The sequence below is a fragment of the Ranitomeya imitator genome, chromosome 4 (assembly GCF_032444005.1).
Source record: "Ranitomeya imitator isolate aRanImi1 chromosome 4, aRanImi1.pri, whole genome shotgun sequence".
Classification (NCBI taxonomy): domain Eukaryota; kingdom Metazoa; phylum Chordata; class Amphibia; order Anura; family Dendrobatidae; genus Ranitomeya; species Ranitomeya imitator.
In genome coordinates this window covers 177,619,009-177,691,097 of record NC_091285.1, presented here as the reverse complement: position 1 = coordinate 177,691,097, position 72,089 = coordinate 177,619,009, and the positions used below count along the sequence as shown (strand labels likewise).

Genomic DNA, 72,089 nt, shown 5'->3' with positions numbered 1-72,089 from the left:
TTCCAGAGTTCTTGTCTGATTACCGGGATGTATTTGATGAGCCCAAGTCCGATGCACTACCTCCGCATAGGGATTGTGATTGTGCTGTCGATTTGATTCCTGGTAGTAAATTCCCAAAAGGTCGACTGTTTAATTTATCCGTGCCTGAGCACGCCGCTATGCGGAGTTACGTGAAGGAGTCCTTGGAGAAGGGGCATATTCGCCCGTCATCGTCGCCATTAGGAGCGGGGTTCTTTTTTGTGGCCAAGAAGGATGGTTCGCTGAGACCTTGTATAGATTACTGCCTTCTAAATAAGATCACGGTTAAATTTCAGTACCCCTTGCCGCTGTTATCTGATTTGTTTGCTCGGTTTAAGGGGGCTAGTTGGTTCACCAAGATAGATCTTCGTGGTGCGTATAATCTTGTGCGTATTAAGCGAGGCGATGAATGGAAAACTGCATTTAATACGCCCGAGGGCCATTTTGAGTACCTAGTGATGCCATTTGGACTTGCCAATGCTCCATCAGTGTTTCAGTCCTTTATGCATGACATCTTCCGAGAGTACCTGGATAAATTCCTTATTGTATACTTGGATGATATTTTGATCTTCTCGGATGATTGGGAGTCACATGTGAAGCAGGTCAGAATGGTGCTTCAGGTCCTGCGTGCTAATTCTTTGTTTGTGAAGGGATCAAAGTGTCTCTTTGGTGTTCAGAAGGTTTCATTTTTGGGGTTCATTTTTTCCTCTTCTACTATCGAGATGGACCCTGTTAAGGTCCAAGCCATCCATGATTGGACTCAGCCGACATCTCTGAAAAGTCTGCAAAAGTTCCTGGGCTTTGCTAATTTTTATCGTCGCTTCATCTGCAATTTTTCTAGTATTGCTAAACCATTGACCGATTTGACCAAGAAAGGTGCTGATGTGGTCAATTGGTCTTCTGCTGCTGTGGAAGCTTTTCAAGAGTTGAAGCGTCGTTTTTCTTCTGCCCCTGTGTTGTGTCAACCAGATGTTTCGCTTCCATTCCAGGTCGAGGTTGATGCTTCTGAGATTGGAGCAGGGGCTGTTTTGTCGCAGAGAAGTTCTGATTGCTCGGTGATGAAACCATGCGCCTTCTTTTCCAGGAAGTTTTCGCCTGCTGAGCGAAATTATGATGTTGGCAATCGAGAGTTGCTGGCCATGAAGTGGGCATTCGAGGAGTGGCGTCATTGGCTTGAAGGAGCTAAGCATCGCGTGGTGGTCTTGACTGATCATAAGAACATGACTTATCTCGAGTCTGCCAAGCGGTTGAATTCTAGACAGGCTCGTTGGTCGCTGTTTTTTGTCCGTTTTGACTTTGTGGTTTCGTACCTTCCGGGCTCTAAAAATGTGAAGGCGGATGCCCTGTCTAGGAGTTTTGTGCCCGACTCTCCAGGTTTATCTGAGCCGGCGGGTATTCTCAAAGAGGGAGTAATTGTGTCTGCCATCTCCCCTGATTTGCGGCGGGTGCTGCAAAAATTTCAGGCTAATAAACCTGATTGTTGCCCAGCGGAGAAACTGTTTGTCCCTGATAGATAGACAAGTAAAGTTATCTCTGAGGTTCATTGTTCGGTGTTGGCTGGTCATCCTGGAATCTTTGGTACCAGAGAGTTAGTGGCTAGATCCTTTTGGTGGCCATCTCTGTCGCGGGATGTGCGTTCTTTTGTGCAGTCCTGTGGGATTTGTGCTCGGGCTAAGCACTGCTGTTCTCGTGCCAGTGGGTTGCTTTTGCCCTTGCTGGTCCTGAAGAGGCCTTGGACACATATCTCTATGGATTTTATTTCAGATCTTCCCGTCTCTCAAAAAATGTCGGTCATTTGGGTGGTTTGTGATCGCTTCTCTAAGATGGTCCATTTGGTGCCCTTGTCTAAATTACCTTCCTCCTCTGATTTGGTGCCATTGTTCTTCCAGCATGTGGTTCGTTTACATGGCATTCCAGAGAATATCGTTTCTGACAGAGGTTCCCAGTTTGTTTCGAGGTTTTGGCGAGCCTTTTGTGCTAGGATGGGCATTGACTTGTCTTTTTCCTCGGCTTTCCATCCTCAGACTAATGGCCAGACCGAACGAACCAATCAGACCTTGGAAACATATCTGAGATGCTTTGTTTCTGCTGATCAGGATGACTGGGTGTCCTTTTTGCCTTTGGCTGAGTTCGCCCTTAATAATCGGGCCAGCTCGGCTACCTTGGTTTCGCCGTTTTTCTGCAACTCTGGGTTCCATCCTCGTTTCTCTTCAGGGCAGGTTGAGTCTTCGGACTGTCCTGGTGTGGATACTGTGGTGGACAGGTTGCAGCAGATTTGGACTCATGTGGTGGACAATTTGACCTTGTCCCAGGAGAAGGCTCAACGTTTCGCTAATCGCAGACGCTGTATGGGTCCCCGACTTCGTGTTGGGGATTTGGTTTGGTTGTCTTCTCGTCATATTCCTATGAAGGTTTCCTCTCCTAAGTTTAAACCTTGTTTCATTGGTCCGTATAGGATTTCTGAGGTTCTTAATCCTGTGTCTTTTCGTTTGACCCTTCCAGATTCTTTTTCCATCCATAACGTATTCCATAGGTCATTGCTGCGGAGATACGTGGCACCTATGGTTCCATCTGTTGATCCTCCTGCCCCGGTTTTGGTGGAGGGGGAGTTGGAGTATATTGTGGAGAAGATTTTGGATTCTCGTGTTTCAAGACGGAAACTCCAGTATCTGGTTAAGTGGAAGGGTTATGCTCAGGAAGATAATTCCTGGGTCTTTGCCTCTGATGTCCATGCTCCCGATCTTGTTCGTGCCTTTCATATGGCTCATCCTGGTCGTCCTGGGGGCTCTGGTGAGGGTTCGGTGACCCCTCCTCAAGGGGGGGGTACTGTTGTGAATTCTGTGGCAGAGCTCCCTCCTGTGGTCACAGGTGGTACTTCGGCTGATTCTCTCTATGAGCTTCCGTTGGTGGAGGAGAGTGGTACTGCGGCTTCTGAGTTTCCTTCCTCAGGTGATGTGGGGAAGTCGTTAGGTGCTGCTCTATTTAACTCCACCTAGTGCTTTCATCCTGGCCTCCAGTCAATGTTATAGTATAGGACTTGGTTCCTCCTGGATCGTTCCTGTGGCCTGCTGCTCTGCATAGCTAAGTTCCGCTTTTGTTATTTTGTTTGCTGTTTTTTTCTCTCCAGCTTGCTTATTTGGTTTTTCTTGCTTGCTGGAAGCTCTGGGACGCAGAGGGTGTACCTCTGTGCCGTTAGTCGGTACGGAGGGTCTTTTTGCCCCCTTTGCGTGGTTGTTTGTAGGGTTTTGTGTTGACCGCAAAGTTACCTTTCCTATCCTCGCTCTGTTCAGAAAGTCGGGCCTCACTTTGCTAAATCTATTTCATCTCTACGTTTGTCTTTTCATCTTAACTCACAGTCATTATATGTGGGGGCTGCCTTTTCCTTTGGGGTATTTCTCTGAGGCAAGGTAGGCTTATTTTCTATCTTCAGGCTAGCTAGTTTCTCAGGCTGTGTCGAGTTGCATAGGGAGCGTTAGGCGCAGGGGCGGATTATCAGAGGGTCAATATGGGCGGCAGCCCAGGGCCCAGTGGTCTGGGGGGGCCCTGGGCTACCGCACAGATTGACCCTCTGATAATCATCTGTGATTCTGTGAATGCCGGCGGCCGCCGCCGGCATTTATGTGCCCCCCGCCGTACCCGGTAGGCAGAGAGAGGGGGCCCGCATCGGGCCCCTTCTCATCTGCTCACCGGGCCCCTTTCCGGCGCTGCGGCAGTTTCCTATTGACGTGCGGGCGCGCTCCCGCACGTCAATAGTTAACAACAGCCGACAGCCAATTGGAGGCTGGCGGCTGATGTCGGCCGCAGGCGCACACGTCGCCGGTGTCTGACGTCATTGTCAGTCGCCGGCGAGTGTGCTCTGCTGCAGGGAGCTCGCCGCCTGGAGCGCGGACAGGTGAGGAGACTGCTTGTTTTTTTTGTTTTTTTTAATAACGGTGGACACACTGGGGCAATGCTGGAGGACACTGGGGCAATGCTGGAGGACACTGGGGCAGATGGCTGGAGGACACTGGGGCAATGCTGGAGGACACTGGGGCAATGCTGGAGGACACTGGGGGCAGATTGCTGGAGGACACTGGGGCAGATGGCTGGAGGACACTGGGACAGATGGCTGGAGGACACTGGGACAGATGGCTGGAGGATGCTGGGGCAGATGGCTGGAGGACACTGGGGCAGATGGCTGGAGGACACTGGGGCAGATGGCTGGAGGACACTGGGGCAATGCTGGAGGACACTGGGGCAGATTGCTGGAGGACACTGGGGCAATGCTGGAGGACACTGGGGCAGATTGCTGGAGGACACTGGGGCAGATTGCTGGAGGACACTGGGGCAGATTGCTGGAGGACACTGGGGCAGATTGCTGGAGGACACTGGGGCAATGCTGGAGGACACTGGGGCTATGCTGGAGGACACTGGGGCAGATGGCTGGAGGACACTGGGGCAATGCTGGAGGACACTGGGGCAATGCTGGAGGACACTGGGGGCAGATTGCTGGAGGACACTGGGGCAGATGGCTGGAGGACACTGGGACAGATGGCTGGAGGACACTGGGACAGATGGCTGGAGGACACTGGGGCAGATTGCTGGAGGACACTGGGGCAGATTGCTGGAGGACACTGGGGCAGATTTCTGGAGGACACTGGGGCAATGCTGGAGGACACTGGGGCAGATTGCTGGAGGACACTGGAGCAATGCTGGAGGACACTGGAACAATGCTGGAGGACACTGGGGCAATGCTGGAGGACACTGGGGCAGATTGCTGGAGGACACTGGGGCAGATTGCTGGAGGACACTGGGGCAGATTGCTGGAGGACACTGGGGCAGATTGCTGGAGGACACTGGAGCAATGCTGGAGGACACTGGGGCAATGCTGGAGGACACTGGGGCAGATTGCTGGAGACACTGGGACAGATTGCTGGAGACACTGGGGCAGATTGCTGGAGACACTGGGACAATGCTGGAGACACTGGGGGAAATGCTGGACATACTGGGGCAGATTGCTGGACACACGGTTGGTAATATTCTGGACACACTGTCTGGGGGCAATGCTGGACGCACTGGGGCAGATTGCTGGACACACTGTCTGGAGGCAATATGCTGGACACACTGGGGCACTATGCTGGACATACTGGGGCAGATTGCTGGACACACTGGGGGAAATATGCTGGACACACTGGGGCAGATTGCTGGACACTGGGGCAATATGCTGGACATACTGGGGCAGATTGCTGGACACACTGGGGGCAGGACTGGAGGCATGGGCAGAATGGAGACACGGGGCAGAATGAAAGACATGGGGCAGGATTGGATCATGGGGCAGGATGGATACGATGGAGACAGATGGGGCAGGATGGGGAGATCATATGGTGTAGAATGGATAGTCATGAGTGCAGGATACGAGAACATATGGCTGGAGCCATGAATGAGACACACGGGGCCAGGATGGGGAATATTATTACCATAGGGGCTAATTAAGGGATATTATTACTGCAGTGATGTATTTATTTTATTTTTTGAGTATACTGTTTTAAATGGGGGGCGGTCCTGTTACTGTGCAGAGTGACACTATCGCCTTTTTTTCTTCATGTGGTGTAATGTAGAAGTTGTGAAAAATTAAGTAATGTGTTCTACAAGCGGAGCTCGAGATAACTGTGTTATTTCCTGCAGAAACGAGTCCTGGCTGGAAGAAATGATGGCTGTCTGTGCTGGATGAAAGATGAATGACTTCACCTAGAGACGTCACTGGTGAGTCAGTGTTACCTATACACTGACACTATACACTGTATACTATATACAGAGGTCCTGTGTACAATGTCACCAGTGAACACTGTATTACCTATACATTATATACAGAGTTCCTGTGTATAATACCACCAGTGATCTCTGTATTACTTCTACAGACACTGCATACTAAGTACAGATCTCCTGTGAATACTGGCACTTATGGTGATAGTATTGTGTTGTTGTTTTATACTGATCAGTATTGTAGTATTCAGTCACTATGTGGTGGTAATATGTGGTCTGGAAATGGTGTTGTGGTATTTGTCCCTTGTATGTGATATTTGGTCACCAAGTGGTGTTAATATGTGATCTTGACATGGTGCGGTGGTATTTGTTCCTTGTATGTGATATTATTGGTCAAAATATACCTAAATTGTATTGCAGATTCTACCAAATATTTAATAGGTTACAGTAGAGTAAGGCCCGGCCATTTTTCTGGAATAATCTGGTTCGGGTATATCATGACCCCTGTCACGTGACCCCCATCACGTGACCCCCGTCACATGACCCCCGTCACATGACCCCCGTCACATGACCGGGGGGCCCACAGTGTCTGAACAGCCCGAGGCCCTGGCTACCCTTAATCCACCCCTGGTTAGGCGCAATCCACGGCTGCCTCTAGTGTGGTTGGAGAGGATTAGGGATTGCGGTCAGCAGAGTTCCCACGTCTCAGAGCTCGTTCTATGTTTTTGGGTTATTGTCAGGTCACTGTATGTGCTCTGACTTCTATGTCCATTGTGGTACTGAATTACCTTATCATAACAGTACCCGTAAAAGATCTGACAGCAAAAACAGCAGCCAAAGCATTCCAAACTTACTTTTGTAGACCCCATGGATATCCGGAACAGGTTCTCACCGACCAAGGTACAGCCTTTGAATCAGAGATCTTCAGAGAATTCTGTAATATGTATGGTTGCAAAAAGATCCGGACGACGGCCTATCATCCACAAACAAACGGCTTATGCGATAAGATGAACCATATTGTAATAGACCTACTAAAGACTTTACCTGAGACAGAAAGGAATTAATGGCCAGAGAAATTGCCTGACTTGGTGGATCTGTATAATCATGTCCCGGTGAGCTCCACCAACTTCACCCCAGCTTACCTTATGCGTGCAAGACCCGGCCAATTACCAATCGATCTAGAAATGGGAATTCTGAAACCAGACGCAGAAGTTCAAGACTCCAATTGGGATATCATACGGCAAAAGCAGTATCGCCAAGTGCAAGAGAGTGTGGAAAGAAGCCTTCAGCAAACTAGAGAAAGACAAGAGCGAACTTTCAACCAGAATGCTCTAGCGACCCCATTAAGACCGGGTGACCAAGTGCTCAAGAGAAATCGTCGAACCAATAAACTAGACAATCAGTGGGAAGCCGTACCCTACACAGTTTTACCAACAAGAATGGATAATCCTAAAATGTGTCTCATTAGCAAAAACGGAGGCTTAACATCTGTACTAGTGTCAAGAGACAATCTTAAATTATGTCCAGAAGCATTGAAAGAGCCAGAAGTTGTCCAGCCAGAACCAGAAGTTATTCAACCCATACAGGTTCAACCAGTAAAGGAAACAGAAGAGGAAATGTATCACACCTGTATACGAGACTTTCCCAAAACCCTACTAACATACCATGGTGCAGTAGTGGTTCCCATGGTGGCCTTTTACCCAACACCGAACCCAATACCAGAAGTCCCAAGACAGGAAGAGGCTGACCTCGTACTACGGGAGGTTCCAGGCCAGGAAGAACAGATTCCTGATCAGAGTAATCCCATTCACGGTGGACTTGCCAACTCCATAGTCGTGGAATTATCTTTAGCAGAGCGGGCAGATACTACATCCGCAGTAGACAGTAGTACACCACATGAAGAGACACCGCTATTACGTAGATCACAGCGTAGTACCCAGGGTCAATTACCGGCCAGGTATGCGGATAACCAACTATAAAACTATAGTCATTGTTATCATTCTGCAACGTTTAAGCACAGTACCTACAGAGACTTGTCTGTATGAACTTATTGCATATTCTTGAACTTTTTATCAGCCCGGAGGCACTAAATCAAAGCTCCGGAAAGACTGCTTTTTGAACTTTGCTTTTTGCTTTTTTTGAACTTTCTTTAGACTTTATATTGGTAACTCCGTTGAAAAAATGGAACTAAATTCCTGGACACAAAGTGCAGTGCCTTTCCTAGTACCTTCAAGGATAGAACTGTATTAATGGACGCTATTTGAAGTGACTTTTTACAGAACTCTATTTTTGTTTCCTTGAGTGGTTTTTGTAACTTTTCATTTTTAAGACTCTGTACGTATTAATTGTTATTTCAAAATGTTATCGTCCCACAGTCCCGGAGTACTGTTCTTAACTAAGGGGGAATGTGGCACCCCTAGGGGTATTTGCCACAAAAATAGTTACTGACACTAAATACAAATACTAAAATAGCAAGACTGCACTACCACCTCCGGCCAGAAGGGGGAGCTCCAGAGACTCCCCTTGATCCATTCTGGTCTGAGAAAATAACTGGCAGTTGGGCTAAGGAGCTGAAAGTGAGAGGTCATACAGCTGAATTTCTAACAGCCCTATGACAGTTTCCAGGCCCAAATCACCGGCTTGAGGAGAAGAGGGACAGAGAAAAAGGACATTGTGAGAACCGGGTAGCATTAATCACTACCCAGAACAGGCGCAAAGACGGATACCGGATCCGTGGCTGTATTCATTATATATAATACAGCAACCGGAAAAACGTGAGGTGATATCAGCTTCACTAGGGCCGGACGCAGCAACAGACACAGAGTTCAGCGGTACTCCTGGAGGGGGTAAGCCGATAAAAGGACTCGGGTTGCCCGTCGAACCAGGACCCGGAGGGGACAGATTGGGCCGGCAGCCAGTTCACATACAGCAGCAGGGCCACACAGAAACTGCGTACAATAAGAGGCGAAGACCCCGGCAGGGTCAAAGTGTTATGAACTGGTGATTCAGAGACACAATGGACCTGGTGGTTAAGAGCACACAAAGTGACCTGATAGTTACTAATAACATAGGACGAGCTCTGAGACGTGGGAACTCTGCTGACCGCAATCCCTAATCCTATCACACCACACTAGAGGTAGCCGTGGAGCGCTCCTGACCAGACCTAGGCACCTCGGGCACAGCCTGAGAAACTAGCTAGCCCTGAAGATAGAAAAATAAGCCTACCTTGCCTCAGAGAAATTCCCCAAAGGAAAAGGCAGCCCCCCACATATAATGACTGTGAGTAAAGATGAAAATACAAACACAGAGATGAAATAGGTTTTAGCAAAGTGAGGCCCGACTTACTGAATAGACCGAGGATAGTTAAGATAGCTTTGCGGTCAGCACAAAAACCTACAAACAACCACGCAGAGGGCGCAAAAAGACCCTCCGTACCGACTAACGGCACGGAGGTGCTCCCTCTGCGTCCCAGAGCTTCCAGCAAGCAAGAAAAACCAATATAGCAAGCTGGACAGAAAAAATAGCAAACAAAAATAACACAAGCAGAACTTAGCTTATGCAGTGCAGACAGGCCACAAGACGATCCAGGAGAGAGCAAGACCAATACTGGAACATTGACTGGAGGCCAGGAACAAAGAACTAGGTGGAGTTAAATAGAGCAACACCTAACGACTTAACCTCGTCACCTGAGGAAGGGAACTCAGAAGCCGCAGCCCCACTCACATCCACCCGAGAAAGCTCATAGACAGAACCAGCCGAAGTACCACTCATGACCACAGGAGGGAGCTTGACCACAGAATTCACAACAGTACCCCACCCTTGAGGAGGGGTCACCGAACCCTCACCAGAGCCCCCAGGCCGACCAGGATGAGCCAAATGAAAGGCACGAACCAGATCGGCAGCATGAACATCAGAGGCAAAGACCCAGGAATTATCTTCCTGACCATAACCCTTCCACTTGACCAGGTACTGGAGTTTCCGTCTCGAAATGCGAGAATCCAAAATCTTCTCCACAATATACTCCAACTCCCCCTCAACCAAAACCGGGGCAGGAGGATCAACGGATGGAACCACAGGTGCCACGTATCTCCGCAACAATGACCTATGGAATACATTATGGATGGAAAAAGAATCTGGAAGGGTCAAACGAAAAGACACAGGATTAAGAACCTCAGAAATCCTATACGGACCAATGAAACGAGGCTTAAACTTAGGAGAGGAAACTTTCATAGGAATATAACGAGACGACAACCAAACCAAATCCCCAACACGAAGTCGGGGACCCACACAGCGCCTGCGGTTAGCGAAACGTTGAGCCTTCTCCTGGGACAATGTCAAATTGTCCACTACATTAGTCCAAATCTACTGCAACCTATCCACCACAGTATCCACACCAGGACAGTCTGAAGACTCAAACTGCCCTGAAGAGAAACGAGGATGGAAACCAGAATTGCAGAAAAACGGCGAAACCAAAGTAGCCGAGCTGGCCCGATTATTAAGGGCAAACTCAGCCAACGGCAAAAAGGACACCCAATCATCCAGATCAGCAGAAACAAAACATCTCAGATATGTTTCCAAGGTCTGATTGGTTCGTTCAGTTTGGCCATTTGTCTGAGGATGGAAAGCCGAGGAAAAAGACAAATCAATGCCCATCCTAGCACAAAAGGCTCGCCAAAACCTCGAAACAAACTGGGAACCTCCGTCAGAAACGATGTTCTCCGGAATGCCATGTAAACGAACCACAAGCTGGAAAAACAATGGCACCAAATCAGAGGAGGAGGGCAATTTAGACAAGGGTACCAAATGGACCATCTTAGAGAAGCGATCACAAACCACCCAAATGACCGACATCTTTTGAGAGATGGGGAGATCCGAAATAAAATCCATAGAGATATGTGTCCAGGGCCTCTTTGGGACCGGCAAGGGCAAAAGCAACCCACTGGCACGAGAACAGCAGGGCTTAGCCCAAGCACAAATCCCACAGGACTGCACAAACGAACGCACATCCCGTGACAGAGATGGCCACCAAAAGGATCTAGCCACCAAATCTCTGGTACCAAAGATTCCAAGATGACCAGCCAACACCGAACAATGAACCTCAGAGATAACTCTACTCGTCCATTTATCAGGGACAAACAGTTTCTCCGCTGGGCAACGGTCAGGTCTATTAGCCTGAAATTTTTGCAGCACCCGCCGCAAATCAGGGGAGATGACAGACAGAATTACCGCCTCTTTGAGAATACCCGCCGGCTCAGGCAAACCCGGAGAGTCGGGCACAAAACTCCTAGACAGGGCATCCGCCTTCACATTCTTAGAGCCCGGAAGGTACGAAACCACAAAGTCAAAACGGGAGAAAAACAGCGACCAACGAGCCTGTCTAGGATTCAACCGTTTGGCAGACTCAAGATAAGTCAAGTTCTTGTGATCAGTCAAGACCACCACGCGATGCTTAGCTCCCTCAAGCCAATGACGCCACTCCTCGAATGCCCACTTCATGGCCAGCAACTCTCGATTGCCAACATCATAATTACGCTCAGCAGGCAAAAACTTCCTGGAAAAGAAGGCACATGGCTTCATCACCGAGCCATCAGAACTTCTTTGCGACAAAACAGCCCCTGCTCCAATCTCAGAAGCATCAACCTCGACCTGGAACGGGAGCGAAACATCTGGTTGGCACAACACAGGGCAGAAGAAAAACGACGCTTCAACTCCTGAAAAGCTTCCACAGCAGCAGAAGACCAATTGACCACATCAGCACCCTTCTTGGTTAAATCAGTCAACGGTTTAGCAATACTAGAAAAATTGCAGATGAAGCGACGATAAAAATTAGCAAAGCCCAGGAACTTTTGCAGACTCTTCAGAGATGTCGGCTGAGTCCAATCATAAATAGCCTGAACTTTAACAGGGTCCAACTCGATAGTAGAAGGGGAAAAAATGAAACCCAAAAATGAAACCTTCTGAACACCAAAGAGACACTTTGACCCCTTCACAAACAAAGCATTCGCACGCAGGACCTGGAACACCATTCTAACCTGCTTCACGTGAGACTCCCAATCATCCGAGAAGACCAAAATATCATCCAAGTATACAATCAGGAATTTATCCAGGTACTCTCGGAAGATGTCATGCATAAAGGACTGAAATACTGATGGAGCATTAGAAAGCCCGAATGGCATAACCAGGTACTCAAAATGGCCCTCGGGCGTATTAAATGCTGTTTTCCATTCATCGCCCTGTTTAATACGCACAAGATTATACGCACCACGAAGATCTATCTTGGTGAACCAACTAGCCCCCTTAATCCGAGCAAACAAATCAGACAGCAGCGGCAAGGGGTACTGAAATTTGACTGTGATTTTATTTAGAAGGCGGTAATCAATACAAGGTCTCAGCGAACCATCCTTCTTGGCCACAAAAAAGAACCCTGCTCCCAATGGCGACGACGACGGGCGAATATGACCCTTCTCCAAGGATTCCTTTACGTAACTCCGCATAGCGGCGTGCTCAGGCACAGACAAATTAAACAGTCGACCCCTATGCGGAGGTAGGGCCCTGGACTTGGGCTCATCAAATACATCCCGGTAATCCGATAAGAACTCTGGGACCTCAGAAGGGGCGGATGACGAAATAGACAGAAATGGAACATCACCATGTACCCCCTGACAACCCCAGCTGGACACAGACATTGATTTCCAATCCAATACTGGGTTATGGACTTGTAGCCTTGGCAACCCCAACACGACCACATCATGCAGATTATGCAACACCAAAAAGTGAATATCCTCCTGATGCGCAGGAGCCATGCACATGGTCAGCTGGGTCCAGTATTGAGGCTTATTCTTGGCCAAAGGCTTGGCATCAATTCCTCTCAATGGAATAGGATACTGCAAGGGCTCCAAGAAAAACCCACAGCGCCTAGCAAACTCCAAGTCCATCAAATTCAGGGCAGCGCCTGAATCCACAAATGCCATGACAGAATAGGATGACAAAGAGCAGATCAAAGTAACGGACAAAAGAAATTTCGACTGTACCGTACCAATGGTGGCAGACCTAGCGAACCGCTTAGTGCGCTTAGGACAATCGGAGATAGCATGAGTGGAATCACCACAGTAAAAACACAGCCCATTCCGACGTCTGTGTTCTTGCCGTTCAGCTCTGGTCAAAGTCCCATCACATTGCATAGGCTCAGGTTTATGCTCAGGTAATACCGCCAAATGGTGCACAGTTTTACGCTCACGCAAGCGTCGATCGATCTGAATGGCCAAAGACATAGACTCATTCAGACCAGCAGGCATAGGAAATCCCACCATGACATCCTTAAGGGCTTCAGAGAGACCCTTTCTGAAAATTGCTGCCAGCGCACATTCATTCCATTGAGTGAGCACAGACCACTTCCTAAACCTCTGACAATATATCTCTACCTCATCCTGACCCTGACACAGAGCCAGCAAATTTTTCTCTGCCTGATCCACTGAATTAGGTTCATCATAAAGCAATCCGAGCGCCAGAAAAAACGCATCAATATTACATAATGCAGGATCTCCTGGCGCAAGGGAAAATGCCCAGTCTTGAGGGTTGCCACGTAATAAAGAAATAATGATCTTAACTTGTTGAACTGGGTCACCAGAGGAGCGGGGTTTCAAAGCCAGAAACAGTTTACAATTATTTTTAAAACTCAGAAACTTAGCTCTATCTCCAGAAAACAAATCAGGAATAGGAATTCTTGGTTCTAACATAGAATTCTGAACCACAAAGTCTTGAATATTTTGTGAGATGATCCACACAAGAAGACAGACCATTAATGTCCATCACTACACCTGTGTCCTGAACCACCCAAATGTCTAGGGGAAAAGAAAGACAAAACACACTGCAGAGAAAAAAAAATGGTCTCAGAACTTCTCTTTTCCCTCTATTGAGAAGCATTAGTACTTTGGGCCTCCAGTACTGTTATGAACTGGTGATTCAGAGACACAATGGACCTGGTGGTTAAGAGCACACAAAGTGACCTGATAGTTACTAATAACATAGGACGAGCTCTGAGACGTGGGAACTCTGCTGACAGCAATCCCTAATCCTATCACACCACACTAGAGGTAGCCGTGGAGCGCTCCTGACCAGACCTAGGCGCCTCGGGCACAGCCTGAGAAACTATCTAGCCCTGAAGATAGAAAAATAAGCCTACCTTGCCTCAGAGAAATTCCCCAAAGGAAAAGGCAGCCCCCCACATATAATGACTGTGAGTAAAGATGAAAATACAAACACAGAGATGAAATAGGTTTTAGCAAAGTGAGGCCCGACTTACTGAATAGACCGAGGATAGTTAAGATAGCTTTGCGGTCAGCACAAAAACCTACAAACAACCACGCAGAGGGCGCAAAAAGACCCTCCGTACCGACTAACGGCATGGAGGTGCTCCCTCTGCATCCCAGAGCTTCCAGCAAGCAAGAAAAACCAATATAGCAAGCTGGACAGAAAAAATATCAAACAAAAGTAACACAAGCAGAACTTAGCTTATGCAGGGCAGACAGGCCACAAGACGATCCAGGAGAGAGCAAGACCAATACTGGAACATTGACTGGAGGCCAGGAACAAAGAACTAGGTGGAGTTAAATAGAGCAGCACCTAACGACTTAACCTCGTCACCTGAGGAAGGGAACTCAGAAGCCGCAGCCCCACTCACATCCACCAGAGGAAGCTCATAGGCAGAACCAGCCGAAGTACCACTCATGACCACAGGAGGGAGCTTGACCACAGAATTCACAACACAAAGTAACTCAGAGTTCCCATACAGACTCCAGTGACAGGACTGGTTGTAAATCCCTTTATGTTGAAGTAAACTGGTTAAACATTTCAGTGCCTCAGTCTTTCATTTGGACAATAGCCATCTATCCAGGATCGGGATCATCACCGCTGGGAGAACCTGCTGCTGATCAAGTAAGTGCCTGTTCCCTCACGATACCCCTTACACTGTGCATTGCCTGAGGCCACAGCACCGGGTCAGGCCACCCGTCACATCTCCCTCAAGAGACAGACCCCATTGGTCCGGTGCTGGGTACCACGGTCTCCTGGGCGTCACATATGCATTATATTTTCTTTTGAAAAAGAGAAAGAAAAGGAAAATCCAGTCCTGTTGAGCTGCACTCCAATTTTTTCTATTTTCCTTGAACAGTTTAAATCACCTAATTTTTCCCATTCCAAAATAAAAGAATTAAAAAATAAACATATTTGGTATTGTTGTGTCAGAAAATCCTCAAGCTATCAAAATGAACGCAAACATAAGTAAATGAAAAGCCAGAATTGCTTGTTTTTTCATTCGGAGCACTTCCCTAAAAAAATACAATAAAAAGCAATCAAAATGTCATATGAACCCAAAAAGGGATGTCAATAAATGTGTCAGCTCAGCATGCAAAGAAGAAAGCTCTCACCCAGGTCTATAGAAAGAAAAAGAAAAATCCCTATCTAAACCCATTTTTTTTGTTACAATGGCCTGAAATTTTTTAACCACTAAAGTATCAAAAAAAACCTAATTGTAACGATCTGAAATATCATACCGCCAAGTAATTTTAAGAGCACAGTAAATTGTATAAAAAATAAAAACCCCAAAACAATGGCAGAGCTGCAGATTTCTCACCATTTCACCCCAATTTTTGCCTGTAATTCAATATATTATATAGCTAAATGAATGGTATCATTTAAAACTACAATATGTCCCACTAAAAAGCAAGATCTCACATGTTGACGGAAAAATAAAAAAGTTAGGGTTATTTGAACAAGAGGAGACAAAAATAAAAGAGGCTGAGTTCTTAACGGGTTAATCATACACAAAGTTATTAAAGGGAATATGTCATGCATATAGGGTTTACCTGTAGGTTAATAGCGTTAGAAATGGAAGGAAGGAAAGGCCCAGTTGCCATACTGAAAGTGTGGCACCCAGGGAAAAATTAACTTTATTTCTCCAGGGAGCCGCCAGCTTTCAGTCATGCAGGCGTCCCCACAGCAATTACAGTCACCACTCCCAGTACTGAGAACGGCGCCTGTAAGCACAGTACCGCACTGACTGACAGCCAGAAATTTACCAATACACTGCAGCACTCAGTGCTGTGAGTGGTGACTGTAATTGCTCTAGGAATACCAGTATATATTAACAAAAATCCCAATGTCATAATGCTGGTCTGGGCTGCAACACATGAACATAAAGTGCCCCCAGATCAGTCAAAAAAGCTCCATAGCAGACATGTTTATGAACAGGAGAAAAAGGGAGCATACAATATAAATAGTTTTATAAACAAGTGTCTTTATTAATACAAAAAAATACTAAAAATAGTAAGACAATTACATTTTAAGGTGTAATCCAGTCAAGCACGGGGGGAGGACCACCCCCTGCAACCTCCATATACATATAAAGGTAATAACCAAGGGGAAAAGGAAGCCCCACATATAAGTCACATGGAAGTCTGGGCCCACATGTACCTAAGTAAGTACCATGGCGAACAGTGACGCTAAGCTAATGGTAGTATATGGTACATAGTAAGGTAACAGATACCGTGGCTAGGCTTACCAGCGAGGGGTAAATAAACATAAACCATATAAGGTACCATAGGTGAAATGGTGCTGTTGAGACAAACCACAGTGCACATGTCTCACATCAGTGCACCAACAGGACTCTCCCTATCAGATATATATTGCATTAGGAAAAAATTGGAGATGGGTCCAAATGTAACAAAATACAAATTTGCCGGGGGCATCGATCCTGACCTGGCATATCATGGGTAAGCACATTTGGTGGTTTATGAACCGGGGTGTACTCAGATGGTAGTGCGCACTACATCATACATCTGATTTAAACTAGTCATTGGACCTAATACTGATACTATACCCTGGGTTCATTTATTTACTAACGGCACTTAGCCTGTTTCTCTTACCCATGCTGGCCATTGTTCCATCTTGTTTGTCAGGACTTTTGCCCCACTTTTTCCCGATTCTAGTCTTGTACTGTATATATCATAATTGTCGTTGTATATTTAATAAAATTTGTATTTTGTTACATTTGGACCCATCTCCAATTTTTTCCTAATGCAATATTTACCAGCGAGGGGTGCAGGAGGAGAGTCCCACCGTAAAAGAAAGCACCCCGACGCGCGTTTCGCGGCTCTAAAGCGCCGCTTTCTCAGTGCTGTGAGTGGTGACTGTAATTGCTCCAGGAATACCAGTATGACTGAAAGCTGTTGGCTCTTGGGAGAAATAAAGTTTCTCCAGGGAGAACTTTCAGTACCCTGGCCATTCACCTCCATAGTCCCATTAATCTGCAGATTAACAATATATCTACAGATTAATAATGTTATCGGACCTCACAGGATTCCTTTAAACTTTAGGCTCACGCTAGCAAAATCCTTTTTAGGAGAAGAGACAAAACTCAAGAATATCTAGATATAGCCAAGTAGGATGAGGGTGCAGAAGGATGTGAAATATGGAGAAATGTGGTTAAACTCAATTTACCACAGGAATTTACTTGATACTTTTGGAACGATTACTACAAAATATTTAACGTTGTGCTGTTTCGATGGAGGGACATAATATAGAAGAATGACAGACACAAACAAGTATTTGCCAGTCAACACAAACAATAGAGAAGCAACAACAATCTCTGACCCAACAGGCTTATAGTTCATCCATTATGTCAGCTAATTCCTGCTCAGATATCACGTACTCTGTTAGTCAGATTAACTCTAAGCTAAGGATACATATTGAACTCAGTAGAAATTCTGGTACATCTTGTGCTGTTTAAAATCTGGCACATTCACATTACATTGTAAACCATTCCAAGATCAATTTATTTATTTCTTAGGGGAAAACCCTGAGAATGTCATTCCTAATTATAATTCTTAATCTTATATTTCCCACAAAATCCTTCATTATATCATCCGGCGGCTCATGCACCCGATCAGCAAATTCACATATGAATCAAATTAGCAACCAAAAATATAGTTAACATTTTCCAATAATTACAGTATTTCAGCACTGTCACATCTATTTGATAATTCTAGCTTATTGCAACAGTCAAAAAAAATCTGAATGAAACAAAAATATTTCTATACAAATGTTCTGTAATCTTCACGCACTGAAATACATTTTGTCCTCATATAGTTTTAAAAAAGTCATGAAATTGCAATCGGAAAGCCAATAGTAAGGGTATGTTCACTTTACTGTAGGGGCATGCACTCGACATATGCCTGTTTGCTTATTCAGTAGCATGTGGCTGCTTTTCATTACAGTTATAATAAAAAACACATGCCAATGTATACCAACTAAATGTTTGCAAAAGGGCACTCTTTTACATACAGTTGACTTTAGAAGTCTATGGGAATGTCGACATATATGTTGGGAAGGGGTTGTCCACTACTCCGACAACCACTTCTCAATCACTAACAGTCTATACTCACCTCTTTTGCTTGCGCCATTCCAGTGACATCAGCAGCAGGCTTGCATGACATTATGTTGCGAGATCCCTTCAATCAGCAGCCACTAATGGGCTTCTTCACTCTCATTTCCTTTAGATGAAACTGACATCCAGAGTGAGTAAGCAGCAGAAGTTTTTTTTGGCTTTCAATCAACATGGAGATATCCCCTTGAGAAAGCGGCATGGCAGTGCCACGAAACGCGCTTCGGGGCTCTCTCTCTGGCTGTGCCTCTCCTCTTCACCCTTTTTTTGGTAAGCCCACCTCTAATAGCTGACGCTATGCCATAGACAATAGATGATTTTTGCTCTTATGCCAGCATATGTGATTGGACTACCCGATGTACTGTTTTCCATAGGGGCTTACCAATTTCATGTTGTGTGTGGGGACTGGGTTTTTTGCTCTTCTCCCTTGGGTAACTACCTAGTATTGTTGGGGTGAATTGGGGTGGCAGCTCTCCTTCTGTTATTTATTGGAATAGAAATATAACGACGTATTACTGAAAGCTATTTTAATGTTTGTACTAATAAAGACTCTTTTTATATATATTCCCAGTGTATGCTCCTTGTTCTCCCCTTTTGTAACATGGAGATTCAGTAGGGGTTGTCGAAGTAGAGGACAAACCCTATAATATATTCACTGCAGAACCTAAAGCCAAATATACTGTATACTATGGGCCCAATGTCATTCTGGGCAGGGTTTTCCAGATGTTTTCAGCTGGAGTGATTCTATGCATGTCTCCAATTTTTACTCAAATTTGAGAAAATCAGGTAACGAGCAACTTTTTGGGCTAAAATTTTGCAAAAAAAGGTTAAGGACAAAAATAAAGAACATTTTTTTTTAGCCAAATAAACCACGTGAGTCATTTTGAAGAATTTGGTGCAAAAAAATCTATGAACACCACAAGACATAAAAAGAGAAGTAGCTTAAAAATAACGTAAAAGAGGAACGTGATATAAGGTATAGAAGTAGGCATTTCATATACTACAAGGAGATTTGACATTTTTATGTGGTTATTCGATCCTTAATTAATATAATTGAAAATGGCAAAAAATTGACCTTACACACAGGTATGGATAGATCTACATAAATAAATACCAACTCTCTACAGTGGTACCTAAAGCGGATTAATTTAGTAACTGAGTGTAATTTATACATTTCGTAAAACATCTAAATGAAAAGATGTATCTTCAATACCTTCCTTATAATGTTCTTAGACATGTCTAGTTTGCTCTAACTTAGTGGAAAAATCATTAGCAGAATAACAAGTGTTTATAGTAGTTTTCCATAATTTAAAATCTATACCCATGGTTTTAAATAAGGAAAATACAAATTTTGCTCCAATTTCCAGTTGTCTTTTTGTGTGTTTCCTACAGCTGCTGTTGTCAATCTTTGTGTGCTGTTACCTAAATTCATAGTAAGTTGCTATAAGATGTTTATTGGCATACTATAAATTAAATAAAGGGAATTCAATATATCATTAAAACAAATATTTTTGTGGTGGACTAATTGTATCATAACCAGTGATGGACTTATTTTGTGCTTTGTAGTGATATAGTGGTCTTGAATGACTGAATGTATTGAATAAGAGTTGTGATGCACCCTCACCTCACCAGCCCGCCTCATGTCACTATAACGTCAGAAGTATCACGATGTGCGGTCTCCCCACTTTCACCAATGTGACGTTTCGCACCCTCTGCAGACATGTAAGGTCAGCTTGGCACAGTTTTACACAGATGCCCACTGTATACAGGGGCCCAGGGAGGCACCGGGAGTGAGAGAATGTGACCCATGCAGCGGCTGATAACCCTGACAGGCTGAGAGGCCCCTTTTACTAGCACCTGTGAAACAGAGTGATATCAGCCCGATAGGACTTCCACCAGTTCCTCGTTAGATATAAGCCCAGTTCGTTAACAGGATTATAATGGGCAACTAACCAGCCTGGTAGCATGGCAAGTTAAACCAAGAAACAGATGTGTGGATTCGTGGATAGAGATAAAAGAGCAGCCCAAGGTTAAATTATAAATTTAATTGCTTTAAGGGCACACTACATAATACACTATATGCACAAAGGTTATACCTATACAATGGTCAGTGTTGTGAATTCTGTTGTCAAGCTCCCTCCTGTGGTCACGAATGGTACTTCGGCTGGTTCTGTCCATGGGCTTCCTCTGGTGGTTGTGAGTGGGGCTGCGGCTTCTGACTTTCCTTCCACAGGTGACGAGGTTAATTTGTTAGCTGTCTGCTCTATTTACTCCACTTAGATCATTGCTCCATGCCACCTGTCAATGTTCCAGTATTGGTCTAGTTCGCTCCTGGATCGTTCTTGTGACCTGTCTTCCCAGCAGAAGCTAAGTTCCTGCTTGTTTTTCTCTTGTTTGCTATTTTTCTGTCCAGCTTGCTATTTTGATTTTTGTCTTGCTTGCTGGAAGCTCTGGGATGCAGAGGGGCGCCTCCGCACTGTGAGTCGGTGCGGAGGGTCTTTTTGCTCCCTCTGCGTGGTCTTTTTGTAGTTTTTGTGCTGACCGCAAAGTTACCTTTCCTATCCTCTGTCTGTTCAGTAAGTCGGGCCTCTCTTTGCTAAATCTATTTCATCTCTGTGTTTGTAATTTTCATCTTTACTCACAGTCATTATATGTCGGTGGCTGCCTTTTCCTTTGGGGAATTTCTCTGAGGCAAGGTAGGCTTAATTTTTCTATCTTTAGGGCTAGCTAGTTCCTTAGGCTGTGACGAGTTGCATAGGGAGCGTTAGGAGCAATCCACGGCTATTTCTAGTGTGTGTGATAGGATTAGGGATTGCAGTCAGCAGAGTTCCCACGTCCCAGAGCTTGTCCTGTATTATTAGTAACTATCAGGTCATTCCGTGTGCTCTTAACCACCAGGTCCATTATTGTCCTAACCACCAGGTCATAACAGTACAGGTGGCCCAAAGTATTAATGCATCTCAATAGAGGGATAAGAGAAGTTCTGAGACCATTTTTTTTTCCTTGCAGTGTGTTTTGTCTCTCTTTTCCCCTTTACCTCTGGGTGGTTTAGGATACAGGTGTAGATATGGACATTCAAGGTCTGTCTTCTTGTATGGATAATCTCACTACAAGGGTACAAAACATTCAAGATTTTGTGGTTCAGAATCCGATGTCAGAGCCTAGGATTCCAATTCCTGATTTGTTTTTTGGGGATAGATCTAAGTTTCTGAATTTCAAAAATAATTGTAAATTGTTTCTTGCTTTGAAACCTCGCTCCTCAGGTGACCCTGTTCAACAAGTGAAAATCATTATTTCTTTGTTACGTGGCGACCCTCAGGACTGGGCATTTTCCTTTACGCCAGGAGATCCGGCATTGCGTGATGTTGATGCGTTTTTTCTGGCGCTTGAATTGCTTTATGATGAACCAAATTCAGTGGATCAGGCAGAGAAAATCTTGCTGGCTCTGTGTCAGGGTCAGGATGAGGTAGAGATATAATGTCAGAAGTTTAGGAAGTGGTCTGTACTCACTCAGTGAAATGAATGTGCCCTGGCAGCAATTTTCAGAAAGGGTCTCTCTGAAGCCCTTAAGGATGTCATGGTGGGATTTCCCATGCCTGCTGGTCTGAATGAGTCTATGTCTTTGGCCATTCAGATCGATCGACGCTTGCGTGAGCGTAAAGCTGTGCACCATTTGGCGGCATTATCTGAGCATAGACCTGAGCCTATGCAATGTGATAGGACTTTGACCAGAACTGAACGGCAAGAACACAGACGTCGGAATGGGCTGTGTTTTTACTGTGGTGATTCCACTCATGCTATCTCCAACTGTCCTAAGCGCACTAAGCGTTTCGCTAGGTCTGCCACCATTGGTACGGTACAGTCGAAATTTCTTTTGTCCGTTACTCTGATTTGCTCTTTGTCATCCTATTCTGTTATGGCATTTGTGGATTCAGGCGCTGCCCTGAATTTGATGGACTTGGAGTTTGCTAGGCGCTGTGGTTTTTTCTTGGAGCCCTTGCAGTATCCTATTCCATTGAGAGGAATTGATGCTACGCCTTTGGCCAAGAATAAGCCTCAGTACTGGACCCAATTGACCATGTGCATGGCTCCTACACATCAGGAGGATATTCGCTTTTTGGTGTTGCATAATCTGCATGATGTGGTCGCTTTGGGGTTGCCATGGCTACAGGTCCATAATCCAGTATTGGATTGGAAATCTATGTCTGTGTCCAGCTGGGGTTGTCAGGGGGTACATGGTGATGTTCCATTTTTGTCTATTTCGTCATCCACCCCTTCTGAAGTCCTGGAGTTTTTGTCGTATTACCGGGATGTATGTGAGTTCGCCCTTAATAATCGGGCCAGCTCGGCTACTTTGGTTTCGCCGTTTTTCTGCAATTCTGGTTTCCATCCTCGTTTCTCTTCAGGGCAGGTTGAGTCTTCGGACTGTCCTGGTGTAGATACTGTGGTGGATAGGTTGCAGCAGATTTGGACTCATGTGGTGGACAATTTGACATTGTCCCAGGAGAAGGCTCAACGTTTCGCTAACCGCCGACGCTGTGTGGGTCCCCGACTTCGTGTTGGGGATTTGGTTTGGTTGTCATCTCGTTATGTTCCTATGAAGGTTTCCTCTCCTAAGTTTAAGCCTCGTTTCATTGGTCCGTATAAGATTTCTGAGGTTCTCAATCCTGTGTCATTTCGTTTGACCCTTCCACCTTCTTTTGCCATCCATAATGTATTCCATAGGTCGTTGTTGCGGAGATACGTGGCGCCTGTGGTTTCATCCGTTGATCCTCCGGCCCCTGTGTTGGTCGAGGGGGAGTTGGAGTATGTGGTGGAGAAGATTTTGGATTCTCGTATTTCGAGACGGAAACTCCAGTACCTGGTCAAGTGGAAGGGTTATGGTCAGGAAGATAATTCCTGGGTCTTTGCCTCTGATGTTCATGCTGCCGATCTGGTTCGTGCCTTTCATTTGGCTCGTCCTGGTCGGCCTGGGGGCTCTGGTGAGGGTTCGGTGACCCCTCCTCAAGGGTGGGGTACTGTTGTGAATTCTGTTGTCAAGCTCCCTCCTGTGGTCATGAATGGTACTTCGGCTGGTTCTGTCCATGGGCTTCCTCTGGTGGTTGTGAGTGGGGCTGCGGCTTCTGAGTTTCCTTCCACAGGTGACGAGGTTAATTCGTTAGCTGTCTGCTCTATTTACTCCACTTAGATCATTGCTCCATGCCACCTGTCAATGTTCCAGTATTGGTCTAGTTCGCTCCTGGATAGTTCTTGTGACCTGTCTTCCCAGCAGAAGCTAAGTTCCTGCTTGTTTTTCTCTTGTTTGCTATTTTTCTGTCCAGCTTGCTATTTTGATTTTTGTCTTGCTTGCTGGAAGCTCTGGGATGCAGAGGGGCGCCTCCGCACCGTGAGTCGGTGCGGAGGGTCTTTTTGCGCCCTCTGCGTGGTCTTTTTGTAGTTTTTGTGCTGACCGCAAAGTTACCTTTCCTATCCTCTGTCTGTTCAGTAAGTCGGGCCTCTCTTTGCTAAATCTATTTCATCTCTGTGTTTGTAATTTTCATCTTTACTCACAGTCATTATATGTGGGGGCTGCCTTTTCCTTTGGGGAATTTCTCTGAGGCAAGGTAGGCTTAATTTTTCTATCTTTAGGGCTAGCTAGTTCCTTAGGCTGTGACGAGTTGCATAGGGAGCGTTAGGAGCAATCCACGGCTATTTCTAGTGTGTGTGATAGGATTAGGGATTGCGGTCATCAGAGTTCCCACGTCCCAGAGCTTGTCCTGTATTATTAGTAACTATCAGGTCATTCCGTGTGCTCTTAACCACCAGGTCCATTATTGTCCTAACCACCAGGTCATAACAGGTCAGATATGCAAATACCGGTGAAGTTTATCAGGTATAAGTAGACAGAACATATCAATTACTGGGTTGCTGCTTGACCATGCATGTGCTGGGCCGCAGGGGGCATGGGCTGCCAGCTAGTTCCTAGGTCCTTCATAGCATGTTACTCAATGTGGCCACCACTTTCTAAATGCATAACAGAAAGAGATAGACCACATGGACTTATACCAGCCTTTATTCCCTTTGGGTTACTCTCCTTCTGCCCTCTAGGCTGAACCTAAATCCCCTTCCCTTGCCTTTAGCATCCAAAATCTCCAGAACCTAAGATGGGTCATAATTTCTCAATGAATGATCCTAGGGAGGCGGTTTTGGCAATATTGATGCAGCTGGGCCCCTTCTATGTGTTAAGACCACAGCTTTGCTACCTGGCTCCTGCTAGCCATTCTACATATCTCCTCACCTTGTGGTGCTAAAATGGATCAAGACCCTGGAAGGTGTTTGGTCTATTCCAGAGATCTCAAAAATGTAACCCGTGTGTGGACAGGATGTACGACAAGTACATATTCTCCTTATGAAATCATAGCTGACTCAACAAAGCAGTAAGATCACATGGTATCCAGCAGGGGATCTTGCTGTAGGAGCATGGAGACTAGCTAGCTGATAGAGGTGTGAACTTCTTCTCTGAATCTTGAGAAGGCTGGACTCCCCTGCTGAGCTTTGTGTCCTGTTAAGGTACCGTCACACAGTGCAATTTAGATCGCTACGACGGCACGATTTGTGACGTTGCATCGTCGCTTAATTATCGTTTCAAACATCGTAGACTGCGGTCACACTACACGATGCACGACGCTGAAGCGATAAATTCATGACGTATTTGCGATGTAGAAGTCGTATGGGACAGTCGTACGGTCATGTCACACACGACGATTCAGAGCAAATTTTGCATAATCTGTGCGTGACGTTGTTCACAAGGGGCGTGTTGTGCCACTAGTTAGTGTGGTGATAGGCCAAAGGTTCTGTGCACACAATTGGTTGGAAAATTTGTCACCTGAGCGCTATTGTTCCCAATGCCACTTCACTGCTTTCAAAATTTCCTTTCTTCACTTCGTACTTGGACACTTGGTGGACCTGGACATCGGAATTTTGTACCTCGCTGAATATACCACGCTTTGCACCGCTGCTTCGAGGTATGTAAACCGCTTGGGCGTGGTGGATGGAACGCTGTATGGACGGCATGAGTGCTTCGTTCCACCACTGAAGCGAAGTGGATGGTACACTGTTGTGACTGGAGGGCTACAATGTGGCAGATGGTACGCTGTTGTGCTTGGTTGTGACTGGTGGGCTACAGCGTGGTAGATGGAACTCAGTTTGTTCGGCATGACCGCTTCGTTCCACCGCTGAAGCGATGCGGATGGTACGCTGGTGTGACTGCTTATGACCGGTTGTGTGTGATGAGCTAGAGCGTGGCAGATGGCACAATGTATGGTCACCATGAGCGCTTTGTGTGGCTGCTGTAAGGAAGCGGGCGGTACACTGTTTTGGGTTATGGTGGACTATAGGCGCGGCAGATGGAAGAAGCGATGCGGATGGTACGCTGTTGTGACTGGTCGTGACTGGTGGGCTACAGCGTGGTAGATGGAACTCAGTTTGTTCGGCATGACCGCTTCGTTCCACCGCTGAAGCGATGCGGATGGTACGCTGTTGTGACTGCTTATGACCGGTTGTGTCTGTTGCGCTACAGCGTGGCAGATGGTACAATGTATGGTCACCATGAGCGCTTTGTGTGGCTGCTGTAGGGAAGCGGGCGGTACACTGTTTTGGGTTATGGTGGACTATAGGCGCGGCAGATTGAAGAAGCGATGCGGATGGTACGCTGTTGTGACTGGTCGTGACTGGTGGGCTACAGCGTGGTAGATGGAACTCAGTTTGTTCGGCATGACCGCTTCGTTCCACCGCTGAAGCGATGCGGATGGTACGCTGTTGTGACTGCTTATGACCGGTTGTGTCTGTTGCGCTACAGCGTGGCAGATGGTACAATGTATGGTCACCATGAGCGCTTTGTGTGGCTGCTGTAGGGAAGCGGGCGGTACACTGTTTTGGGTTATGGTGGACTATAGGCGCGGCAGATTGAAGAAGCGATGCGGATGGTACGCTGTTGTGACTGGTCGTGACTGGTCGTGACTGGTGGGCTACAGCGTGGTAGATGGAACTCAGTTTGTTCGGCATGACCGCTTCGTTCCACCGCTGAAGCGATGCGGATGGTACGCTGTTGTGACTGCTTATGACCGGTTGTGTCTGTTGAGTTAGAGCGTGGCAGATGGTACAATGTATGGTCACCATGAGCGCTTTGTGTGGCTGCTGTAGGGAAGCGGGCGGTACACTGTTTTGGGTTATGGTGGACTATAGGCGCGGCAGATGGAAGAAGCGATGGTAGGCATGAGCGCTTTGTGTGGCTGCTGTTGTTAAGCGTTTGGCACACTGGCAAAAGTATTGTTAATAGGACGCTTTGTCAACCATGTAATTTTTTTTTTTAATTACTTTTTAGATGTCAAATCGTGTGGAGTTCATCCGGGATTTCATCGAGATTTATCAGTCTTTTCCCTGCCTCTGGAAAATAAAATCTCCTGAGTATTGTAACAGGGAAAAGAGGAGGGAGGGTTACTTACAGCTCATTGAGCTTTACAATCGTCAGGCACCAGATGAGGCAGCTAACGAAGCAGTTATTAAAAAGAAAATCCAGGCGCTCCGCACGGTCTGGAGGAAGGAGCTGAACAAGGTTCTTCAGACTACAAGGTCCGGAGCTTCCACTGAAGAAGTTTATGTGCCAAAACTGTGGTATTTTGAGCATCTTAATTTTCTGAGGGACCAAGAGGTGCCACGGACTTCAACGTGTCTTCGATTGTTGGCACCTGTGGAACCAATAGTTTCGGAGAACCACGCCGAGCAGGAGTCACAAGGGCAACAAGTAAGTAGCTCTTTGGACGAAAGTTCACCAATGTGTCCTATAATTACATAATTTTTCTCTGCATTTTAGGTTTTATACTTCTGATTATCACATCAGTTTAAAGTTGTTACAAAAACATGTACACATAAGTAACCCTGTTGCAGTCAAGAATTATAAGGGGAACGTAATATGTATGAAATGGAGATATATGTAAACCATACCATCGAAGCAATATAGAAAATAGTATCGCGTCAAGCTGCCGATGTACTCTTGTTGAGACTATTTAGACTATTAAATATTGGTCAGGTTCCCATAGCAGTCAGAACAGTGTAGTTCAAAGTATTCAATAAAAGGGAGGGTTAAAGAATATTACTAAGCATCAAATATATTATAATCTTTTTGTTACCTACTACGAATATATAGTTTGGATGCGGTTATGGTGGTACTACTTTTTGTTGCCGGGTTCATAACTTTTTTTTTTTTTCCCCCCCCCAGGATGACAGTGCGCAGGAGAGTACACTTGACTGTTCACAGGACTGCACAACAACAGATCTAGTGGAGGCTGCACCTGCCAGGAGTCAATCGAGGCAAGTTCAAAGAAAACGGAAAGCCACCTCAGACGCCTCAAATGAACTATTGAGCCTGGCAAAGAAGGTGTTGACAAGAAATGTTAGCCCTGCGTTAGAGGGGTTTGGACACTATGTGGTTGACAAACTGGCAAAAATGGACGACAACCAAAGAATACTAGCAGAGCGTCTGATTCTGGAAGCAGTAAACAAGGGTACTGATGGCGATTTGGACAAGAACACTTGTTTGGTCTCTTCCCGGCCAATACAGCGGACAGAGCCATCAAATTTCAATGGTTGGTCACAGGGTCAGACATCGATGCGACACAATCCTCACGTTTCCCACTTCGGCCAGCCACCCCCTAATAACTCCTACACACCAATACCTTTACATATGGCTTCGCCCATCAGGCACCAAAATTTTCAGCCGGAACAATCGTCGTATCATAATTTGTGATTTCCTAACTACTTTTACATCCCTTTTTTTTTTTTGTCTTGTTAAAATAATGTTTGAAATAAAAGCTTTTATTATACATTCTATCACTACTTTTTGATTGGTGTGTCTCAATCACAGCACTGTATGAGGGAACAAATTAACGTAACAAATTCATGTACAGTTAACTAAAAAAAAAAAATCGAATGAAAGTTTAACTAAATCTTTTAATTGGAACAACAAAAAATGGATTATTGGCCCGCCTACAACTGCTGGCACATGTCCCGCAGCTTCTGCAGCTCCTCCATTGCCACATTGTGCTGCTCCTGAATATGTGCCATAGTGTGGAGTAACTTGTCTATGCCGGCTTCAATATCCTCTTTGTTGACAGTGACGAGAGCTGTGGGTCAAAAAACATAACATTAATAACACTGTAGTATCCCGATGTGTCTTTGCTTCTGTGAATGAAAAAAAATAAAAAAAATAAGCAAAGGGGGGGGGGGGGGGAGGGTGGTTGTTTGGGTTGGGGGTGAAAGAGTGGGCCTGCAACAAAATCCAAATAACTTAATTGTGGGAACCTACTAGAATGTTGAGGCACGGAGGGCACTTCTGGATCTGAGTCGCTGTTGAATGCCTCGTGCTGTCGGCGGCGGCGCTGTCTCTTTGCCTCTGTGAAGGAAAAAAAAAAAACAAGGTCTGTCAGCATATATGGCAACAGTGGCTGCCGGGGGAGGGGGGGGGTGTTAAGAGGGGACCTGCAACTTAATCCAAATCACATAATTGTGGGAACCTACTAGGATCTGGAGGAGTTGACCCGGAGGGCACAGATCCAGGAGAGGCTGGGCGGGATGCCTCGTGGCGGCGGTGGTGCTGTGTCTTTGACTCTGTGAAGAAAAAAAAAAAAAAAAATTTTTTTAAAAGTTCTGTTAGCATATATGGCAACACTGGCTGCCGGGGGGGGGAAGGGGACCAGAAACAAAATCCAAATAACATTTTTGTGGGAACCTACTAGGATCTGGAGGAGTTGACCCGGAGGGCTCCGGGACATTGGACCCTGAGGGCACAGAGCCAGAAGAGGCTGGGCGGGATGCCTCGTGGCGGCGGCGGTGCTGTGTCTTTGCCTCTGTGAAGAAAAAAAAAAAAAAATTTTTGAAAAAGGTCTGTTAGCATATATGGCCACACTGGCTGCCGGGGGGGGGAAGGGGACCAGAAACAAAATCCAAATAACATTTTTGTGGGAACCTACTAGGATCTGGAGGAGTTGACCCGGAGGGCTCCGGGACATTGGACCCTGAGGGCACAGAGCCAGAAGAGGCTGGGCGGGATGCCTCGTGGCGGCGGCGGTGCTGTGTCTTTGCCTCTGTGAAGAAAAAAAAAAAAAAAAAAATTTTTGAAAAAGGTCTGTTAGCATATATGGCCACACTGGCTGCCGGGGGGGGGGAAGGGGACCAGAAACAAAATCCAAATAACATTTTTGTGGGAACCTACTAGGATCTGGAGGAGTTGACCCGGAGGGCTCCGGGACATTGGACCCTGAGGGCACAGAGCCAGAAGAGGCTGGGCGGGATGCCTCGTGGCGGCGGCGGTGCTGTGTCTTTGCCTCTGTGAAGAAAAAAAAAAAAAAAAAAATTTTTGAAAAAGGTCTGTTAGCATATATGGCCACACTGGCTGCCGGGGGGGGGAAGGGGACCAGAAACAAAATCCAAATAACATTTTTGTGGGAACCTACTAGGATCTGGAGGAGTTGACCCTGAGGGCACAGAGCCAGAAGAGGCTGGGCGGGAAGCCTCGTGGCGGCGGTGGTGCTGTGTCTTTGCCTCTGTGAAGGGAAAAAAAAAAAAAAAAGGTCTGTCAGCATATACAGCATATATGGCAACACTGGCTGCCGGGGGGGGGGGGGAGGAGGGGACCTGCAACCAAACCCAAATCACATTATTGTGGGAACCTACTAGGATCAGTTGTCTTTGACCCGGAGGGCTCTGGGACTTCAGAGGCGGTGTGTGATGCCTCGTGTCTACGGCGGCGCTGTCTCTTTGCCTCTGTGAAGGAAAAAAAAAGTTCGGTCAGCAGTTAGCTGTGCCACATAGTACTTTTCACCGTTCATACTGTCCCATAGCTGTGGCACATAGTGGCTCTGCAACGTTCAAACTGTCCCATAGCTGTGGCACATAGTGGCTCTGCAACATTCAAACTGTCCCATAGCTGTGGCACATAGTGGCTCTGCAACATTCAAACTGTCCCATAGCAGTGGCACATAGTGGCTCTGCAACGTAGAAACTGTCCCATAGCTGTGGCACATAGTGGCTCTGCAACGTTCAAACTGTCCCATAGCAGTGGCACATAGTGGCTCTGCAACGTTCAAACTGTCCCATAGCAGTGGCACATAGTGGCTCTGCAACGTAGAAACTGTCCCATAGCTGTGGCACATAGTGGCTCTGCAACGTTCAAACTGTCCCATAGCAGTGGCACATAGTGGCTCTGCAACGTAGAAACTGTCCCATAGCTGTGGCACATAGTGGCTCTGCAACGTTCAAACTGTCCCATAGCTGTGGCACATAGTGGCTCTGCAACGTTCATACTGTCCCATAGCTGTGGCACATAGTGGCTCTGCAACATTCAAACTGTCCCATAGCTGTCCAACATACTTTTGGGTACCTGAGTACTAACCTCTGCTAATCTCCTGGCGAAGCTCCTGCAGGCGCTCTGGGCTTTTCGACTTGAGATCGCCCCATTTTTTAACAATCTGGGCCTTGGTCCGAGTTATCCCAAACCGCTTCCTGAGGCCCTCAGACACCACACGGACAACTTCCTCCTTGTGCTGGTTGCGGTGCAGCACCATCCCTGTGGTTTCATACTGCATCCTATCCATTGTTCCAATAAGGAACTTGAGCTCTGGGATGCCCATAGGTGGACCACGGCGACTGGCAGCCATTATCACGATGTCAGGGGACAAAAACAAGCTAGGGCAGGCACGCAGGAACGCTGTAACGTCATCACGCCGTCATAGACCACGAGCGTACTTAACGTGCCGCTCCGGCGTTATATAACGATACTTCGAACGGCATTTACTATGTGCGTTCCTTTCTTAACGCTCAGTCGTCACAAATGTGACGCTGTTCATAAACGGCAACGCTATTGCGATGCCAATGGCGCGGCAGGACGGCGGAGCGCAGCTCCTCCTCTGGGCGTTGCTCTTCAGGGTCATTCCATCTAAAATGGCGGCGAGAATGCGTTCTGCTCCTCTGGGGCAGCCAGAACTCCTTTTTTTTATTTCCCAGATGGATGCCATGGATTACGAGGGTCTGGAGAGCCGCCCTGCCCACCCACACATCCACAAGCGAGAAGTGCTTGGACAAATAACAAGAATGATGGAAAGGAGGTTTGGTGTCTGCCGCAGTCAGCTTCAGCTGCGTAAAAAATGGGCTGACCTCCGCTATAAAACGCCACAAATGTTTGCGGAGTTGCGTGCGGAGGCAAGGCGAGGCAAGTACTAGTACTAGCTTTGCTCTGCAGCACTCAACATTTGTGTGTAAACATTGTGATTCTTTACTTTAGGTGTAGAGAGACAGCGGCGGCAAGTCAGACACACCATTGCCACCAGTACCCCATCTTCAGGCACCAGTGGGAGCCCACAGTCCGGGACATCACGTAAGTTCACAATCATTTATTGCATTTTTTTTAACATCACACGGGACATAACAGGGTACCTGAAATATTTGAAGACATTACAGACGCAGTAATGACCCAGCGGCCTACCACACCTCCACCATCTGTTGCGACCATGCACCCTCGCACCCCTGTGAAGTGTGATATAAATTTTATGTTTCAGTATATTGTTAGCTTTGATCTGCAGCACTCTACATGTGTTTTTAAAGATTGCGTTTGTAAACTTTCTGTGTAGAGAGACAGCGGCAGCAACAGGTACCTGCCATTGCCAGCAGCACCACAGCATCCAGCACCAGCGGGAGCCCACAGTCCGTGACGTCACGTAAGTTAACAATCATAGATTACAATTTTTCAACTGCATACGGGACATAAGAGGGTAGCGGAAATATTTGAATACATTACAGACGCAGTAATGACCCAGCGGCCTACCACGCCACCACCAGAGAGCAGACGGCCTCGCACCCCTACACCACCCTCAACACCTCCCTTTCGACACTCCTCTTCCTCCCCCGGGTCGGCGGCATTCTCCCCAGAAGCTAACATACGTAAGTGACCAAAACTGCGAGCGCTTCCCAACGGCGTGTTCCATAGTTAACCAGATCTGTTATTATTTGCTTTTAGGTGCTGCAGCAGTGGCCAGATCGCTGGGATGGGACATTAGCAGCTCTGGTTCTGGCAATGAGGAACCGGCGTCCCTTCTCCGTAAGTATCAAGATAATGCGAGTGGTTTTCTGCTGGATGTCACCATAGACAACCAAAACTGTAAAATATATTAAAATTTACATCGCCCTGTGGTGCCAGACCAAATAGAAATTTACAACACAGAAAATTCGGTCCTGCCCCAGAGGTCGAGATGTATTTTCAGAGGAATCAACGTTGGTTCTCCAACCTCTTCTATCCACAGAAACGGCCACCGTAAGAGAGCTCCTGGCGAGACAATTGCGACTGGAGCGGACAGCAGCGCTCCTGCAGCAGACAGCAGCGCTCCTCCAGAGTCAAGTGGAGCAGCAGGGCGTGACGCTGCGACACCTCTTGGGCAGGAGATAAAAATTTTTTTGGTGGGGGGGTTATGTTATATTTTGTTGTAAAATAATTTAAAACCAAGAAGTGTTACAAAAAAAAAAAAAAATCTTCGCATTCTTTCTTTAATGTTTACCAAGCTATAAGGGTTAACAGCAACATTGTATAGGCATCACATTTAAAGTTATTTAGCGAGGTTTATATGACAGCAAAGCAAAAAAACAAATTTTTATGTTATACGGCGCGATCCTGCCACGGTACAGCTCCAGAACCATTAAAGTACTGACAGTATTTTTCGCGACAGTCCCTTGCATCGTCTGCCTGTCTGCCAGATCCAAGAGCTTGAAGAGCTGTAAAATTTTCAGGTTGTGTACGCCATTCCCCGGGCACAATATCTCCGGTTCGTGCGTCCACTGCATCAATAAACGAAGGAGGAGAATAGGAGTTCGTATCATGACGTCTCAGGAAATTATGGAGCACACAGCATGCCAAAACCACAATGTCTATAGACGGCAGCTTCAAGTTGATAGCTGTGTGGAACACTCTAAACCGATTTGCCATTATCCCAAAGGCATTTTCAACCACACGACGGGCCCTCGACAACCGGTAATTAAAGATTCTGCGCTCCGGTGTGAGTGTTCTCTGTGCAAATGGCTTCAGCAAATGTGGATGAAGAGGGAAAGCTTCATCAGCGATGAAGACAAAATTTAGGTTTGCTTTTGTGTCTTCATTTAGTGGCAACAGCAGTTCATTGTTCCTCAAGCTTTCCCCAAATGAAGTGTGTTCAAAAACACCACCGTCGGAGACTCGACCATTCATGCCAACATCCACATCGACAAACTCATAGTTTGCATTGACAAGGGCCATGAGGATCACACTGAAATATCCTTTGTAGTTGAAAAAAAATGATCCAGAGTTGGCTGGTTGCGTGATGCGCACATGCTTTCCATCTAATGCACCACCGCAGTTTGGAAACTGCCACAGCTCATCAAAATCGGAACCAATCCTCTTCCAGTCATCCGCCGTCTTGGGAAACTGCAAGATGAGAAGGAAACATGTACAAATTTGGTCAAATATATTATGCACATACACTCTCATGTGGACATCCTACAGCGATTGAGGCGCAGTATGGATTAGTATAACAAAGTCAACAACACAGAGTATGCAGGCAGCCATTTTTTTTACAGATGGCTTCGGTCACTCAGAGGGGGTGCTAAACAATATATCTAAATAATAGAATCAATAAAATTACGTTGGGAGCAGCAAATAAAAAAGGGTGGCGCAGGGTTGGAGCAGCACATATCAGAATGGAGACGCAAAATGGTAGCAGCACATGTCAGAATGGAGGCGCAGGATCACAGCAGCACATGTCTGAATGGGGGCGCAGGATGGGAGCAGCACATGATAGGATGTAGAACATATACCTATAGAAATGCTCGCCATCAGGGCGTAGAACTGGTTCAATAGCTAGTATAATATATCGACATAACACAGCAGCCAAAAAAAAATAGTAGTACCTCCATATAATGCCTTAAGCTCTGCACAATGGCCTCGCATGTCTCCGGAATCACAACGCTCAGGAAAGGTCTGGAAACAGCTGCGGAAAACTGCAAATCCTGAAGAGACCTTCCTGTTGCCAGGAAGCGCAGTGTCACCGCCAACCTTTCCTCCACGGGCACGGCTGCACGCATCGGCGTATCACACCTTTGTATGAGTGGCGTAACAGCAGACAGTATTATTTTGAAGGATTCCTCGGACATCCGAAGGTAGTTTCGGAAATCTTGAGGGTTATTGTCACGTAACTCTCTTATGAGACCCATGTGTGACAATGTGGATCTTTTCTGCAGCCAGCTCCGGGTCCACATGCGACGTTTTCGTTTAGGACGTCTCTCCTCTTGGAGACGTGCTGCCTCAAACACCAGGGCAGCAGCAACAACAGAACTCTCATCGGAAGTGAGCATAGTTCCTAAAAAGAAAACAAACGTACAATAAATACACGTGCTTACAAAACAATGTTCTGACCATTGATCTAATAACTATATATGTTACTACTGGTATTAAATGGGGCAGTCAACCATCTCGATCTGTAAAAGGATTAATTAATTGGGCCACGCAACAGCTGTGTACCTGAGGTTCTCAGGCCTACCCTACTCAAAGGAACAATCAACCACACTCCAGCGTTTATCCCCGTTGAAGCGCAACATATGCTACGCTGTAGCGTTATACATACCTTTTGCGGTAAAAGTGTAGTAGTTAAAAGTCCAGGGAATCCAGCGAATTTAGGAGTTCTGTTCACAGCACGTGCTACAGAGAGAAATGAATAGCGCGCTCGAGAGCTCCGGTTTTATCCGCTGGGAACAATAGTCCTTTGTCGAATGAGCGCACAGTATTGTACCGCCCAATCAGCACACGGGAGGTGGAGAATTCAGCGCTCCTACGTAGCCAGCTCCTCCGCCCTTTACATCGTATACAATATCGTGCACACCTTTGTCACACCATGCGATCATGCCGCCACAGCGGGACACTAGACGACGAAAGAAAGTTTCAAACGATGTGCTACGACGTACGATTCACAGCGGGGTCCCTGATCGCAGGAGCGTGTCACACGCTGCGATATCGTACCTATATCGCTCGAACGTCACAAATCGTGCCGTCGTAGCGATCTAAATTGCACTGTGTGACGGTACCATTACACACAATTCAAGGGGATAGTAAGCTGCCATTACAGCCCCCATTCTTCACAAGAGTAATTAAAATATCCATAGGAGCCTAGTATGGGCCAGCTTTGTTCCAAGCCACTGTTAGGGTATGGGCAGATGACCGTAATTTTTCTCACCTGAGTGAATAAGGTCGATTATGCAAATGACATTCTAATCAAACTCTGAAAAGAGGTTGATCAGAGTGTGGTCACTGTGTGCTCCAATTCTCTCAGATGAAGGGAAGATGAAGAAAAACAATTATCAGTGTTCTCCATTCTGTCAGTGCACAGAAACATCCAATGTTTTCCACAGACTCATGGACTTGCAAGGCTGAGTGTGATTTCAATATCATATTAAACTCAGGCAGGCAGCAATTTTCTTCCTCTAACAGGCTTTGCCCTAGGAAAATATTGGACATGTGTACAGCCCCAGAGAATACCATTGGATTGAGTGCGGTCCGATGTTTTGTTGGATCACTCTCGGTCCAAAAATACTCTTGTCTGCACCTGCCCTTAGAAGTACCAACATTGTTTGAAAAAAACAAAGTACTTTGCAGGTTGCATTCTATGTCCCTGTCCTGACTGTAGTTTAGATACTGCATTAATATTGGCTTTTGCAGTGCCAGTGATAGCAAAAAGCTCCATGAAATAACTAACATTAAACAATTGTCAGCAACTACGTATTATCGCATGCAACTTAATAAAACTATTTTTGGTGAAACAGATTTTCTAAAGTCTGCATTTCTTATGCCTATCTGTTAATCATTCAGCACGTGACCAAATGTTAGGTTTAAACAAAAAAGCATGAATTTTCTGCTTTTGTCCAGCATAACAGGATTAATGTCAGATCAGATAAAATTCATCACACTCAGAGGTTACATAAAACATTTATAACACTGCAAGTTTATTTTATGCTTCACTAAGTGACTTGTGGATAACAGTCATTTAACTCAACTTAAAAGGGTTGCCCAATGAAAAGAAAAGATCACCTATCACTTATTGATCGGTTGGAGCCTTAATATGCAAAATGGGGACATTTTATCCTTATTAGAATGGAATAGGAGTGCACATGCTTAATGTATTCCCTATTGGGCTGCTGACTGTTGCACTCAGCATTTTCTGACAGCTCCATAGAAAATGAATGGAACTGCGGTCAGGCATTTGACCTGCCACAGTACATTGTAACAGAGATAAAAGTGTCCCGTCAGGAAATAAAATCCTTGTTCTGCAAAGTCTGTGCAGGTTCCAGCAGTTAAGACCTCACCGATCAGCAAGTTTTAATCCGACAACACCTTTAATGTTTTTAAAACTAAAGTAGTCAAACTTGATTGGCTTAAATAATATTTGGCCTGCTGCACCACTGCGAGGCTCCTATCATCTTATACAACCTCACCCAGGCACTCTCTACTACACCTTTTTGTAATGGCTGTCAGTGAATGCATCCCATTACTTTGGAAAAGAAATACCTGCCTCCCCTTCTCATTGAGGCTAGCAAAGATAAGAGATTGTGAGATTATGCTTATAGAAGGCCTTACTTCCTCTGTTGAGACTACATAGTACTTGGATATGGTACAAAATACTTTGTGAGTTGCTTCATAGGGATCAGCAAATTTAGGTCGCTGACTTCATCTATATGCTACAGTACTAATGATTTCCCCTTTGCTTTCCCTTTTTTTCTTCTCACTACCTGATTAGTTCTCTGTTTCTTACCTTAACAATAATTTTTATTTTATTTATATAGCACCGACATATTCCGCAGCACTTTACAATTAATCGGGGACATGTACAGACAATAAATTTAATACAAGTTGAGACAAATTAATCAGTGACATTAGGAGTGAGGTCCCTGCTCGCAAGCTTACAATCTACAAGGAAATGGGGGAGACAAAATAGGTGAAAAGTGCTTGTTATTTCAGGTCTGGCAATTATAATAAATAGGGATTTTCATATAAAGCTGCATGATCCGGTCATCAGCCCGTGTGTTTAAGTGCAATAGTCAAGTATCAAGTGCAGATATCATGTGCATGGAGGGTGTGGAGACAGATGAATAGTAGGGTGCAGATTCAGAATAATATTTGGAAGGAGGGAACAGGGCAAAGTTACTTTACTGAGTAGTTGATGTGGTAGGCTTGTTTGAAGAAATGGGTTTTCAAAGCGCGCTTGAATAGGTCGAGGCTAGGTATCAGTCTGATCGTCTGGGGAAGGGAAGTGCATTCCAGAGAGCTGGTGCAGCACGAGAGAAGTCTTGGAGATGGAGGTGCGAGGTTTAGATTACGCGGGATGTTAGTCTTAGGTCATTTGTAGAATGGAGGGCACATGTAGGCCGACATACAGAGCTTTGTGGATGAAAGAGAAGAGTTTATACTGGACCCTGTAGCGAATGGGTAGCCAGTGTAATGACTGGCACAAGATGGAGGCATCGGTGAAGCGGCTGGACAGAAATATGACCCTGGGTGCCGCATTCAAGATGGATTGGAGAGGAGAAAGTTTGGTAAGAGGGAGACCGATCAGAAGAGAGTTGCAGTAGTCCAGACGAGAATGAATAAGATCGACAGTAAGAGTCTTAGCAGTTTCAAAGGTGAGTAAAAGGTCGGATTCTGGAGATGTTTTTGAGATGCAGGTGACAAGATTAAGTGAGTGATCAGCTATAGGGAGTAAAGGAAAGTTTGGTGTCGAATATGACAACAAGACAGCGGGCATGCTGCTTGGGAGTTATGGTTGAACCCTCCAGGATAATTTCGATGTTAGGTAGAGTGAGGTTAGCAGAGGGGAGAAACACAAGAAGTTCAGTTTTGTAGAGATTTAGTATCAGATAGAAGGAGGACATGATGTTAGAGACAGCAGACAGGCAATCCTTGGTATTTTGAATTAGGGTAGGGGTGATGTCAGGGGAAGAAGTGTATAATTTGGTGTCATCAGCATAGAGATGATACTGGAACAGGAATCTGCTGATTGTTTGTTCAATAGGAGCAGTGTATAGAGAGAAGAGGAGGGGGCCTAGGACTGAGCCCTGCGGAACCACGATAGTAAGGGGACAAGGAGAGGAAGGGGAGCCAGCAAAAGAAACAGTGAAGGAGCAGGTACCAGGAAAAGATCGGTCACCGGAGCGCTGAATGAGACTCAAACAACATGTATAGTTTAACCACAACACGTTTCGATTCCCACCTGAAGAAGACGGTGTTCCCCATCGAAACGCATTGTGGTTAAACTATACATGTTGTTTGAGTCTCATTCAGCGCTCTTGGGACTGATCTTTTCCAGGTACCTGCTCCTGTCCTCCCTCGGATGTATTCGGCTGGAGCTGCGGTGGTGCTTGACAACCCCCCTTCTCTTTCCCTACCTGGGCTGTTTTCTTAACACTCCCTCGTGACCGCCTTCACTGACCCTGACAGAGAAGGAGCAGTCGGAAAGATAGGAGGAGAACCAGGAGAGGGCTGGGTCCTTGAGGCCTATAGAGCAGAGCATAGTGAAGAGGAGCTGATGATCCACAGTGTCAAATACGGCAGAGAGATCCAGGAGAATCAGCAGGGAGCAATGACCTTTGGATTTGGCTGTTATTAGATCACTAGATTGTGGCCCGATTCTAACGCATCGGGTAATCTAGAATATGCATGTCCCCGTAGCATATGGCCAATGATGATTCCAGAATTCGAGGCAGACTGTGCCCGTCGCTGATTGGTCGAGGCAACCTTTATGACATCATCGTTGCCATGGCAACCATTATGACATCATCGTCGCTGTGCCCGTTGCTGATTGGTCGAGGCCTGGCGGCCTCGACCAATCAGACGCGGGATGTCTACGTCCTTTATGACATCATCGTCGCTGTGCCCGTCGCTGATTGGTCGAGGCCTGGCAGCCTCGACCAATCAGAGAGCTGGGATTTCCAGGACAGACAGACAGACAGACGGAAAAACCCTTAGACAATTATATATATAGATTAGAGTAGTGACAACTGGTGAGAGAGGCTGCAGGAGATGTGAAGTAATGGGGTCACTGTTGCAGGTTGTAGGCCAAGCAGAAGCGAGGAGCTTGGAAACTTCTTCTGAAACAGGCTCAAAGATGTCTAGTGAGCTTGAGGTGCGGCAGGGAAGGGGATACAGGCACTGAGGCGATTGGGCTGAGATATCCTGATGGATGTAGTTGATTCTTTTCTAGGAAATAAGTGGCCAGATCCTCACCGCTGAGGTTGGTGATGGGGGCCTGTAGTTTAGATTTCAGGAGGGAGTTTAAGGTTTCAGAAAGTCATTTTGGGTTGTTAGATAGTGAGGTGATGAGGGTGGTGAAGTAGGATTGTTTGGCCAGATGAAGGGCAGAGTTATAGGTTTTGAGCATAAACTTATAGTGGATGAAGTTTTCTGCTAAGAGAGATTTTCTCCACTGCCGCTCTGTACATCTTGAGCAGTGCTGAAGAAAGCGTGTTTGCATTGTGTGCCAGGGCTGCCGTTGTCTGTGTCGGGTCTTTCTAGGTGTAGAAGGTGCTGCTTCATCTAGGGCATTCTTCAGTGTATTATTGAAGAGTGACAATGCTAAGTCTGGACAGGAGAGGGAGGAGAGGGGGGCTAAAGATGTGTGGAGGTTGCCCATAAGCTGCTGGGTATTAATGATACGTGTATTCCGTGTGGTAAGTGGTTTGTGTACCGGTTGAGGAGACAATTCTTGACAGAGAAGGAAAGAAGGTTGTGGTCTGAGAGCGGGAGAGGGGAGTTAGTAAAGTCGTGCAGCGAGCCGGGATGGTAGAAAATCAGGTCCAGAGTATTCCGTCCTCATGCGTAGGAGAATTAGTAAATGGTGAGAGCCCGAATGAAGAAGTTAGAGAAAGAAGATGAGAGGCCGATTGGGAGATGGAATCATTGATCGAGATGTTAAAGTCTCCCATGATGAGGGTGGGAATGTCACAGGATAGAAAGTGAATAAGCCAGGTGGCAAAGTGGTCTAGAAACTGGCAGGAGGAGCCTGGAGGGTGATAAACAACCACCACTTGCAAGGAGAAGGGCTTAATGAGTCTGAGGGCGCGGACTTCAAAGGAAGGAAATGTAAGTGAGGGAACCGGGGGGGATGACCTGGAAAGCACATTGTGATGAAAGGAGCAAACCAACACCTCCACCCTGTCTGTTCTCAGGTCTGGCGGTATGTGAAGTAGGACATACTCAGGATCACAGGTACTGTTCTGACAGGACGACTAGTTTAGACAGGATGGGTTCATGATCACAGGTACTGGTTCAGACAGGATAACTGGTTTAGAGAAGATGGGTTTAGTATCACAGGTACTGGTTCTGACAGGATTGATTAAGGTTCAAGTGGATTCAGGTTCAGGCACAGACAGGACAGATTCAGGAACAGGGATCTAACAACTAAGTAGCAAGGGTAAGACTAACTAAACACTAGAATTGCTCAGGCAGCTCCCAACAGGGGAGGGTGCCTTAAATACATGATGTTTCTCAGCAATAGGCTGAGGACACTTTTGGAGTGCGTGCTGCCTCTTTAAGAAGCGGGGAGCAGGTGAATATTGCCCAGGGACCTGCATGGCGTAGGCCGCTCTGGAAGATGGAATCTGATATGGGAGCTTGGACAGGGAGAACAACATAGTGGTGAGCATGTCAGCTTCCCTTCTACAGGTAGGGGTAAGAATCATACAAGAATTCCAGAGCTACAAAAGCTCAAAATGGTCTGAGGAGACCATCAATGCTAGCAATGCATCTGCTACTTTCTTACTATACTGCATCCTTAGGAATTTTATCTCCAGGATAACTGCCCCTGTTTACCCCTCCTCATGCCAGTATAACACTTGATAATGAGCATTATTGAGAACATTCTTCACAATGTTGATAGGCTGAGAGAGGCTGGTTAGCAACAGCTCACAATTGTCCTCCAAATGTCCATTTTAACTGACATGTCCTGGAATGCCAGGATGCTGCCAGCTTGTAGGCTGTTTGCCTACAGAAGCCTGTGCACTACAGGATAAAGTAGTGGGGCAAAAACATATGATTCACTGCTCTGTCAAAATATCCAACTGTATCAGCATCATGTTAGTGATAACACCCAAAGTGGTCTGACGAGATCATTAGCCTCTGCTACTTTCTTACTATACTGTGCCCATAGGAGTTTTGTGCCCAGGATAACAGCCTCTGTCCACTGCAGTAGACAGTATTTTTGTGTCTTCTCAGACAGAAGACAAAATTGATACACAGTATGTGACTGTGGAGAAGTTTGTGCTGCGTGAGGTAGCCAAAAATCGTAAGTAAGCATCGTACAACGCGCAGTTATGGCTGTTACTGGGAATAGCGGTGATGTAAATCTGTCACTTGCGCAGGCGCAGTTCGTGGCCGTAAGGCTTTTACTGTGGCTGCACAAGTAAAACATAGACGTCACCGCTATTCCCCACGCAGGCGCAGTAACAGCCGCGTCATGCACGGGTAGGGCGTGCAGTTGGGGCTGTTACTGCATATGCGCGGGAATAGCGGAGACGTATATGTCAATATATGTCATATATTCAAGAACAAAGATTTCAACAGCATGTTATCCTAAGTCAATGTGGTTGGGCTTTGAATCACTCTAGGGCCCGTTTCGTCTGCAAAGTAACAAAGAAGTTTGCAATGATGGTTCAAAAATAGTTCACTTCCAGAGAAGACATGGTTTAAAGTTAACAAGAGAGAACTGTGTTTTCTTGTTTTCCAGGAACACAGTTAAAAAATAATCTTGCAAAATCCAGTGAATCCAGTGCCACATGGAAGAAAAAAAAACCAAAATGTTAGCTGAGTTCTTTCAAGGAGAAGAGCATAGAGAAAACATCAACAAGAAGTTATTACAGTAAAAACAAATGTCATATGCAACAATACTTGGTCACTGGTCACAATACCAATATACTGCATGATGCAACAGGATCCCAAAATAAAAGATAGAGCTAGCACAGATGCAAAACCGAGAATTGCAAGACAATAAGGACCCATGACGTAGCCAAAATATTAATTAATATTCCATATACACTGATGAGGAAAAGGGTAACAATGTTTTGAATTTATGACTTTCAGGCTCCCTATCTCAAAATCCACTACAGCTTTGAATGAGAGATTACCAAAATTTTATAAACAATCAGCTATCTCATGCATAAATTTGATTAGCAACTACTTAGCATAAGATTAGTTATGCAGATTCTTGTTGCTTCACTGAATTGTTACTGTATTGCTAATAAAAATCTAAATTTTAATTTTTGTTATTGTGTTAATATTTTGTAAATCCACCTTTGGCTTTAAACACAGCTTGAATACTTCTGGGCATGCACTCGATCAGATTCAAGCATGTCTCAAAAGAAATCTGATACCAAGTCTCTTCTACACGTTCCCAAAGTTCAATATAAAGGTCATCAAGCACAGTATAGCACTGGGGCCGGGAGTAGACAAATATCACTCCCCCATCGTAAGCATCAAAAGAGAATAGCCACTGGGAAGGCAAGAACCAAATGAAGTCAAGGTGGCATGCGTGCGCACCAGCAGCGGCCATATTGTTGGAGATGAAGGGAGCGGCCATTAAACTGAAGGTAAAAGAAGATACCTTCCTGCTTCGCAGAAGAAAGTGATAAAAAAGAAGAAAGAAAAGGGTAAAGGCAAAGATATGATTAAGACACAGAAGATATATCTATTTTAAAAAGGTAAGACCCCCAAAAAAAGAGAGGACAGTAACTCTAATCTGAAAATGCATCAAAATCCCAAGCAACTTTTTTTCAGCAAATTGGAACATATTTTGTTCTGTGCCAAAGAGTCTGGTATTGTCCCGTGGAAGGTCCTGGATGGACTATTGCCCAAGTTTCCAAAAACTGCCACTTTTTACCTTTTACCGAAAATGCACAAGGACACCATTAATCCCCCTAGCCGACCGATTGTCTCTGGCTTAGGAGAGTTGAGTAACAATGTGTGTAAATTTATTGATCACTACCTAAAGCCATTGGTTGAGACGCTCCCCTCCTATGTCAGAGACACTGCTGATATATTGACCAAGGTCAACGGGCTGTTTCTCAAGGAGGGCATGCTATTCGCTACCATTGACATCGAGTCCCTGTATACCTCCATTAGGCATGCAAATGGAATCAGGGCGGCCCGCTTCTTCATTGAGATGGCCAACTGGGATGGCCATCTTACGGATTTCATTTTGGATTTGTTAGAATTTGTGTTGACTCACAATTATTTTGTTTTCAAAGATAGGTTTTATTTACAAATCCAGGGGACTGCCATGGGCGCGGCGTGTGCTCCGTCCTATGCAAACGTTTCCTTGGATTTTGGGAGAGGTGGGTCTTCCATGGTGACGGAGCACACGTTGCGGACTCAGTGATAGGCTGGTTTCGTTATATCGATGACGTGTTGTTAATTTGGAATGGTGAAGATGCCAGCCTATCTACATTCATGCGGCAACTTAATGATAATCCCTTTAATTTGAAATTCACTTACAATTGGCACAGCAGTAAAATTGATTTTCTTGACATTAGTTTGTGTGTTGCGGAGGACGGAGCTATAGAGACTGAGCGCATGCTCTGTGACATCACTGGACGGAATTCCGCCCACATGCGCGCACCGCTTGTGATGGCCATGGGGAAGGTGACACCTGGAGTCTGGGACGCGCACTGCAATCATCGGCGTTCTCCAGTTTGGCCCTATTTAAACTAGAGAGCAGTTGGTATACATCACCTTTGAAAAAGCTGGACTGCGAAACGCGCGTCAGGGGCATCTGGGAAGCAGTGGGAGTCACCCTTACTTATGGGTAATCATGTGGATACAATTGCAGTTGTTCTGGGCTCATGATAGGTATGCTACCTTCACATGTAGTTACGTTGCTCTGACAGGGTTTTTTTGCCATTGAACTCTGCGTAGATCACAATCATGCTTAAACCCTGATGGGACATACTGTACTATATCTCCCACTCCTTCCCTATTTATCTCCAGGTTTCCTCTTGTACCTCTTGTTTTTGGGTCTGCACTGTAATTTGTATTTTGATTTCTATACATGATGTGTTTCAATAAAATAACTTTTTTATCATGATTAGTGTGACATTATTCATGCACCAATTTTTTGTGCTCAAGATCCCAAAGTTGGTGCATACTGATCGACTCACTTAGGTACAGTACAGACCAAAAATTTGGACACAGCTTCTCATTTAAAGATTTTTCTGTATTTTCATTACTATGAAAATTGTAAATTCACACTGAAGGCATCAAAACTATGAATTAGCACATGTGGAATTATATACTTAACAAAAAAGTGCGAAACAACTGAAAATATGTCTTATATTCTAGGTTCTTCAAAGTAGCCACCTTTTGCTTTGATGACTGCTTTGCGCACTCTTGGCATTCTCTTGATGAGCTTCAAGAAGTAGTCACCGGGAACGGTCTTACAACAATCTTGAAGGAGTTCCCAGAGATGCTTAGCACTTGTTGGCTCTTTTGCCTTCACTCTGCGGTCCAGCACACCCCAAACTATCTCGATTGGGTTCAGGTCTGGTGACTGTGGAGGCCAGGTCATCTGGCGTAGCACCCCATCACTCTCCTTCTTGGTCAAATAGCCCTTACACCGCCTGGAGGTGTGTTTGGGGTCATTGTCCTGTTGAAAAATAAATGACTGTCCAAATAAACCAAAACCGGACGGAATAGCATGCTGCTGCAAGATGCTATGATAGCCATGCTGGTTCAGTATGCCTTCAATTTTGAATAAATCCCCAACAGTGTCAACAGCAAAGCACCCTCACACCATTACACCTCCTCCTCCATGCTTCACGGTGGAACCAGGCATGTTGAGTCCATCCGTTCACCTTTTCTGCGTCGCAAAAAGACACGGTGGTTGGAACCAAAGATCTCAAATTTGGACTCATCAGACCAAAGCAAAGATTTCCACTGTTCTAATGTCCATTCCTTGTGTTCTTTAGCCCAAACAAGTCTCTTCTGCTTGTTGCCTGTCCTTAGCAGTGGTTTCCTAGCAGCTATTTTATCATGAAGGCCTGCTGCACAAAGTCTCCTCTTTACAGTTGTAGAGATGTGTCTGCTGCTAGAACTCTGTGTGGCATTGACCTGGTCTTTAATCTGAGCTGTTGTTAACCTGCGATTTCTGAGGCTGGTGACTTGGATAAACTTATCCTCAGAAGCAGAGGTAACTCTTGGTCTTCCCTTCCTGGGGCGGTCCTCATGTGAGCCAATTTCTTTGGAGCGCTTGATGGTTTTTGCAACTGCACTTGGAGACAATTTCAAAGTTTTCCCAATTTTTTGGACTGACTGACCTTCATTTCTTAAAGTAATGATGGCCACTCGTTTTTCTTTACTTAGCTGCTTTTGTCTTGCCATAATACAAATTCTATCAGTCTATTCAGTAGGACTATCAGCTGGGTATCCACCACACTTTTGCTCAACACAACTGATGGTCACAACCCCATTTATAAGGCAAGAAATCCCACTTATTAAACCTGACAGGGCACACCTGTGAAGTGAAAAGCATTCCCGGTGACTACTTCTTGAAGCTCATCAAGAGCATTCCAAGAGTGTGCAATGCAGTCATCACAGCAAAAGGTGGCTATTTTGAAGAACCTAGAATATAAGACATATTTTCAGTTGTTTCACACTTTTTTGTTAAATATTTTATTCCACATGGGTTAATTCATAGTTTTGATGCCTGTGCTGCCACGCAGTGGCAGATTCGAATGTATTTACATTATTATTTTGTCTGGTTTTTCCTAGTTGTTCTGTAAATGCATTCGGGTTGTATTGTATTCTTATTTGTTATGATTTATTGCCACCCAGTGGTCATCTTGGTGTTCAGCATGTATATGTGTATATGTTAATTACCTGGGTGGAGACTTTGCCTTTCCGGTTAGTTCCAGTGCCTCTTCCTGTCTGTGTTTTTTTCTGTTATTGGAACATCGTGGGAAGACATACTTTCTGACCTGGCAAAGGAATTGTCTTTTTACCTAGTGGACCGTGATTTGCTTCAAGGCAAAATAAACTGCCAAGTAATCTACTCTCTGACTCTTTGTCTTGTGGATACGGATGTACTAGAAGAATTCAGGTACGACTCGAGTAATATCTGCATGCAGTTTCCCACACATGGCAACGTTCTCATGAGGCTGAGCATAGGACAGTCCATACGTGAGGGACGCGTGACAGAATAGTAAAAAGACAATACAGTATATTCAGGAAGAAAGCTTTGTGTGAAGATTTCTCAGCACTGCATTGTGTGTGTCCCATAAGCTGCCTGAAGCCTCAGCAGCCCAGCGCAAATCAGAGACTGTAATGTGTAATGTGACACCTGCCTGTGTGTGTGCCTCACCTAGCAGCCGCATGGTGCTCACAACTGTTCAAGATACAATCCGAACCCATCTGCCCTCTATTAAGTGATAATCCTATCCGATTTGTCGTACAATCTGCTTATCTATGAGTGACTGTGACTCATCATCCTCCATTTGTGAGAGCACGTGTTGAAATCCCAGCTTGCTGCCATTTACAGTCCGCGCCATCCGCCACGCGCTCAAAGAGATCTTGATTAATCATAGACTGTATTCCTTTCTTGCATCATCTAAAGCCTGCTTTCTGCCTCAAAAAAAAAAAAAAAAAAGAGATTTAAAGTGACAGGACATCTTTATTGCAAAGTGAAGTAAAATGTCTGATATAAGCTCGCCTGCTGATGCAGTGACAGTGATGGACATTCCTGTGTGCACAGAAGTCACAGAGAGTGCAGATGCAGCCACAAAACCAAAAAGGGCACTCCACCCATCCACAAAGGCAGTGGAAAGTTACATATACACAAAAGGTGAATATGAAAGCAACTTATGTGAACTATGGGAAAGAGTCTCCCAATGCATCTCAGCTTTCCCTCACGGTGATGATACAGCAGAATTAACAGCGTTCATTAACCGTTTATCTGCCAAGCAGGAATCCTATGAGAGGCTTCTTACCAAGTATATCACCTTTCTGAAAAGTAGTAATGTTCCAGATGCCTCACTAACCCTTGCCCAAATAGAAGAACTGAGCCAGCAGAGGCAGGGGTCAGTTGAAAACACCAAGGTTAAAGCAGACCTCCGCATCGTCCATTTACAGGAGACCAGATCACACCGATCTGCTGCATCCAGGCATATCACCAGGTCAGCCAGATCATTACGGTCATGCAGAACTACTAGTTCCAGGAGGTCAGTCTTAAGTGACCAACTCATCCAAGCGCAAATAGCCGCTGCAGACTTAGAGGTGAGGAGTGCCTTCTCAAAGAAAGAAGCCGAAGCAGAAGCTGAAGCCAAACAAGCACAAGCAGAGGCCCAAGCCAAACAGGCAAAAGCAGATGCCCTATTGAAAATCCTCCATACAGAAAAGGAGAGGGCCGCTGCCTTCGCTAAAGTGAAGGTCCTGGAACAAGCGTTGGGCCAGTGCACTAATACAGACTGTTTTCTCCCCACAGAGGAGGTTAGCCCGACTGATCGCACTGCTGAGTACGTGCTGAACCAATCAGCCTTCATGCCTCCTAACAGCGATCTCATGCAACCGCCTAAACCAGATGTCACAGTACCACAGACACTGGCTCCACCTCAAATCCAATCCTTAAATGTGCCTACACATCAGCAGATCTCACCTGCAGCAGACCACAAGGTAAACACCAGCGCACCGCCACAGTTCAAGCTACAGCCACCAGTTACCACAGAGGTTAAACCGCAGCTCAACCCTTATGCTACGTCGTTCCACCCTGGTACAGCTCAGCCTTACACGCCAAACGACTTACCCGTCCGAGAGGGACTACAAGTTTCAGCGGCAACAAGGAACGAGAGGTCAGATCTGTCTGACTTTGCCAGGTACATGATACGCAGGGAACTGATCAAAGTTAGCCTCTCCAAGTTTGATGACTGTCCAGAGAACTTCAGGGCCTGGAAATCAACCTTCAAGGCTGCAATCGCAGATCTAAGCCTTACCGCTAAGGAAGAACTTGATCTACTTATCAGCTGGCTCGGTCCAGAGTCTACCAATCGCATCAAACCGCTAAGGTCAGTGCACATGGAAAACCCAGCTCCGGGTCTCGCTGCCGCCTGGAAAAGGCTCGAGGAGTCGTATGGCAGCTCGGAGGTCATTGAGCGTGCCTTGCTCGACAGACTTAAAAACTTTCCTAGGATCCAGATGAGGGAAACTCGCAAGCTTCAGGATCTCAGCGATTTACTGACAGAACTTGAGTTTGCTAAGGCGGACCCACGCCTAACTGGACTGAGATATCTCGACAGTGCTCTTGGTGTGAACCCCATAGTAGCGAAACTACCACATGGCATACAGGAGAGATGGACAATACAAGGCTCCAAGTACAAGGAAGATTATGGTGTGTCCTTTCCCCCCTTCTCTTACCTTTGTAGGTTTGTCCAGAACCAAGCGCGGGTGAGAAATGACCCCAGTTTCGTCTACACCGATCCTGACGTGTCAATGCCACCATCTGCCGCTAAGAGGTATGACAACACCACACCAAAACACAGAGAAATTAGAAGGACTGTATCTGTCAAGAAAACTGACATCCCTTCTGCTACGCCCCCTCCTGCTACATCAGTTCTCCCTGCCCCGAGGGAAAAGGATCCCAATAGAGAGTGCCCACTCCATGGCAAGTCTCACTCTCTTCATCACTGTAGGGGGTTTAAGGCAATGGCTCTAAGGGAGCGCAGAGAGTTGTTAAAGAAACATAGAATATGTTACAGGTGCTGTGCATCTACCAACCATATTGCCAAAGACTGTACGGGAGAAGTCAAATGTGCTGAGTGCAGTAGCAATAGACATGTAACAGCCATGCACCTTGCCCTAGCTCCTGGAATTGCCCAGCATACCCCTGCCCCCAGTCCTGTACCAGTCCAAGGCGGGGAGGGTGAGGGGCCAGTAGCTGCTAAAGCAACAGTCTCATCTTCTTGCACTGAAGTCTGTGGGGAGGGATCCGGTCCCAAATGCTGTGCCAAAATATGCTTAGCCAGTGTTTACCCAGAGGGGAAGCCAGAGGGAGCTGTCCGCATGTACGTTATGTTAGATGAGCAGAGCAACAGGTCTCTAGCAAAACCCAAGTTCTTTGACATCTTTGGTATAAAGACACCGGCCACTCCCTACACTCTCAGGACCTGTTCCGGGCTGGTAGACACCACGGGCAGAAGGGCCAGCGGGTACATGATCTCTCCAATTAAGGGCACAAAGAGCTTTCCCTTACCCGCATTGATTGAGTGCAATGATATGCCAGATGAAAGAGACGAAATACCCACGCCTGAGGCCGCTTGTCATCATCCCCACTTAAGGCACCTGGCCAGTGAGATTCCTCCCATGGACATGAATGCAGAAATACTAATCCTTCTTGGGAGAGACGTCCTTAGGATGCACAAGGTGCGCCAGCAGTGCAATGGTCCCGATAATGCCCCATATGCGCAAAGACTTGATTTAGGCTGGGTAATTGTAGGAGACGTGTGCCTGGATAGGATGCATCACGCGGACTGTGTGAGTTCCTTTAAGACTTATGTTCTGAGTAATGGCCGTCCTACCTGCTTCAGACCCTGTCCCTGTCATTACCAAGTGAAAGAGGGGCCTTCTGACATAGTGCGGATACCCGATGTCATTCCCACCCCTTATGATGACAGTTTGGGGGGACAGGTCTTCCGCACAACTCACGATGACAACAAGATAGCCCCATCAGTAGAAGACGAGGAGTTTGTCAATATTATGGACAGTGGGTTTGTCAAGGACAAGACCAGTCATTGGGTCGCACCCTTACCCTTTAAACTCACCAGGGCCAAACTCCCAAGCAACCGGGAACAAGCCTTATCTAGGCTCAACTCTTTACAGCGCACTTTAAGCAACAAACCTCAGATGAAGGAACACTTTGTCACCTTTATGGGTAGGATATTCGGCAACAACCATGCCGAATCAGCCCCTCCACTACAAGCCTACGAGGAGTGCTGGTACTTGCCTTTCTTTGGGGTATACCACCCACGTAAGCCAAACCAAATAAGAGTAGTGTTTGACTCCAGCGCAAAGCACCTCGGTACATCCCTTAATGACGTGCTCCTTACAGGTCCCAACCTCACCAATAACCTAGTGGGGGTGCTATTGAGGTTCAGAAAAGAGCGTGTAGCCATCACTGCTGATATTGAACAAATGTTTCATTGTTTTATTGTGCAAGAGGACCATAGAAACTTCCTCAGGTTTCTGTGGCATCGTGACAATGACACCAGTAAGGAGGTAATCGAGTACCGTATGAGAGTACATGTGTTTGGTAACAGCCCTTCACCTGCCGTAGCTACCTATGGGTTGCGCAGGACTGCATCTGAAGGAGGGGCAGAATACGGGGCAGATGCTCAGCGCTTTGTGGAGAGAGACTTTTATGTTGATGATGCACTGAAGTCCCTGCCCACTGAAGGGGAAGCCATTGATCTGTTAAAAAGAACCCAGAGTATGCTGTCCAAAGCTTGTTTAAGACTGCACAAAATTGCCTCCAATAGCGCAGAGGTCATGAAGGCTTTTCAACCTAATGACCATGCTCCAGGTTTTAAAGACTTAAACCTAGGGTCAGACTTGCCACCTGTGCAGATGAGCCTAGGCCTGAAATGGGACTTGTCAACCGACTCCTTTGGGTTTCAGGTCAGCTGTGCCAACAAGTCATTTACAAAAAGAGGTGTCCTTTCAGTAGTCAATAGTCTCTATGATCCTATGGGATTTGTTGCCCCCATCACCATTCGGGGTAAATTCCTATTAAGGCAGCTTTCAGAGACTGTGAAAGATTGAGATGAACCGCTGCCTGACAATAAGCTTATAAAATGGGAAACCTGGAAGCAATCCCTTCAAGCCTTAGAAGGGGTTAATGTGTTAAGACGCTATGTACCAATACCTCTTGCCTCAAGTAAAAGATCTGAGATACATGTGTTTTCTGACGCATCCACTGAGGCCATAGCAGCTGTTGCTTATCTAAGGATCACAGATTCTTCAGACAGAAACCATGTTGGGTTCCTGTTCGGCAAGGCTAAGCTAGCCCCCAAACCTGATCATACAATTCCTAGACTTGAACTTTGTGGGGCAGTGCTGGCCGTGGAGATGGCAGACTTTGTGCAGCAGGAGCTAGATGTCAATGTGAACAATGTTAAGTTTTATACAGACAGCAAGGTCGTCCTTGGTTACATTCACAATCAAACCAAGCGTTTCTATGTGTATGTACATAACCGTGTGACAAGAATCAGGAAATCTTCTAAGCCTGAACAGTGGAACTATGTTTCGTCTGAATTAAATCCTGCTGATCTCGCTACCAGGGCAATATCTGCCAGTGCCCTAGTGAAATCTGCCTGGTTGACAGGCCCATCATTCTTGCTGGACAAGGAGGAGGAGTCAACTCAGGACAACTTCTTCAGTCTCCAGAATCCCAACAGCGATCCTGAGATCCATCAGGAAGTCAAGGCTGATAAAACCAGAGCGGGACAGGACCGCCAGCACTTTGAATATTTCTCGAGCTGGACGAGGCTTGTACGAGCTATTGCAAGGTTAGTCCATATTGCAAAATGTTTTTGTGAGAAAAATGCTGATACTGTCTGTCAGGGGTGGCATGTGTGTCAGGAGTCACTAGATGCGCAGGACATTGCCAGAAGTGAACAAATAGTTATACGCATCGTGCAAGGGGACGCTTTTAAAGTAGAACTGGAATGTTTGCTAAAAGGTCAGAGTGTGCCCCAGACCAGCCCTATTGCCAAGCTAAACCCTGTTATTGACAGTCTGGGTACGATAAGAGTCGGCGGGCGCTTGAACAAGTCCACCCTTACAGAGTCGGAGAGAAACCCTCTCATTATTCCTAAAAATCACCATGTTACTACCCTGTTAATCCGGCACCACCATAAAATGATTATGCATCAAGGCAGACATTTCACTGAAGGAGCAATAAGATCCGCGGGTTACTGGATAGTGGGAGCTAAGAGACTCATTTCTTCCCTACTTCGCAAGTGTGTTCAGTGTCTTAAAACGAGAGGGAAGTTGGAGCAACAACAAATGGCAGACCTGCCAGCAGAAAGGTGCAGTACAGAGCCGCCATTTACCTACGTAGGTCTGGATGTTTTCGGGCCATGGTCAGTCACAGCGCGTAAAACTAGAGGAGGCCTAGCAAACAGCAAGCGATGGGCAGTGATGTTTACCTGCATGAGTGTGCGTGCTGTACATATAGAGGTAATTGAATCAATGGACGCTTCCAGCTTCATTAATGCGTTAAGACGGTTTCTAGCAATAAGAGGACCAGTGAAACAATTGAGGTCTGACCGTGGTACAAACTTTGTTGGGGCATGCAGGGAGTTACAATTAGATCCTGCATTAGTGCGAAACTGGTTGACGGAAAACAACTGCAGCTGGGTCTTCAACCCTCCTCATTCCTCACATATGGGTGGGTCTTGGGAAAGGATGATTGGCATAACCCGCAGGATCTTGGACTCTATGCTTATGGATTCAAATGCTGTGAGGCTGACTCACGAGGTGCTGACCACCCTCTTAACAGAAGTAGCTGCCATCATTAATTCCAGACCTCTTGTACCAGTTTCTACAGACCCAGAATCTCCAACTATATTAACCCCAGCCATCCTGTTAACACAAAAGTTAGGAGGCATACCCAGCCCTCCTGTTGGCCCATCTGACAACATATATAAGAGCCAATGGAAGCGTGTGCAACATTTAGCTAACTATTTCTGGAACAGATGGAAAAGGGAGTATCTTGTTCTGCTACAGGAACGAAGAAAGTGGCAAAATAAAAGTCCAAATTTGCAGGAAGGGGACATTGTCTTAGTAAAAGACCAGGACCTTACTCGTCCTTACTGGCCTATGGGACGGATTGATAAGCTCATTCTCAGTGATGACGGCAGTGTTAGAAAAGTAAAGGTTATACTCATTAAAGATGGTGAACCAAAATCATTTTTGAGGCCCATCCACCAAGTGATTTTGCTTTTGCCTACTGAGGAATAGTTCTTTGTTAACTTCATCAGTTCACGGCGGGAGTTATCCTGTGTCGCTGTGAATTCTTGGATTTGCAACCCTGTGGATTACAGTTACACTTTGGATTACAGTTTGTTGTTCTTTTTCCATGAGGCTTTCGCCAGGAGGCAGCCTCACACCTTCATTACAACTTGTTCCTGTTTTGCCTTTTTGCCCTTTTTATGAACAAAGACTACAACTGTTCTTTTTGCATATTGTGTCTATTAAAAGTGCATCTATTCATGCTTTTCCTTTGCAGCTATTCCATGGACTTTGGGCATTTTCCAATGCAGTTAATAAAGGAGTAAAATCCCTTGGATTTTAGGCGAGGAGTGTGCTGCCACGCAGTGGCAGATTCGAATGTATTTACATTATTATTTTGTCTGGTTTTTCCTAGTTGTTCTGTAAATGCATTCGGGTTGTATTGTATTCTTATTTGTTATGATTTGTTGCCACCCAGTGGTCATCTTGGTGTTCAGCATGTATATGTGTATATGTTAATTACCTGGGTGGAGACTTTGCCTTTCCGGTTAGTTCCAGTGCCTCTTCCTGTCTGTGTTTTTTTTCTGTTATTGGAACATCGTGGGAAGACATACTTTCTGACCTGGCAAAGGAATTGTCTTTTTACCTAGTGGACCGTGATTTGCTTCAAGGCAAAATAAACTGCCAAGTAATCTACTCTCTGACTCTTTGTCTTGTGGATACGGATGTACTAGAAGAATTCAGGTACGACTCGAGTAATATCTGCATGCAGTTTCCCACACATGGCAACGTTCTCATGAGGCTGAGCATAGGACAGTCCATACGTGAGGGACGCGTGACAGAATAATGCCTTCAGTGTGAATTTACAAATTTCAAAGTCATGAAAATACAGAAAAATCTTTAAATGAGAAGGTGTGTACAAACTTTTGGTCTGTACTGTATGTATACAGTTTTTCCTTCAACTTTACCCAAAAGTTTTCAATTGGGTTGAGGTCTGGAGACTGTGGGGGCAAATCCATCACCTCTACTTCATTGTCATTGAACTATTTCTCTGTCAATCTCGATGAATGATTTGGGTCGTTGTCCTACTGGAAAACTATGTTGTCCTATTCATACCCATAGTACTCGGATGTACAAAGTAACTCATCTTGTAGCATACTCACATATAGCTCAGTATTGAGACCACCATTGATATTGGTCAAGTATCCAATGCCTTTGGCTGTGAAACAACCGAATACAGTGGAGGAAATAAGTATTTGGTCCCTTGTAGATTTTGTATTTTTGCCCACTGAAAAATACATGAACAGTCTATAATTTTAAGGGTATGTTAATTTTAACATTAAGAGATTGAATATCAAAAATAAAATCCAGAAAATCACATTGTATAAATTATATAAATTTATTTGCATTTTGCAGTGAGAAATAAGTATTTGATCCCCTATCAACCATTAAGAGTTCTGGCTCCTACAGACCAGTTAAATGCTCCTAATCAACTCGTTACCTGCATTAAAGAAAGCTGTCTTACATAGTCACCTCTATAAAAGACTCCTGTCCACAGACTCAATTAATCAGTCAGACTCTAACCTCTACAACATGGGCAAGACCAAAGAGCTTTATAAGGATGTCAGGGACAAGATCATAGACCTGCACAAAGCTGAAATGGGCTACAAAAACATAAGTAAGACGCTGGCTGAGAAGGAGACAACTGTTGGCGCAATAGTAAGAAAATGGAAGAAAAACAAAATGACTGTCAATCGACATCGATTTGGGGCACCATGCTTTTAAGGCTTAATGATCTCAAGGCAGCTGGGACCACAGTCACCAAGAAAACCAAAGGTAACACACTACACCATAAAGCTGTACACTATCGCCAACATAATGCTGCATCAGCCACGATCGGTGTTGGCACCGACCATGGCCGTTTAACCCTTCAGATGTTGCTGTCAATAGTGACTACAACATCTAGATGGTAACAGACTGCGGGGACTCTCTCTTTAACCCGATTGGCACCCTAAGATCTAGATCATGTGGTCTTGATGGTTGCAATGGCAATTCTTGGCCAAGTAATGGCCCTAGGCTTTGCCGTCTATAAAGGCCTACTCAGAAGTTAGCAACGTTTAGATGGTAAAAATATTTTTTTCATTCCTGTCATACCACTTTGCATTAATTCCTGAAAACCACATGAAAGGTTAATAAATGCTGAGGGGTGCTGTTTTTCAAGTGGTTTCAGTTTTGGGGTTTCCAATATATGTGACCACCAAAGTCACTTCAAACCTGAATAGGTCCCCCCCAAAAAATAGGTTTTGTAAATTACCTTGAAAAAATGAAAAATTGCTGCTACATTGTAAAACCTTCCAAAATTCTAGCAAAATAAAAGAACACTTTACATATGATGTACATAAGGTAAATTATATTTATTAATATTTTTCTATGATATTACTATCTGAATTAAAGGGATAATCATTCAAAGTTTGGAAATTGCTTATTTTTTGACATTTCTAATATTTTTATAAATAAATGCAAAACATATTAACCTAAATTTACCATTATCGTAAAATATAATGTGTCACAAAAAATAATCACAATATAACTGGGATACGTTGAAGCATTCTAGAGTTATTGCCACATAAAGTGACACTAGTTACATTTTAAAATGTTGGCTTTGTCACTAAGGGGTATAGGGGTTGTCCACTTTGCATTTTTTGCCAGTTGCATCACATCAACATTACATGACTGCTGCAGCCAATCACTGGCCTAACATCATACTGACATTTACATCAGCATCACTGCTAAGCCTAGTGATTGGCTGCAGTGGTCATGTAATGTTAATGTGATGTTACCACTGTACCATACCAACAAAAACTGGAGGCAGTATTAGCGAGCCAGGCCTTGAGCGGCAGTGGGAATACACAGCTATATTTGTTATTTTAATGTATCATAAAAGCCAATTGAATAAAAAAAGTAACATGAAAACCTCTTTAACAATACCAAAAACAGCTAAAGTGTTAAGCCAGTTAAATTCAGCTGAGAACTATCTTTGATCTCCTATGGTTTCCGCGGAAATAAATAGTAATAGTAATACATGACAGTAACACAAGTGCTTTAAATACATGCAAGTGAAAAGTGGTAGGAGCTTTATTTTATGTGTTTTATTTGTGTCTTTGTGGCTGATTGTGACATATTTTGTGCCACATCTAGTGTTGCGCATTCCGATACCGCAAGTATCGGGTATCGGCCGATATTTGCGGTATCAGAATTCCGATACCGAGTTTCGATATTTTTGTGATATTGCCCCAGTGTGTCCAGCATTCTGCCCCATGGTCTCCAGTATTGCCCCAGTGTGTCCAGCATTCTGCCCCATGGTCTCCAGTATTGCCCCAGTGTGTCCAGCATTCTGCCCCATGGTCTCCAGTATTGCCCCAGTGTGACCAGCAATCTGCCCCATAGTCTCCTGTATTGCCCCAGTGTGTCCAGCAATCTGCCCCATGGTCTCCTGTATTGCCCCAGTGTGTCCAGCAATCTGCCCCATAGTCTCCTGTATTGCCCCAGTGTGTCCAGCAATCTGCCCCATGGTCTCCTGTATTGCCCCAGTGTGTCCAGCATTCTGCCCCATGGTCTCCAGTACTGCCCCAGTGTGTCCAGCAATCTGCCCCATGGTCTCCAGTATTGCCCCAGTGTGTCCAGCATTCTGCCCCATGGTCTCCAGTACTGCCCCAGTGTGTCCAGCAATCTGCCCCATGGTCTCCAGTATTGCCCCAGTGTGTCCAGCATTCTGCCCCATGGTCTCCAGTACTGCCCCAGTGTGTCCAGCAATCTGCCCCATGGTCTCCAGTATTGCCCCAGTGTGTCCAGCATTGCCCCAGCCCCAGACAGTCAGACATAAAGAAAAAAAAAAAAAAAGTAAAATCCTCACCTCTCCCGTTCCCAGCGCAGGTCCGGTGCAGTCAGCGTCTCTCCGGCTCTGCGACGCTCAGGACAGAGAGGCAGAGCGGCGCGCACAGTAGTGACGTCATCGCGCCCTCTGCTCTGAGACGTCGCAGAGTCAGAGGACGCTGCAGCTGCCGGCGCCGCAGGAACCAGGAGAGGTGAGTATAGAGCGGGGGGCGGGGGCGGGGGCGGGACCCGGGGGTGGGGGGAGCTGGCCCTGGTCGTGGCGGCGGACGGCGCCGCCCGAAGATTTAAAGGGGCGTCTTTTTTTTTATTTATTTTTTTTTTTTTTATCTTCTTCTCCTGCAGCGCCGGCCGCCCCCAGCATTGTGCCGCCCGGGGCGGACCGCCCCCCCGCACCCTCCTTCCTACGCCACTGCATGCTTCCGTTCCTAAGAATGAGCGCGTTAAGGACTTTCGATGACGTGGCGGCTTGTGATTGGTCGCGTGAGCGGTCACATGACCACTCAGCGACTAATCACAAGCCGCGACATCATCGAAGGTCCTTAATGCGCTCATTCTTAGAAAGGGAAGCATGGCGGTTGCAGCGGTGACAACCAGGGCGCGTCCGAGGGTAAGTATATCAATATTTTTTATTTTTATTCTTTATTTTACACATGAATATGGATCCCAGGACCTGAAGGAGAGTTTCCTCTGGGAACCATAGAGGATACCTTCCGATATTTGTGTCCCATTGACTTGTATTGGTATCGGATATCGGCCGATACCATCCGATACCGATACTTTCAAATATCGGACGGTATCGCTCAACACTAGCCACATCAATTCACCAAAATGTCGAGCGGAGCGACAAAAAAAAATGTGTGCAACTTCTTTGCGACTGCTGTTGCGTAACTATTTTAGAGCTGTGATTTTGCTGTAATTAAAAGCCAAGTGGCAGATGAGTTGCACACAGGTCAATGTTCACTTTCGACTTGCATTGTGACTTGCGATCATTGACAAGAAATCAAAGACATTTAGAAACATCAACACCATAGAAAATAATTGCCATCAATGTTGCAATGGATAACTGCGATTTCAGTGTTGCACAACACGTCGTCCTACAGCCCTAAAGTAAAAGTAGCTTTAACATTTCTATCAACATGAAATGATTAGAGGAACCTTCCCAATACATCAATACAGGATAGATAAACTCCTTCACATCACAAAAATGTTCCCTGTTAAGGTAAGATGTACTGCACCTAGTAAATTAAATGAGCTATTACTACAGAACATGAAAACATTTCACCAATTTTCATAGTACATACGTATGATTGATTGTCACTAGTCTGTGAGGACGTGAATTGTATTTACAACGTGAGATATAAGTGCGTAAGGCAAACCAGAGATTAAAGTATGAAGGTGAAGCCACAGTGCTAGGAATATTTAATTTACAGTATTATTGAAAATAACTGGGTAAATGGAGACTAAGCTATCAAAGCGATTGACTCTGAGTCCACCTGACATATTAGAAGGTGAATTTACTCACACCAAAAATTAGTTTCATTACATTTCTAGAAGTAAAGGCATACTTCAATGGCAGTTTAAAGGGAACCTGTCACCAAGTTTGGCCGATACAAGTTCCGGCCATCACCTTTCATGGTTTATTTACAGCATTCTATAATGCTTTAGCTAAGCCCCTGTTACAACCTGCAAGAGAAGAAAAATAACTTTTATTATACTCACCTGCGGGCGGTCCGGTCAAATGGGTGTCGCAGGCCCTGGTCCGACACCTACCATCTTCTTGCGATGCCGCCCTCCTGCTTGCTGCACAGGCTCCCTGGCATTGGCGCTCCTGCGCAGGCGTACTTCTCTGCCCTGTTGAGGGCAGAGCAAATTTTTGCAGTGCGCAGGCGCTGGGCCTTTATGACCTTTCTCGGCACCTGCACACTTTGCTGTGCCCTCAACAGGGCAGATAAATACTGCTGCTCCGGAGCGCGATGTCGGGGAGCAGTGTGGATGCTGCAACACCCATCGGACCAGACCGCCCCCAGGTGAGTATAATAAAAGTTATTTTTCTTCTCTTGCAGATCGGATCCGGCATCTTATCTACAGCATTATAGAATGCTGTAGATAAGCCCTGAAAGGCAGTGGCTGACTCTCGTATCGGCCAAGCCTGCTGATAGGTTCCCTTTAAGTTGGTATTGTTAGACTGTATAGTTAGATCGGAGGAAATACCTGTCAGATTCCTGGGTAAGTGAGATGCAGAAAGATTGTCATGACTTATAGTGGTAACATTTCAATTAGAAGTACAGTATATGTCTAGACTCTAGAAACCTCTGCTGTCCTGACTTTTTCTACATTTTCTATTTTGTTCGATTTCTGTTTCTATTATTCTAAAGTTACTAAATTCCTAACTCAACTTTATTAGGGCTCGTGAACACTGCAATAAATATCGGATGAGTGTTACCTGTTGTTTTAATGGAGAAATCCTGAACGGTGGATGATCATAGAAGGGAAAAACACTGAAGAGGAATGGTGGGACATTGAATGCGCAGGCGCGAGATTTCAGGACGGGCTCACAACATCATATGGACAGAGTGACATTGTGGGAGGTGATATATAAAATAACAAAGGATGAAGGCAGAATTATCTTCTGGGCAGTGTCCTCCCCAGAGCCTGCAAGAGGTTACATAATCGGATAAAAGCCGATTTCTCAGCAACAAGGCATGATGCATCTAATATGAGATGTCTAGGATGAGACATACATATATTACTTTTTTCAGCAGTCTATAACCTGTATGCCCATTCTAATAGGTTAGATAGTTTATATGTGGTGACAGATTTCTTTACATTTACACAATGACAATGAACCATTGCAGCGATCACTGAGACAGTATTCGTATTGGTTTAACCCCTATACATCCTTGGACGTATAGGAACGTCCAAAGTCATCTAGCCCCCCATCTTTCCCGACACATGACAGCTGTCATGTGCCTCTTACGGCGATTAAATCTCAGCTTTTAACTAGGCTAGGGTTAGGGCTAGGGTTAGGGCTAGGGTTGGGGCTAGGGTTAGGGCTAGGGTTAGGGCTAGGGTTAGTGTTGGGGCTAGGGTTAAGGCTACAGTTGGGGTTGGGGCTAAAGCTAGGGTTAGGGATTGGCTTACATTTACGGTTGGGAATAGGGTTGGGATTAGGGTTAGGGGTGTGTCTGGGTTAGAGGTGTGGTTAGGGTTACCGTTGGGATTAGGGTTAGGGGTGTGTTTGGATTAGGGTTTCAGTTATAATTGGGGGGTTTCCACTGTTTAGGCACATCAGGGGCTCTCCAAACGCGACATGGTGTCCGATCTCAATTCCAGCCAATTCTGCGTTGAAAAAGTAAAACAGTGCTCCTTCCCTTCCGAGCTCTCCCGTGTGCCCAAACAGGGGTTTACCCCAACATATGGGGTATCAGCGTACTCAGGACAAATTGGACAACAACTTTTAGGGTCCAATTTCTCCTGTTACCCTTGGGAAAATACAAAACTGGGGGCTAAAAAATAATTTTTGTTGGAAAAAAGGATTTTTTATTTTCACGGCTCTGCGATATAAACTGTAGTGAAACACTTGGGGGTTCAAAGTTCTCACAACACATCTAGATAAGTTCCTTGGGGGGTATAGTTTCCAATATGGGGTCACTTGTGGGGGGTTTCTACTGTTTAGGTACATATGGTGCTCTGCAAACGCAATGTGACGCCTGCAGACCAATCCATCTAAGTCTGAATTCCAAATGATGCTCCTTCCCTTCCGAGCTCTGCCATGCGCTCAAACGGTGGTTCCCCCCACATATCGGGCATCAGCGTACTCAGGACAAATTGGACAACAATATTTAGGGTCAAATTTCTCCTGTTACCTTTGGAAAAATACAAAACTGGGGGCTAAAAAATAATTTTTGTGGAAAAAAAAATATTTTTTATTTGCGCGGCTCTGCGTTATAAACTGAAGTGAAACACTTGGGGGTTCAAAGCTCTCACATCATATCTAGATGAGTTCCTTAGGGGGTCTACTTTCCAAAATGGTGTCACTTGTGGGGGTTTCTACTGTTTAGGTACATTAGGGGCTCTGCAAACGCAATGTGACGCCTGCAGACCATTCCATCTAAGTCTGCATTCCAAATGGCGCTCCTTCCCTTCCGAACCCTCCCATGTGCCCAAACGGTGGTTCCCCCCCACATATTGGGTATCAGCGCACTCAAGACAAATTGGACAACAACTTTTGGGGTCCAATTTCTCCTGTTACCCTCGGAAAAATACAAAACTGGGGGCTAAAAAATAATTTTTGTTTTATTTTTACGGCTCTGCATTATAAACTTCTGTGAAGCCCTTGGTGGGTCAAAGTGCTCACCACACATCTAGATAAGTTCCTTAGGGGGTCTACTTTCCAAAATGGTGTCACTTGTGGGGGGTTTCAATGTTTAGGCACATCAGTGGCTCTCCAAACGCAACATGATGTCCCATCTCAATTCCTGTCAATTTTGCATTGAAAAGTCAAACGGTGCTCCTTCCCTTCTGAGCTCTCCCATGCGCCCAGTGGTTTACTCCCACATATGAGGTATCAGCGTACTCAGGACAAATTGTACAACAACTTTTGTGGTCCAATTTCTTCTCTTACCCTTGGGAAAATAAAAAATTGGGGGCGAAAAGATAATTTTTGTGAAAAAAACGATTTTTTATTTTTACGGTTCTGCATTATAAACTTCTGTGAAGCACTTAATGGGTCAAAGTGCTCACCACACCTCTAGATAAGTTTCTAAGGGGGTCTACTTTCCAAAATGGTGTCACTTGTGGGGGGTTTCAATGTTTAGGCACATCAGTGGCTTTCCAAACGCAACATGGCGTCCCATCTCAATTCCAGTCAATTTTGCATTGAAAAGTCAAATGGCGCTCCTTCGCTTCCGAGCTCTGTCATGCGCCCAAACAGTGGTTTGCCCCCACATGTCGGGTATCGGCGTACTCAGGACAAATTGTACAACAACGTTTGTGGTCCATTTTCTCCTGTTACCCTTGGTAAAATAAAACAAATTGGAGCTGAAGTAAATTTTTTGTGAAAAAAAGTTTAATGTTCATTTTTATTTAAACATTCCAAAAATTCCTGTGAAACACCTGAAGGGTTAATAAACTTCTTGAATGTGGTTTTGAGCACCTTGAGGGGTGCAGTTTTTAGAATGGTGTCACACTTGGGTATTTTCTATCATATAGACCCCTCAAAATGACTTCAAATGAGATGTGGTCCCTAAAAAAAAATGGTGTTGTAAAAATGAGAAATTGCTGGTCAACTTTTAACCCTTATAACTCCCTAACAAAAAAAAAAATTGGTTCCAAAATTGTGCTGATGTAAAGTAGACATGTGGGAAATGTTACTTTCTAAGCATTTTGTGTGACACATCTCTGTGATTTAATTGCATAAAAATTCAAAGTTCGAAAATTGCGAAATTTTCAAAATTTTCACCAAATTTCCGTTTTTTTTCACAAATAAACACAGGTAACATCAAAAAAATTTTTACCACTATCATGAAGTGTACAATATGTCACGAGAAAACAGTGTCAGAATCACCGGGATCCGTTGAAGCGTTCTAGAGTTATAACCTCATAAAGGGACAGTGGTCAGAATTGTAAAAATTGGCCCGGTCCATAACGTGCAAACCACCCTTGGGGGTAAAGGGGTTAATGCTGCTGGCCTCCCTTTGGATTGGGGAGGGCTTTTTATAGCCTTAGTAGGCTTGCTTCATTGACGATGATACTTCTTCCCTCTGCTGAGTTAAGTGACCCCTGTACGTTTGTGTATTTGTGCCTAGTGCCTGCCTTGTGATTCTTCTTCCCGTTTTGTCCCGGCCTGTCCCCCACGTTGCACTTGCCTGTCTATTAGGTTCTATCTATGGATTATCTGGTTCTCTGACCCTGGCTTGGTTTCTGACTTCCCTTTCGGTTATCCCTCGGCTCTGGTATTACCCGCTCTGTTTCCTGACGCCCGTTTGTACCCGGTTACTATTCACTTGTCGGCTCCCCAGCCAGTCACCTCCCGGTTGTACCCTTGTAGCTCTGCTGATCGCTCCAGAAGCTCCGGCGGCTGCCCCCACCCCAGCCAATCCTACTGCGATCACTTGCCGCAGGTCCTGCATGCTGGCAACCGTGCCTTTTTATGTCTGCGGGTGCTGTCTACCTGTCCCTGTTCTACTGTACGGGACTCGTGTCCGGACCTGGACAGGTCGGTCACGGGGTCCCTGATGCCACTATTGACTTCAGACTTGGCCAAAAATTTTCAAATAAACACAGTGTTTGAGAATATGCCATACAATTATGATTACCCATGTCAGACCCCTGAAGTTCCTAACAAAATCAATGGCAGTTAGCATGGCTAGCATGGAACAACTTTGAAAGAGCAGCAGCCCTCAATTACCAATATGGTCTCTTCATTCGAATTGTTTACATATTTTCAAAATTTTTCAGGTTCAGTTATGAAGTGAGCCATATCGTAACGACTTTTACCTCCTGAATTCAAATCTGACATAATTTTTTATTTGGCTCTTGTCTCTATGATATCAAAGAGTTTTTCTTTTACTGCTACATATAATAAAGATTATTATTTTTGCAAATATAAGATGCAGAATATTTTGTGATGACAATTTTTGATATTTATTTAGAAGAAACTTAGTAACAACCCAACAATTCAAATAACTAAAACATATCTAAACACTTTTGCGAATGTTAAACAATTACAGAAATTGCACTACGAAATGTGGTCCTCATTCAATGACAACGCTGTTTTGCTTGTCTCTTGTGCTCCTGCATTGGATCAATTCTTATCTCCTGGATTCCATTTTCCTTTATATCTTTTCTCCATAGCCACAATATCTTGGTAAAATATCTCACCATGCTTGTCACTCACTGCTCCACTGTTTCGTGGGACAAAGTCTAGATGCAAAAGTAAAAAATTAATCTTTAATGACAAGTTACATCCAAGATCCTTATATGTTTTGAGGAGATTTTTCACCAACTCTTCATAGTTATCTGCTGTTGAGTTTCCCAAAAATTACTGAGCACTAATTTGAATGCTACCCATGCAGCCTTTTCCTTGAGAAACTCCTCATCTTGAAGAAGCTTATGAATCTGTAGTTCAATAAAGACTCCTTTCTTTATCTTTGCTACACTCAACTTTGGAAATTTATCAGTGAGATAATTTAATGCTTTTATATTTTTATTCATTGTCTTTTCAAATTCTTCATTAGGCCTAACTTGATATGCAATGATGGTAACAAAATCATATGTTGGTCAACAAATGCTGGATGCAGGACATTTTTACTCCCTGGTTGAAGTGAATGCCAGAGAGGTCAATCTCTTTTATTGTAGTGATATTCACTTGCATGACTATTTCACTCACAAAGAAAGTAGCAGTACTTTGTGTATCTACCCTGGAGACCAAGTAAAATGGCAACCACCTATAAGTCACCACAGAGGGGCCACAAATGATTGTCATAGCTCAGGCACCTCAACAGCTCTTGGATCGCCCCCAAGGGCAGTGGGGTACTCGGTACTGGGTCCTTCGGTTCGCAAAAGGGATGTCACGGTGGCTGACCCGGTCCGTGGCCCTCGGGACGTCCATTGTTAAAGGGAAAGGTCTTTAAAGGGGAAATGTTCATGACACCACCTGTGGTATTCGGTCAGGGTGACCGACGTTGCTTAGGGGTCCGCTGGGGTGATGTTATGGCAGCTAGATGGTATACCTTTCCACAGGTGAAGTGTGTCCCCAGGGCTTCCCAGTGTGTAGATGGTGGATGGTGTGAGGTGCAGTGAAGAACGAGGACACAAGGTTGCAGTCTCTTTACCTTTACTGAAGGCTTCAGCATCCACAGTCCAGAGCACCAGATCACAGGGCAGGCAGAGTCCGGCCGGTTTGGAGACAAATCCAGAGTCCCCTTATCCAGGTGGAAATCAGCAGCCTTCCTCTAGCGCCTGGTGTTGTAGTACCTTATTGCTGAGCCTCTCATAAGGTCCTCACAACTGTTGTAGATGTTCTAGATATTATGCCTCTCTCTGTCCCCCATATGGATAGGACAAACCCGTATGACTGGTGGCTTGAGGCTTTTTACAGGGACTCTAGCACGCCCCAGCCTACAATAGTTGCCACCTTGCCTCCTGGGTATAGGGCGGATCAGTAACTTGCAATTAGCTGTCCTGCCGGTCTCTGGAGCAAGGCATAAAGGACTGTTGCTCCCTCAGTGTTCTGGCTACTGGATCCTGCACCTCAGAAGGAGGCAGCCTGTGCAGGGCAGAACTCCTGGTTTCCACTCCTTTTGCTATGACTTCTTCTCACTGTCTGCAATACAGTTCTCTGTTCGTGACCTTTCTTAGGAACTGCCACACGTGGGGCAGGCGCAGCTCCGTGACCTTCTGTCTAGGCCTCTGACAGGATCCCACCCCTGTCAGGGACCAACTACCTGAGCGGAGCTCAGATAGCATCTGCCTGAGCCGAAGCCCAGCTAGTATCTGCCTAACTTCCTATCCGGGCCACCAGTTTTACCTAATTGTGAAGAGTGCCCTAATAAATAGGAGCATAGCTCCCCTTGGTTGATTGGAGTATGAAATGTGTTGAATGTTGGTGTTACCTGGTAAAGAGATCTCCTTTATTGCCTCCAAACGTAACATCACTCCCCCTAGAGGGAAATGACATTACTGCAACGACCAGGACCCTGGGGCGCTGCACTCTTGCCATAGGTTTCTTTCATGTGGACTGCATAACCAACTTGCAGGTAGCGCAAGGTAGGTGCACCAAGATGGTGAATCGATAAAAAGCCTGCATTCCTCTGGGTTGTGACTTATCTTCAGAGCTTCCATTAAACTGTTGTTGTTGCATGACACAAGATCGCCCTCCTTGAAGAAGTATTGGACAAGATCTTTATCACGGTCATCAAACAAAGAAATCCGAACATCCTCTGCTAGGAGATTCCACTGCTGTTTCCTGGAACCCAAAAGATCAGTCTTAAGGTACCGTTACACTAAACGACTTACCAACGATCACAAGCAGCGATACGACCTGGCCATGATTGTTGGTAAGTCGTTGTGTGGTCGCTGGGGAGCTGTCACACAGACAGCTGTCTCCAGCGACCAACGATCAGGGGTACGACTTCGGCATCATTGAAACTGTCTTCAACGATGCCGAAGTCCCCGGGTAACCAAGGGTCACCGCTGTGCTCTGCTTTACGGCCGGCGCTGACAGTCAGTGCAGGGAAGCTGAAGGCGGGGGACGTGACAGACATCAGAATGTGAGTATGTACTGTTTTTTTTTTACTTTTACAATGGTAACCAGGGTAAATATCGGGTTACTAAGCACGGCCCTGCGCTTAGTAACCCGATATTTACCCTGGTTACAAGTGAACACATCGCTGGATCGGCGTCACACACGCCGATCCAGCGATGACAGCGGGTGATCAGCGACCAAAAAAAGGTCCTGATCATTCCCCAGTGACCAACAATCTCCCAGCAGGGGCCTGATCGTTGGTCGCTGTCACACATAACGAGATAGTTAGCGGGATCGTTGCTACGTCACAAAAAGCGTGACGTTATGTGTGAAGGTACCTTTACTCTCGGGCAGATACAAATCTCTGTCAAGATCGTTCTGTTTATTTTGTGTTATAAGGTGTGGCTCAGTTGAGAGCAGCAGGAATGAAATATTAGCAATACACACCCTATGACCATTTTTTCAGTGTTTTGGGCTTTCTTTCACTAAAAATAAGGTTAAACAGTGAGCTATGATGTCCTACTATCCAGAGTCACCATATTCTGCTTTTATACAGGCAATGTGCATGCTGTCAGGATTTAGCAATATTACTGGTGAGAGCAGGCGGTCACATGACTGCATGTATTTGCATACATGCAGTCACATACCGACTAGACATGCTCGGCTTTACTCATTGAGAGAAGCCAGGAGCATCTAATCGAAATGTGTCCAGAAGAATGCAAAATACATTAACACTGTACACTGTCAAGATACAGAAGTGTGCAATCACATTGAGTGACTGCATACTAGGCTATCAAACTTGGACAACACCTTTATATGAATTTTAAGTATACACAAATAAGTTAATCTGTAATTGGTGTAGATATCTGATGTCGTGCTATAAATCAAAAACAAAAAGTATCTCCACACCGCTTCTTCTTATGAAATCATATTTTTTTATTCTTCCCATCATAAAAGTGCAGTATAGTGGTATAACAACTTTTGTGTTTTGGATTACTGTCATATAGTATTTATTTAAACAATTGAGGCACTTAGCACACAAATTGGCCAACTTCTGTATGACCGCCTGCCACAACAAGGCGTACCTTTCTTTGATTGGCCAATTTGTGTACTAAGAATCTCAATTTCTACGTAAAATCTATATGGCAGTAATGTACTGTAGTTTACATTTCAATTAATCAATGTTGGCATATATCTTGGTGTACACAGTATGCTGCTGTATTATTTGTTTTGTATATACGATATGATACATTTTACTGATCCCTAGAGAAATTATGCTATCATAGTAGCTGGCACCTGTTCACATTTGTCGTGGCTGGTGGGCATACACAAATTTGCAATTTGTGTGCTACGTACGTGAATATTATAAGCATATTCTATATGGTAGTGATAAAGCTTACATTCGTTATATTCAATATTTGCATATATCTTTGTGCATTTTTTGTTATGTATACTTTTGAGGAGACCATATAGAATATAACTCATTGATAAGTTTCTTGTCCAAGCTTGTATTTTTCAATGATGTTATATAGTTTTAAACAGAACACCTAAATTAGCATTAGTCTTCTGTCCAATACTCAATACTACATTATTGCACCTATAATAAGGGATATGTTTATTCCACAATAAGCTTGATCTTAACAAGTGTTATACCATCTGGGAATAACTGCACATCATTACATTGTACTGCCAAGCAAGAAAATTTGCTGATATATCAGAAGTTGACATTTCATTACATTTTCAGTACAAACAAGAGTATCGGGCTCTGCTATAAACTTCCAATTCAGCTAATGAGATGAAGGTGAGAAGGGTTTCCGCATGGCTCCATTCTTACATATTCTAAAAATGAATGCATTGATTTTGTAATGTTATTTTTCTTTTTTATCTTGTAAGAAATTTGACTCTGGAAACACATAATAGGTTGGAATTAAGAAAAGTTCTTTAAAATAAACTTGAAAATGTAGTTTTAGCTTTTGCTATTGAGTACAACAGTTTGACACATTTATTCATATTTAAAATCAAATGCTGTATGGAATCATCAAGGGCTTCATCAAGGCCAGAAGTCCTGGCCTAGCATGATTACGCTCAGAGAATCAGCTATAAGAAGATGCATTGGGGACCATACAGGAAATGGTGGTGAGAAGAGGGACCAAAGAGGAGAGCAGTAAGGTGAGATTTATTTATTTTATTTTTTTTGACCATTGTGGTTCAGCAAAAATAGTGGCCGGTTGGCTACCATTTTTGTGAATCCCAATTGTAAGCGAATTATAAAAAAAAAAAAAACATTTTGAAAAATACAGATTTTCATAATATTCAAGTAAAATTGATTAGCTGGTATCTGCTTGGGCAGAGACATTATGCAAGCAATATTACAAATGGCACATTGCATGGCTGCTAATAATAACAATTTTATTTATATAGCGGCAAGATATTCTGTAGCACATAGTTTAACATTTACAGGAGGCTTTACATTTGAGGACCCTGCTTGCAAGCTTACAATCTTAAGGAAATAAGGGGAGATACAATAAGTAAAAAGTGCTGTTATGTACTGTTCAGCCATCAGTATAATAAATAGGGGTTATGATATAAAGCTGTATGAGCCAGTCATCAGCCAGTATCTGGCTAAGTACAGTTATCAAGTGCTATTGGGTGCATGGAGGATGTGGAGGCAGATGAATAGGAGGGACCAGATTATGAAGCAAATTTAGAAAGGAGGAATAGGGAAGAGTTAGATTAGTGAAGTGAGGTCACAGGCCTGTCTAAAGTGTTACTCTTAGGCAGGTGTCACACTTGTATGTGCAATGCGAGAAACTCGCACCAATACTCGGATCTGCCACCGGCAGTTCGGACAGGAGCATTCAGTTGCACAGAAATACATGCAGCCGCATGCTCCAGTCCCAAGTGCCAGCGGCAGTGCTGGGTATTGATGCAAGAGACTCGGGCGAGTTTCTCGAATTGCACACGCAAGTGTGACAATGGCCTTAAAAATGTGGGGGCCAAATAAGAATGGAATCGTACTGGATAGTGCATTCTAGAAAAATCGTGCAGCACAAGGGAAGTCATGGAGACGGAAGTCTGAGGTTTGAACTATAGAGGAAGTTAGTCTTAGATCAGTTGCAGAATGGAGTATATGGGTAGGGTGATAGTCAGAGATGAGGGAGGAGATTTATGGTGGTGCAGAACTGTGGAAAGCTTTGTGGGTGAGAGAAATCAGTTTATATTGTACTCTGTAGTGGATGGGTAAAAAATGCATTGACTGGCACAAGATGGAGGCATCGGTGAACTGACTGGAAAGAAATACGACACTGGTTACTAGTGATGAGCGAGCACTAAAATGCTTGGGTGCTCTTTGCGCGAGTCGAGCAAATTGGAATACTCGGGTACTCGACCCGAGCAACGAGATCAATGTAAGTCTATGGGAATCCTGAGCATTTTTACCGAGAAACCCCCCGGGTGTCCTTTTAAGGTCTAAAAATTTCTGACTCCAAGGTCACAGCTGTAAGCAATGTTGTCAGAGTTTCACACCATTTTTACAGGTGCACTAAAAATATACAAAAATGAAACCAAAATGGATTTTTCTGGGAAATATGTTAAGGTACATCTTTTCCAGGCTAGTGACTTGTATATAAGGCAAATAATTTACCCCAGACCAAAATGTTCCTTCACCACTTGGGCTATGTTCACACGCAGCGTTTTTGATGCGTTTTTCAACTTTAGCATTGCTTTCAACCAATACAAATGCATTCACTGGGAAATGTCATTGCAACATTTAACAACCCTAGCAGGGCATGTGGTGTGTGACACATAAGGAGACTCTTAAAGTCACAAAGCCTATTTTTAGAGGGGCATCAGGCGGCATTAATATCCATTATTAAACAGTTGGTCTCTTATGCTGTTATTGCCTATGCAGTGAGTGGCTGGGCTGCCAACAATTACAACGCACCCCAATACCCCTTTCACGAGAGGTACAGGAGGGCCTCCTGAAAAAATGTTGCATTGAATGCAAAGCCTGCCCTGCTATCAAGTCATATGCACCCCAATAAGCCTTTGGTACTGGCTGGCCACAGGAAAACCCACTTCACATTCTTCAGTTGCTCCTGCCATACTGTTTCCTTATGCATTGAATGCAAGGGCCGCCTTGACTCAAATTTGCACGCACCCCAATCCCCCTTGGAAGAAACATGGAGGAGGGCCTCATAAAAAAAACTGTCCCATTACAAAGGAGTGGGTCTCCTAAACTCGTAAAGCCCATACACTAAGAGTATGGGCTGGCAAACATTTCCTTATAGGGGGAATCATTTTTAAAAAATATTTAATGGGGATCACAGACACCTTTCCCAAAAAATTGACTGTCTGTAGCAGCACGGAACACGTTACATAGTTACATAGTTATTAAGGTTGAAGGAAGACTATAAGTCCATCTAGTTCAACCCATAGCCTAACCTAACATGCCCTAACATGTTGATCCAGAGAAAGGCAAAAAAAACCCATGTGGCAAAGAGTAAGCTCCACATTGGGGAAAAAAATTCCTTCCCGACTCCACATACGGCAATCAGACTAGTTACCTGGATCAACGCCCTATCAAGGAATCTAGTGTATATACCCTGTAACATTATACTTTTCCAGAAAAGTATCCAGTCCCCTCTTAAATTTAAGTAATGAATCACTCATTACAACATCATATGGCAGAGAGTTCCATAGTCTCACTGCTCTTACAGTAAAGAATCTGCATCTGTTATTATGCTTAAACCTTTTTTCCTCCAAACACAGAGGATGCCCCCTTGTCCCTGTTTCAGGTCTATGATTAAAAAGATCATCAGAAAGGTCTTTGTACTGTCCCCTCATATATTTATACATTAACATAAGATCACCCCTTAGTCTTCGTTTTTCCAAACTAAATAGCCCCAAGTGTAATAACCTATCTTGGTATTGCAGACCCCCCAGTCCTCTAATAACCTTGGTCGCTCTTCTCTGCACCCGCTCTAGTTCAGCTTTGTCTTTCTTATACACCGGAGACCAGAACTGTGCACAGTATTCTAAGTGTGGTCGAACCAGTGACTTGTATAGAGGTAAAATTATGTTCTCCTCATGAGCATCTATGCCTCTTTTAATGCATCCCATTATTTTATTTGCCTTTGTAGCAGCTGCCAGACACTGGCCACTGAATATGAGTTTGTCATCCACCCATACACCCAGGTCTTTTTCATTGACGGTTTTGCCCAGAGTTTTAGAATTAAGCACATAATTATACATCTTATTACTTCTACCCAAGTGCATGACCTTACATTTATCCCCATTAAAGCTCATTTGCCATTTATCAGCCCAAGCTTCTAGTTTACATAAATAATCCTGTAATATAAAATTGTCCTCTTCTGTATTGATTACCCTGCAGAGTTTAGTGTCATCTGCAAATATTGAAATTCTACTCTGAATGCCCCCTACAAGGTCATTAATAAATATGTTAAAAAGAAGTGGGCCCAATACTGACCCCTGTGGCACCCCACTGCTAACCGCTACCCAGTCCAAGTGTGCTCCATTAATAACCTGTTATGACCTGGTGGTTAAGAGGCCACACTGATATGACCTGGTGGCTAAAACGCAACATGGACCGAGCTCTGAGAAGGTGGTATCTCTACTGACCGCAGTCCCTAATCCTAACAACAACACTA

At 45.1% G+C, this 72,089-nt stretch overlaps 1 protein-coding gene across 1 annotated transcript; it reads left to right on the top strand.

The window, feature by feature from the left end:
• Positions 1 to 26,164: 26,164 nt before the first annotated feature.
• Positions 26,165 to 28,066, top strand: LOC138675689 (uncharacterized). Its single transcript, XM_069764128.1, has 2 exons — positions 26,165 to 26,981; positions 27,456 to 28,066. Exons 1-2 carry the CDS (start codon positions 26,562 to 26,564, stop codon positions 27,981 to 27,983), a joined length of 948 nt encoding a protein of 315 aa, XP_069620229.1. The 5' UTR covers positions 26,165 to 26,561; the 3' UTR covers positions 27,984 to 28,066.
• The last annotated feature ends 44,023 nt before the right edge of the window (positions 28,067 to 72,089 follow it).

Coding starts and splice junctions, on each gene's coding strand:
- LOC138675689 (XM_069764128.1), top strand. CDS start 26,562: ATGTCAAATCGTGTGGAGTTCATCCGGGATTTCATCGAGATTTATCAG. Junction 26,982..27,455: donor AGGAGTCACAAGGGCAACAA/GTAAGTAGCTCT, acceptor TCCCCCCCCCAG/GATGACAGTGCGCAGGAGAG.